Below are 71,606 nucleotides of genomic sequence, written 5' to 3' on the forward strand. Positions count from 1 at the left end.
TGACAAGGAGCGACCACCAAGCAGCTGGGGTCAGTGCTGGAGCTCTTGGAGGGTGTATGTACACCACACCAGCAAGGTAACAGCACCCAAAAGCCACCTCACACATGGACCTTTTGGAGAGGTTCTGGGGAGGGAATCACCACCCTTGAGGGCTGAGCACAGTGCAGTGCACTGGGTAGAGGTGGGAAGCCCAGGGGCAGGGCTCCACTCAACAGCCAAATGCCTCCCATTGTGTTCATTTTGCATGAATAAAATACAAAAGCAGGTTTCTGGAATTGCCCCTCCCAAGGTGAGAGGTGAAATTACTTGCCCTAGGGTCACCACCGGAACCCATGGCAAACTCCAGCCTGCAGGCAGATTTGTGAAGGGAGGGAGAAGATGAGACCTTCCTCAGGTCTTATCCACCTTCATACTACACCTTGAGACTGCAGAGGGGAAAAAGAATTTTACTTACAGATAATTTGATAAATTTAATCTTGAACTAAGCAATTTGATAAATTCAGTCTTGAGGCAAGCAAGTCAAATGTCTCACTTTGGTGGCTTTGTGCTCAGATCCATTCTAGCTTGGTAGTTCCTGAGTTTCCCATTTTATCTGAGGAGCTGAGGGGATTCCCAGTGCAGCTCACAGTGCCAGCCACAGCTGTGCTGTGCTCCACAAAGGGCATCTGCTCAGTCCAGCACTGCTGCAACCTGGCATCCCCCCACTGGGCTGGTGTGCTGCGTACAAACCATTACATGCAATGACAAGTAAAGTACTGCTTGAACCTGGGCACAAAGAAGCAAAACACCAAAACAATAAATGTGTTCTCCACAAGGGCAGAGACAACAGCCTTTAGGATAGGAATTGCTGGGTTGGCTTATGATTCAGCTGGCTGCTCCCAGAGCACTTCAGCACATGCTCAGCTTGGGATGGCGACTGAAGCCCTGCTGGCCTTGCTGGATTCAAAGTGAAATTCCCGCTGAGATGCGCTGTAAAGGTGTGGGACATAGGAGAGGTCTGCAGCAGAGGTGGGGCAGGGGGATGTGTTGCCCACACATCCTCCCCCCAAGTGATGCAGTCACCCCAGTGCAGACACCCCTCCAGAGGAGGCTGAGTGTGAAGGGCAGCCCCTGCTGCTCCCAGGGCTCGGCATGGCGCGGCATGACACGCACAGGCCTTGCGGGATGCGTTTCACCACTCGGGTCAGGCCCTGCTTGTTGTAGTGGGAGGAGGGAACCAGCCCAGGCGCCAAAATGTCTGTGACTCTGCTTAGATCATAGTTATAATGTTTTTCTGCATACAGATCTACGTAAATAGAAAGAAACCATTCATCTCAGCTGGGAGGACTGGCAGCCTTTGGAGTCACCCTGTCCACTGATATCCAGCCACCTTATTTTTTGCCCACTCTTTGATTTCTGCCCTCCTCCCCCCACCAGCACTGTTCCCAGGGCATCGTCTTCATGAAACAGCCTTTTGTTCATAGGTGCCTGAAGCCAATGCGCCACTTTGACTGGCTGCCTCATTTCGCACCGACACCCTTAACTGCTGGTTTCATCTTCCTGGTAGCGATTGTCTCAGATGAAGTTTCAGTATCACTGTTTCTCATCTGCAGCTTGAGAGTCCCATTTTCACCAGCCAAAAGCCAAAAGTCTTGCACTTGCCTAACCTCTGCAATTACTGGCAGGACTCTTGCTTCACAGCACTGCAGCCTCTGGCCATGGGGAACCTTTGGAGCAGAAGCCTTTTGGATAAGCCACAGGAGACCTAGAAACAGCAAAGTTTGCTTTAGATGTCCGCTTCTTCCTGCAGTTTTTTAAAATTCACTGCTGCCACCTCACTTGCTGTGAAGTACAGTTTTGATTACAGTGTCATTTGAATGCTGCCTGTGATGGCAGAGTGCCTGTCCTGACCTCTGGAGGGTCTTCCTGTTTTCTACTTCTTTGCTTCTTAATCAAAAAGGAAAGTTGCTTGCCACCCCAGGCTGCAAGTATGTCATGGGTCTTCATGTACAGAAGTGCAAAAGAGAGCATTAAACACAACTGTTTGAGGATTTCTTCCTTCCAATGCATATTTGTGCAAGAACTTTATGCAGATCTCCTGGTGCTGCTCAGGATATTCTCCTAGATGCACACTACCTTTGGTTTTCATTACACCATGAGCATACATCTGACTTCACCCAGCAGTTTTTAGTAGCTCTTCAGCAAATCCCAAACATTTGCCAATACCTGTGTGGAGCCCACAGCAGGCACCTCTTCTAGGAAGATGAAGAGCAAGGCAGGGTAATACAACAGATTGTGTGGGGAAAATGGCAAGCCTGTCACATGCCCATAATACTGCTGCACAGAGTAGATGCACCTCTGACTTCAGGTATCACATTTCAACTGCAGTGCATGGAGTTGGGGCTGGAAACGCATTGTGACACCACTGCTGTGCTGCAGCTGTGTTCAGGTCCAAATGTAAACTTTGCAGATCTGTAAAACACCCAAAAAATGGGTGGCCATTGCAGTTCTCATGGGAAGCTTGGCATTGGAATAGATCACCTTAACTCTAAGTCCCCTAGAAATTTTGCAACAATTAGGCTAGGCATGGAGAAAACCTCAGAGGCCCAGGACCTGCCTGCCTTCCAATGGGCTCTTCTCAGAAAGGTATTTGTCCTCTCAAGGATGTGATGGGATTAAGGCTCATGGTGCTGCTCACCGGCTCTGCTCAAGGGCTGAAAGGGGGTTAGGCATTCAACCCAGAGCTGAGGAAGGTAACTGGCTCTGCTCATGAATCACCCCCAGCACAACATGGTCCTCTGTGTCAGTACAAACTCTAGGAAAAAACAAGCTTGTCGGTCTGGACACCGTGCTCCAGCACAGGCTATGGCCACGGCTTTGCTTCCTCAAGACAAGAAGTATTCCGCTCTTCTGACAGCATCCCAGCTTTCAGGGATGGATGCAACCATGATACTGAGGGGGAGAGAAAAGCTGCCACTCAGCTTTTTTCCAGCGCTAAACAGTGGCAGCTAATTAGATGGCAAATGTCCCACCACGTCTTGTGGCTCTCCTAGGAAACCCCGACTTGGCTAATCATTTTAGCATAAACTGCACAAAAAATCTGGATACCAGAAGAAAATGAGCTCACATTAGAACTATTGCACTGCCTTTCTTGGTGAGAAGAATAAAACTTCTGTCTATCACTCAGATAACTTCAGACACACTGTGCATGATCTCTTGGGTTCTTCCCCTTCATGCTATCATCAAGAGTTCAGCAGCCACATCAGCTTTGTCTTCGGTTTGAGTATTTTCCTGTTTTACTTTCTCTGCATCTTATTGAGTACAGACACTGTTCTTTGATAACTCCACAGATAACTGCTCTTTTTGGACTTTTATTTTCATTGTTCATGAAGCATCTTACATGAGTGGGTCTCCAAATACTTCAGGAAGATCTGAAAGGGGGTATCTGGAGGCAGATGGCATCTGATTCTCCAGTACCTCATGCTGCCCTTCATAATAACATAAAGCTTAAAGACGTGCAAAGCAATTTGAGGTATGGGAAAGGCGAATCCATTTTCACAGAATTACAGATCCCATCTGCTTTTTATGATAAAATTGTATGCTGGTGGGCATTGTGTCTCTAGAAAATAATTCTTACACAGAAGACACAGGAAGTCTGAAGTAGTCCCAGAAGGCAGGGGTCAGCTGTCCCAGCCCCCTGTGCCTTGTTTTAACAGTGAGCCTCACGCATGGAGGCAGTGGAGACTTGGCCTGAGGTACCAGGTAGCTTGGGAAGATGACAGATTTTTAGCACTTAGGATTTTCACTGCCACCATGGTGCCCAGGTGCCCACTGCAGACAGATACCTCCAAAGCATCTGAGCAGCATCCCTTCTTGTTCCTGAATAATCTCTCACACCCATCATCCCAGTGGGGAAAAGGAAAACATGCTGCAGACAGGACATGCCTCGATTTTTTTTTTACCACACAACATTTTTTTCAGTCTTTTCCAGATTAAATGTCAGCTTCTCTGCTTTGGGACAGCTAGCTACAGGTATGCAAACCCAAAGATGTGATTTTTTTCACTTGTGACCGTCTCTCCTATCCACAGCCAAACAAATTGGCAATGCTTTAACAACAGCTGCATGTGGCAGCTCAGAACACAACCAAGAAAATTACCTGGCACAGCTGCAAGTTGTTCACCACACTGACAAACAGTTACCAACCACTTTCTTCTGCTCTCCAAGCTTAATCATGTTACCGACACCACTTGGAAACCACATCCTTCTGTTGCAGTATGTCTTGTCGCCACTGCTTACGACACGCTTTCTGATTAAATGCATGAATGCTGTGTTTTATCGCAGAGAGAAGTCGCTGTGGATGTTCAGAGGATTCCTGGTCTGCACAGAAGATGCTTTGCCCACCAGCTGCATAAACTTGCTTCAGGCACTAGGACCCCCTTTGCCTTTAGCCAAGTGCTATCCTCATCCAATAGTGGGCTGCTTGGCACTCTCTCTCCAGTGCTTTTGGCTCACACATTACTTGCTCAATAGCATATCACTGCTACTTTACCCAAAGAAAACCTAACAATCCTGACAGAGATGTAGGGGAAGAAATTCACTTCTCATAAACTGACTAGAAAGAGGCAAATTCTCTGCCTACCAGTAGGAACGTGCCTATGAATAGCCACTGTGTAAACACAGATTGCATATTGCAGAATGACATCGAGCGTAGTTACTGCCAGCCATCTCTTCCTGAAATTCAATAGACATTGATATTTATACCCAGCCTTTGAGGTTTAGCATGCTTCAGCACAAATATACATTTATTAATACTACATAACACCAGGCCTTATTGACTCTTATTGACTCTTATGCCACTCACAGTATACATTTTTTCCTGGACTGTCATGCTTGAAATAAGTTAAGCCAAGAGTGAATGATCTTTCAACAGAGTAAGTAATATATTTAAGGCCACATTCAGTATTATTTTCCTTATTTCCCTTCACTAAAGTGATATTTATAGAGGGGGCTGCATTCTGCTCAGCGGTAGATTAGTGCTAATGATACGTGACTCCACTGGTTATAGCAGAGTTGATCTGAGCATATATTGACAAAATAAGGGAGTGGGAATTTTGCCCAACATTCTCAAAAGAGGAGTACTAGGACTGGAGTTATGCCAGGGAAGAATTTGGTCCATACTCTTTTTGAAAAAAGGGAACAAAATAATGCAAAATGGAAGCTGCTCTGAAGTCTGTTTACAAGAAAATCCATGATCTCTGGTGATTTAGAGTCCAGCTAGAGGAAGGTTAAGTTAAAGAGCAATACAACCTGACCAAAGTAAGTTATTTCTCCCTGTAAAATGACCTTTTAATAGAAATAAGGACAAATAAAAATCTTAAGACATGACCTTGCTGTGGAAATATAATCTTTTCATGTTTTCAGTCTCAGATCCTGTGCTGTACAAAGACATCACTTCACCTATAAAGCAGTCTCTGCTTCTACTGTCCAGTATTCTCACAAATCTTCATCAATATAAATGCTTCAGTGGCCATAGCAAATAGTCCAGTCTCTGTGCCTGAGGTTCAGTTATACCAGACAGATCTGGAAGTTAGCAGAGCAAGATGCAATGACCCATGTTATTATTCATTTATTTGCCCAACCAGGAATTGGGTTCTGCCATTTCCAGCTCAGGAGACCAAGCACTGAAGCAGTGACTGCCAGGGTTTCACCAGCAGAGCAAGGTGTATCGATTACACCCTTTTTCTTTCCAGACCGACCTTCCCTTTCTCCTCTCCTGGCATTACAAATAGAGCTCATGTCTCCTGCAGCACTGGACTGAAATAGGTCAGGGAGTCTTCAAAGAAAAATCTCCATGCAGGAGTCATGAATTTCCATCTGGCGGGAGACAATCAGCAGGCTAGAGGAGGCAGAAGCAGAAAGGAGTTGGCTGATGTTGGTCCAGGGAAACTGCTGCTCCTTTTCTCTTGCTCTGCAGTGCCAGATGGCCAGTCCCATCCTGCTTGCTGCATTTTGGTGTATCACAGCAGGCACTGCCTAGCCGTGCAGGAGGGAGGGAGGCAGAAGTGCCAAGGTTAGCAGTTTGTGAGGCTCTGCACAGGCAAATTGTGCTGCTGATTCAGTCAGCTAACTCCCCTGCAGGGGTCTTTCTTTAAGGCTGAATCTCAACACTTCTCCTCTCCAAGAACATCCCCAGCATTCAGACAGAGATGAATGAAAGAAGAAAACACACCACGCAAACAAGCCTTCAGCACTTAGCTGATTTTGCTGGGGAAGATCTCATGTGCTAACTGCCTCCACTCACACGCCTATCTGCTTCTAAGTGCAGTGCCTCCTGAGAAAATCCCACTTGCACTGACACTCTGGTTTTTCAGGGTGTAACCATTGGAAAAATAATGAAATAGGATAAAAAATATTTTCTGAATAAAAATAAGCCATGTCCATAACTGATACATATCTCTCATCACATCAACTCTTCTTTGTCTAAAAACAAGGAATAAAACTCTGCCATAATTTAGCTTGATCTTCCAACATATTTATGTTCATATTTCATCGGTTTCAAAATGAGAAATTGAGCTGAACTATGTGCCATATCCCAAAAGTTGCTAAGTTTTGTACTTGTTTTTTGTTATTTGTATTTTGTATTTGAAAATAATGAAAACCATATCTTTGCCAGTGAATACAGGAAGCTAATTTCACTTATCAGCTCCATCCTTAATGTGCCATCATGTTGTACCAAGTGTTTCATTTGCAAAATACAAACAGACAAGTTCTGCTGCTTGAGAAACATTATGGCTTTTAAGTCAGACAAAGATATTTGTTTGCTTTGCATTGGCCAGGCACAAAACTAAGCCAAAGCAGTGGGAGGAAACAGGCAGCAAACCCCTAGGTTCCAGTTCTCTTCCCCAGCCAGCTGCCTCCTGCTTGCCCTCTTCTGGCTCCTTGGCTTTTGAACTCTTGGCCTCATGGCATCGTGGCTGCAGAAGGAAAGCTCGAGGTGTTTTACCCAGCCTGACCTACATGGTTGTGGTTAGGCTGTTCTCTTCAGTGATACGCACTGTAGCTGGGAGCCAAGGCAGGAACTCCCACTTTCCACCCAAAGGCCAGCAGCATTTCTGTCTTCTTGAGGAAATCTCACCACTGGTCCACAGTGCCAGAGAACACTGATATCTCACAGAGATGTTACAACTGCAGCTTTGATGCAGGCACACATGTTTAGGAGAGGGACGAAACCTCGGGCACATCCTTACCAGTGCTGGAACGGGTGCCTTTCCTTGCAGCTGTGCAGCCAGTGCTGACACCTGGACCTGTCCCTGCTCTGCAAGTATGACCCCAGGCATCCCTGTCTGCCCCACAAACTCCACCTCCAGTCCTGGAGGGGAGAGTGTTTTCTGTCCCCACAGCAAGTCCTGCTGCTGTCATTAAATCTGTTTTGTAGGACTACCATCAATATTAATAGGAATACATTACAAGGGATTACTTGCAATTCTCCTTTTGCAGAGAGTTGCACCAGGCTGCCTTTGTCCTAATTTTCAGATATGGCTTTTTTCACTTAATACATTTCCCCTCTGTATCACTCCCAAAAATTGTACAGGCTGAAACATTTCCAACTTTAACTTGAAGCAAAAAGTATTTTTTTTCCAGATGATCCCTATTTATGGGCTTACAGCACTGGCCAATGTGGTCTCAGAAGGCTGAATTGAAGTAAACAACATGTTGAAATATATTTAGTGAAGTATCATGCAAACCACAGAAGAACATGGAGAGAGAAGAGATTTCTTGGTTGGGTAGTGATTTAATGTTTTCTGTCAAAGAAATCAGATATTAAAAAGGCCTATTAGATCACTGAGCTCAGCTTTCCTGGGCCAGGCCATAATTGTTTCTTACGATAAACATAATTTCAAGTGCTTCATCTAGTTAGATTTTTAAACCCTGCAAATGAAAAGGCGTGTACCCCCACCCTCAAGGAAGAATTCCACAAACTGTCACATCTCCCTATCTCCCACAATTATCTGAACACCCATTTGGCAGATTAGGATGTGCAATAGTAAAGTCATTTTATAGTGTCAGAGTGCACATAACATCACTCAGGGCACAAACTTTATCTGTTGCTCTTCCTTCCCCTAACATAATATAAATGCTGTGCAAATTATGTTAGAACAGTGCAACAAAAAAAGTTATGATAATGAAGGCAGGACTCATTTGACATAATGTCAATGGGCTGGATTTTGGCCTGAAGAAACTAGATCTATTTGCCTGTGTATACATGTTCAGTATGGCTTTACTGAATGACTCATGGAGTCATGAAATGTAAGGCATGTGACACGTGTCAATCAGCTCATTTAATCATAGCACTTTTCTGTGGCAGTAAGGGAGCTGGGTAAGGCTCTGGAGCTGAGTGCTCAGGTGTGCTCTCTCTTCTTCTGGGCAAAACTTGAGGATCTTTTAATTTCATATGGGATTTCTAGTCTTGCAGCAATGCAGTCAGAGCTATTGCATGGCAGCTGCCCCCTCCCATCCTCTCTCTCCAAGCCGCTGGATGTCTATGAATAACAAACGTTTCCACTGCATAACGAGTTAAATTTTACAGCACTTGATCTTGTCAATCTAGCTTTTTCAGGAAGCATCAAGCTGTTCAATAATGTATGAACAATAAAAGCACTGCACACTTGTAGACTAGGTGCATAATTTAGGGAAGGATCATGTAGATTTTGTGAGCATCCCATAGCACCTGCACAGCACATTGCCACCAGGCTGACTGTTCTGGGACATACAGTATGGTCAGTGCAGTCAATCTACAGATCATCTTCTTACTGATCTTGAAAAAGTGTATGCTTTTTGCTCTGTGGTCCTTCACAGAGTGGCTGTGCAGCAGATGGTTGTTGGGTGTGATGCCCTCTGGAAGACAGTGCAGATGCATTTTGTCCAAATTCCAGGTGGAAATACTGCAGCCTCATCAGGGGTTCAAAGCTGGTATCACACTGCTAAAACACAGCATGAGTATATGCTCTGGGGGATGAAGACAGCTCAATGTTTGGATGCACCTGTGTCTCTCAGCCAATCTGTTTGAACAAAGTTAACTTGAAGGCTGCATTAGGAGAAATTTGACTTTCTAGCAGATGCCTTCACAATTCAGCTACTCCTATGGCAAGGGCAGCAGTCCACGCCTGGCTGCAATGTGTCTGCCAAAAATGCATCTGATGATTTCAGGAGGCAGAGTAATCCTTACTTCCTTTGTGAGTTTTCTCCTGCCTTGCTGTTTCATCATAGTGTTTGTTTTTCAAACTTTGCAAAAGTTATGATCATTGATGATAAAAATCTGTTTAAACCAGTAACCACTTGTGCAAATCTATCCCAGCAGGTCAGGGATCTCTGTGAAAGGATGTGATGGTCTCAAGCCAGTATGCTCCACGTCATCAAGATTAAAAAAATATCTCCACCTTACCCTTACACAGCAATAGTTCACAGCCCATCTAGGTGACCTCAGCAGAGACAACAGATTTGGTTTACAGAACTGACAAACTTTGTAAAATTTTCAGGCAGGTCAAGATGCCATGCTGCTTGTAACTCAAGTACATCTTAATTTCAGCATTCTGCTTTCCTTTATGACTCAGTGGCTGGGCAAAAACTGAAGGAAATCCATAGCAGTGGATGGCAAGAGAGGTACAGTTGAATCATAAAAGCTGCCAGACAATTGTGAAGGGAGCACTGGATATTTTTGCATACTTTGAGCAATAGGCTTACAGGGAGAATTTTCAAGAATGTGGATATGTTCACCAAGAAACCAGCTTGTACAAAGACAGGCTTTTATTCTGAAGAATTTATGCACATGTTTAACCCAAAATGGAATAATCCAAGAGCTCAAAATCAGGCCCACATGCACAAGCCTTTGCAGGCAGCAGGACTCAGCAGATGCTGTAAACAGAGCACAAAAACAAAGTTTTACAGGAGCATTGACACGGAGCCCAGTGGTTCATTTCCAAGTACAGCATCTAGAAGGAGTTCAGGTGTTTTGAAAATTGTCATATTGTCTCTAGTCTATACACTAATTTTCTAAGACTGATATTGGGTAAGCACTGGCCCTGTTAAGTATATGTCTGATCTCTATTAGCATTAAAACTCTTTATTAAAAACAATTGCAGAAGGGAAAAATTAACTCCAGAAAAGATATCCAACAGAATTTTTGTTGAGGGCAAAAAAGGGTTTTAGGCAACTTCTATTTGCTGTATTGTTTCCAAAAACAATGAAACACTTTCAAAGTTTATGTTTCTCTTGACATTTCTCAGATACTAAAGTACTGAAAGGCAAGACTGGGAGCCACAAAGGTAACTTAAGTGCTTCTTGTTTAACTAAGGGTTAGTCAACCAAATACTTAAGCATCTAGGCATGCATGTCCTGCTTTCTTTCACAAGACATCTGTGGCAGAACCGAGACTAGATACCAAATTTCTTGAATTTTAAACTGCCTTACAAGTCAGCCTAACTTTCAAATCTGAGTAATGGAAAATGGGTTTAATGGACTATGCTGAAAATCCGAAGTTGTCACTCAAAGCAGAAATAATTTCAGTAGGGGAATAGGTCCCAACCAGGATTCTAAGAATGTTTAGTCATGTGTACTTGCCATTGTAGATATAAAATAAATGAATGGATGCTATTACTGAAATCTGAGTATTTGCAAATGTTCCAATCTTAAATATTAGGAGTAACTCAGCTAAAATCTTTCTTTTACCTGTTTTTCAAACGTAACTACTACCATCCTTGCCAATGGGTTTGAGTTTTGAACCAAATACTTTAACAGCAAATGACTCAAAGTGATCTTACTTGAGCTGAAGAGTAAACTCCACTTTGCTAGTGACTTAATAACACTGATCCTCTACTGCTTCTTTTAAAATTCCTATTTCAGGTAACATTATCATGGAGTTCAGCAAGAAATGAAAGACTGTTTACATAATTTACATAGTTTACTTAAATTTTGGCATTACATTTGGATTAGACGATGAAAACTAATCTGTTCAGCTATCCTCTTCCCCTGGCTTAAATAGCACCATGCTGCAGTGTGTGGGATTCAGACATGGCACAGCAAGTACCTGCACTCTGGCAAACAAACTGCTTTCTCATGTTGGGATGCCATTTCTAGTACACTATTAGGGGGTAAAAAAAACCCCCACAAAACAACAAAACAAAAAAAGCAACCCCCTTCCGTGTATTCCTCTGCAAGCATTTTGTATGGCTGCCTGTGACTGTAACATTTGGACGCATTCCCAACAGTGGAGTCTACAGAGTGTCTGTCTATTGAAGGCGGCTCTGCCTGAGGAAAAGATCCCTTTTCAAATGGATAGAAGGGAAAGGATGGAGGAGAATGTTTCTGTGGATGTGGTTTTACTTATAGTGGCAAAGTCTGAGCTGAGAAACTTTTCAGTAGTTTTCAAAGGCAGATGTAGGTTCAATCAGTCTCCTTTAAGATATGTAAATTACTAATTGCATTGTGCCCTTTTTAGCCAGCCAGTTGACTAAATTATACAATGCTTCATTTTGCAAAAATAGAAAGTATTCCCAGGCAAAGCAAATCACAGCTCTCAAGCAGCTGATTTAAAATTCTTCCTCCGAGAGAAACCTTGAAAACCATGTAACATCCCAAATCTGCTTAGAATTTTTGTAGAGTAATAGCATTCTGTTCCCATTAAAAAATAAAAAATAAAACCCTTCTATCTCATCATCTTTCAAAATAGGAGTTATATAACGCTCGACGTTTAATGAACTTTGATTGACGCCGGCGGGACTGCTTATGCCGAAGCTCCTCTGTGCGCACTTAAAAGCTAAAGAGCACATAGGCAAGGGAAACTGCAGTGATGCCGTGATGCAAAAAAAGAGGTTCATACCCCACATCTCCGAGGCTGCAGATAATAGATTTGCCTCTGTCCTAATTATACACTCCATCTCCGTACATTAGCATGGAGCCTAGAAAACCTGACTCATCATCCCTAACAATCCCGGCGACCTGAGGCAAACACACACTCACAAACACACACACACACACACACACACACACACACACACACACACACATACACACGCTCTCGCATGCGTGCTCCCAACTTCCCTCAGAGCAAACACCTCATCCCGCTCCCCCTGGCAGCAGCGCAGCCGTGTCCCTGCATGTGCAAGCCGCCGCTCTGACAGGGAGAGCAGCTCGCCCCCCGCCCCTGAACCGGGCTATCTCGAGAGGATGAGGATGGCGAGGGCCGGGGTCTGTCCCCGGGGTGGCAGGGGTTGGGGTGGGGGGCTGAGGCCGGCATCTGATCACAGCGGAGGCCCCAGGCGGGACCCCCGGGGACGCTCCAGTGGGGAGCGGGAGCGGCCCAGGGGAGCCGCGGCCGCCGGGACCCCGGCCCTGGGGGCGGGGCCTCTGCGCCTGCTTTGCATGGAGCTCATCCTATTGGCCAGAGAAAGGCACGCGCCGAGGCGCCGGCCCCGCCCCTCTCTGCCCAAGGCTGCCCAGAGACGCCACCGGCCCCGCCCCTCCGCGGAGCTGGCCCCACCCCTCACCCCGCCCCCTCCCGCAGGCTGCCCGGAGATGGGAGCCGGAGAGGGCGCTGCCCATTGGCCGGCGGCGGGCGCCCCGCCGCGATTGGCCGGGGGCGGCGGCGGCGGGCGGGGCGGGCGGCGCGGATTGGCGGGGCCCGCGGGGGTGTGCGCGGGGGGCGGTGGCGCGGAGCGGGCGCTGGGGCCGCGGCCGGGGATGGGGGCGGCCGGCGGTGCGGGCAGCTGAGCGGCGCGGAGCGTCCTGGGCCTCCCCGTCCTGCCCGGCCGTCGCCGCCATCCCCACCACCATGAACCGCCTCGGCTCCGGACCCGTGGGCAGCGCCGCCGCCGCTGCCGCCGCCGCCGCCGGGCAGTACCGGGTGTGCGGCAATTGCCGGAAGGTGCCGAGACAGGTATCGGGGGGCGCCCGCACAGAGGCGACGGGAGCCGCGGGAGAGGCTTGTGGGGGGTGTTGGGGGAGCGAGGGGCAGCGGGACAGAGACTTGGCGGATGGGACACGTACGGCCACAGTGGCGTGAGCAGATGGAAATGGGCAATAGGGTAGCCGTGGGGCGGAGGGAGGCGGTGGGGTGGGGGCTTTCCAGGAGGTGAGTGCCTGGGGAGTACGGGCTGGGCGGTGGTAGAGGGGTGCAGGGCGAGGGGAACCCAGGGGGTGCCGAGGGGGTGCCAAGTCCCGCGCCCCCATCGCCCCTGTCCCCCCTTGGGACGGCTGTCATTTGCCCTTGTCCCAGGCTGCCCCCTCATCCCGAGGGTTGGGGGGCACTCGGCCGCCCCGATGGCGTCGGGGCGGGGGGCTTGACTTGGGGCCGCGCTCATAAAGTTTAATATCCACATATTTCACCGGCGAAATTCATCGCCGCGATCTCCGTCAAGTCTTTGTGCGGGCGGGGGAGTCTAAGATCAGAGCTTTAAAAATGTAAGAAAAGCAGCAAAGAATTGCCAGCCCCCCCGCCCCCCAGTCCGCCAAACCACATCCCTGCAGTGCCCGGCCGCTTCCCGGCGGATCCCCCGTGCCCCCGGAGGGGTGCGGCGGCTGCACCCCCTGCTCCCGACATCTGCCTCATGGGGAGCATTAGTGGAGGTGCTTTTTGTTTGTCCAGTGCAAATGAATTAAAATTGCTGAGCTGTTCAAATGCGCCGAGTCTCCGAGCGCTCAAGATGAACGCGATGCCGGTTTTGGTTTTATTTTAATTCAATCTCTCCCAACACATTTTGCTCCAGGTCTGTTCTTGCAAAAGCTAAGAAAGCCTGTAAGTCAATGAGCTCAAATATTTGCGCTCTTTGTCCAAAAACTGTTTTTCTTCCTCTGTGGGTCAGGCCAAGTGCCAATCAAAGTTGTTTTTCAAGCCTCTCTTCCCTGCAGTAGGACTGCTTTTTTCTTTCTTCCCCTTTTTTTTTTTTTTTTTTTAGGGTTTGGTTTTTGGAAAGGAGGTGTGTATTTAGGGGAGGGGGAGGAGAAACGTTAAAAATCGGGCAGAGAGAGAAGCAGATCTTAAAAATCGTGTTTCTTGAATATTTTAATGGAAACAAAATCTTATTAAATGTGCATGCTTGGTATGTGCAGTTATTTTTTCCATAAACTCTTGGATCATATTACAGTTGATACTTGGTGCTCAGCTCTTAGCTCAGCTTTCGAGAAACGTAATGGATCAGAGAAGCACACATCAGCAGAGTCTGACTTTTAACCATTTCATTGCAGGACCAAATCCCTTCTTGGCTTTAGCTTGCTGCTCTTCCCACTTTAAGAAAAAACAACTACTTAAAACAGAGAAGTTCTGCAGGGTTAAAGCCTGAAACAGCTTCAGACTTGACATATGTCTAAAGACATACAAATTAACCAGTGCCAAATATGTCTGTAGAACAAGCAGGGAGGGAGCTTGCTTTGTTCTGCCAAATAATCAAAATGTTTTGTTGACAAATAAAGTGGTGCTTGGCAGCACTTGTAAATCTAAAATTAAATTTAAGTTACTGATTTTTTTTGAAGCCATATTCCCATCCTGCTGGGTAAGACTTTTTTTGTATACCTCTTTAATATCAGTGGGAGGTAGGTGGGGACAGGGTTAGATGGTACTTTTCTGGTAACGGGAAACTTGCTGGATTTGATTTATTGTTGTATTTTTATTTTATTTTAAAGTAGTTTAGGGATGGTGGTGAAACATAGGAACACATTTGGGTCTGTTGAGGAAGGCAACTTAATGCTGCTCTGCTTTGGCTGTGGTCATTTCAGCTATACAAAATTGGGGAAGAATGAAGAAACTGAGTGACAGCCCATGAAACCCTCTTGAAACACAGGTGATCTGTGCTTTCAGTGGTGGTACTGGGACATCATCGTTCCATCTCTGTTGTAGGCTAGACAATAAAAATAGAAGTGCAAAGCTTCTGACTGTATCTGTCATTATTAAAAAGTTGATGTAATAAAAATCACTGTAAATTTTAACCTTTTGCACCTCATTGACAAGCATGCAAGTAGAAAACGTGGGGGGGAAAAAAAAAAGAAAACGCTTGATAAAAACAAGATGCAAATTGGACCTGAGTCTCAGAGTAATAATCTTCAGATACGTGCTGCCTCATCTGTTCTTTTGATGGTAGTTGTTTTTGGTTTTTTTGGGTTTTTTTTTAATGTTCATGTGATAATATACTGGAAAAAATTATTGTCCTTGAAACATGTTGAATCTCTTCTGCCCTCCTCCGTTATAAGTCTTTATTTGAAATCATTTGAATGCTCACTGTTTAAGTAGAGCTGTTGTCAAAATCATAAGGGGTAAAGCTTTCAACTCAGTGGCATATAATGAAATTTGAAATAGTCTAGCAGGTTTTGGATTCTCATGGGTGAAGGTAAGTTTCTCTTTCAGCTGGGAAACAGGAAAAGCTAGATGCAGCATTTTATGCTTCATCTGATTTCAGATTAATCAAAGTTATGTTTTGTTATGGAAAGTTCTATGAGGGCAGCACTGAGAATCTTGCTAAGGATTCATGGGTTGAATTTGCCTATGAAGAAGGTTTCTCCTATTAAAAGGATACAATTTCCAGTTGGGTTTATTGTTATGGTACTCTTTAGATAATCAGATCTACTTGCAGAACAGTTGTTGCTAATCAGAAGGGCTTAGACAGTCACAGATACAACAACTGCATCATTATTTGACTTAGGAGAAAACAAAAAAAGGGCAACCAGTAATAGGTGATGCTGTCTTGGGTTTGGTGAGTGAACTTGTTGAACAGACAACCAAGGCTACTGCTTTTAATCAGTTTAAAATAAATGTGAGAATGCCCAAAACAAGATGAGTAGCTCTGGTTCATGGGATGGATGGGCAGCCTCTGTAACAAAACTGTGGCATACCAGTGGGGAAAAGTGCTTAACAGGACATAGGAGTGCTGTTGCCAGGTCTTTCCTAGAGGTGGCTGAGAATTGCTGCCGCTTCAGTAACCAGGACAGCTCCAGCTCTCCCCCTTGAAAATGCAACATGTAGGGGAGTCCCTGGGCAGGGGAGCTCCAGGGTGTTATCCTGGAGCCTGATGGAAACCCAGGGTTCTGCTGCCTAAACAAAATCAATATCCCAAGCAAGAAAGAATATTATATAGGAAGAGCTCAGTATTTCTTTGGATAAATAACTGCTTCAGGAAGGCTTTTAGGAATAAGCAAAAAGGGATAGAAAAATCCTGATACATAAAAAAATGTAGGAACAGAGGGGATTTGCCAACTGTTCAAGTTTGGTTGCAAATTGCAAAGCATATGAAGTAAAAGGTTCTTTTACATGTACATACAAGTTGGTAGGAGAGAAAAGTACAAACATGGTTCCAGGATTAAATATTTGGTTTGTGTTAGATTTCAGTGAGGGAGATGGAAGGGCAGTGGCAAGATGGGTGATGGGGGAGTGTGGTTTAAAAGCAGCCTGCAGTGTTGGCAAGGTGGAAGTGGACCCAGCTTAGCTGATCCTCCTGGCTTGAGCCAGTGTCTGCGCTGGAGTGAAACATAAAGGCATATGAAATTCAGGACTTTCCTGGTATTTATAGACCTACCCATCCAGGGTGATCATGTGAGAGGGGAAATACCCATAAAAATGATGGACATAATTTGCTCCTCACCCTCCCATGCCTGTCTCCTTCTTTAGTACAACTCTCAATACTGTACAAAGTTACTAAAGCAAACATGAAAAAATATGTATGACATTATATCACCAGAAGTAGGTCATACTAGACTAATGTAGTGGTCTTCTATTGATAAGACAGCTGCTAGAGTGTCCTCTTCCAAAAGCTTTGGACTAAAACTGCACTGTAGTCATTAAACGTCTGAAGTAACATCAAAGGTTGAATTTGACACTGCAAGTCAATGCAAATTAAATGTTTGTATTTACTAACGTCAAATGTTCTATATATCAAAAAGTTTAACTAGGTTTGAAAATTACTTGGGCAAATTCATAACAGAAAAATGAAACAGCACACGTAAATATGAAATAGCATCACCTCTCAGTATAATTTCTGTATGCGTTCCTGGCTGTTAACATGTATCCTATTGTCCCCTGGCAGTGACAGGTTACTGGGCAGGAGGGACCTTTGATCTGACACAGTTTGTCTATTTTTCTGTTACTGTTAATTACAGTGATTGGGAACTGATGAGAATGGGAATTATGGTGGGCCATGCTGAAAGGAGAAATCACTGTGCTGAGAGGACAACACAAGTGATAAACGTTGTTGGTCCAGGGAGAGAAGGATATTTCATGGAGAGCTGGGAGATCTTGAGCACTGGCATAGTTAAAGTGGTGTGAAATGTGAGAGTTACAGGCTTGGCTGTTTGCTGCAGATTACTTTTAATAAGAACAGCTCCTTGGAAGGAGCAGGGAGAAGGATGTTGATTCAGGAGGACCAACACCTTACTGTCACCCTGCAGGGCTGGGGTGTTGAAGAGGAGGGAAGCTGGGAAGGATAGACCCTAATTAAACAGGCACAGAGGGGAGCTGGCTGGGTGCAGGGAGAAAGGGCGTACTGGTTTTGCAGAAGGAAGCAAAAAAAATTTTTTTTTTAATCCAGCAGAAACAAAGGCTGAGAGGGGATATGATCAGTGTCTATAAATACATCTCATGGTAAGAGCAAGTGAGGAGAAATGAGCTCAAGAGTAGATGGATGTAATATGGTCATAAATACATTTAGGCTGGAAAATTGAAGTGTCCACAGGTACGAGGATCTGGAAGAGTTTGTTCTAGGTCTGATGCTGCCAAAAAAAGCACTGGCTTTTAAGATAGAAAAATGTGTGAATGTCATTAAATGATGCCCTGCTTACAATAGCACTAGCCTAAGCTCAGGGAGTTGAAGTCATATCCAAAAAAAAAGAAAGAAAAAGACACACTTTCATTCACATTATTGTTCTGTGTGGGTGAGTGAGAAAGTAGCCCAAAAGTGAACCAAAAATAGTTTAATGTCAGGTCTCATAAGCCTGTGTAAGCTAAAATATGTGTGTCACTGTGAGTCATGAAGATGCATGGAGATGCTGTTACCTGCACTGTAAAAATCAAGAGGCCTTTCAAGGATATCTCAGCTATTTTGAGGGAAGTAACCTGGTTCAATCTATTCTGAGTATAGGCAAATCAAAGTTTCTATGCCTTTGCTTGGAAAACACGCTGGGTTTCCCACAGTGCAGCATCTCTTTTTTTTGTTGCTGTTGAGTTGCATAGTCTAGTTGGCTTTGGAAATCTCATCAACAAACCTTGGCTGTCACAGAGAATCTTAATTTGTAAAATCAAATTATGTCTTCTACAGTTTGATGCCTCTTAATAATAATCTCCCTTTACATTGTAAGGGATGTGAGGAGCTGCCTGGATGGCTTTAAATCTCCAGTGTGTTTTTTCCTAAAGGATTTCTCAAAATTATTTGCAAAATCTGTCATGAAAAATCAACTCTGTTTGCATTGGTTCTAATTTTAGCAACATTCTGTTGTGTAAAACATTGTGTCTGCCTTCAGTGTTTGTGTCTTCCAGTCCCCTGGAGCACTGGTGAAACATGGTGAAACCAGCTCAGGTCACTCCCCCAACTAATCCTACATGCACAGCTGAAGGGACAAGATGGAATTTTTAGGATCCAAAAATGTAAAGCAATAAATAATAAATAAACCAATAGCAACAAACCAAACTTTTGAAGGCAGTTGAAGTTGATACCAACAGGCCCCTCACTCTCATAATTCATTCTTTTTATTTTTTTTTTTTGAAAGATTTGATAAAAAACTCCCAACAAACTAAGAAGAAGGTTCTTTCCTGTGAAATAAATGCAGTGAAAATCCAGAGTTGACTGGTTACTTTCCTTCCCCATCCTCAGGAGTGTTTCAGTGATTTGTATCTTTTCAGAATCTGATCCATTTAACTGATGGTTCTCCCATCCCCCGTGTAGAGTGTTGGTGTTCTGAAATCAAAGGGCAGTATTGCTCTTTGCACGTGTATGCTGGTACTGAGGCTGCCTGGGTTCTCCTATTTTTGCTTTAAAAACTTGTGTTTTCCTAGTTTTACTGGCTGAAAATGAGATGGCAGAGCTATTAAATTTTCATTAGACCTGTAATGAGAGTGGCATGAGTGAAATGAACCTCTGGTGCGTGACGCTGTTTTGCAATGAAAAGCTGTAAGAGGTGGCCTTGTAGCAACCATGCTCATTTAGAATAGTCATTCTATCTAAAAAATCAAAAGCAAAAACACAGTCTTCCCTGAATTACAGGGAAGGAATGAAGGTAAGAAAGGAGAGAAAGTGGGCAGGAGGATTTTCTTCAGAAGAAACTTTGAGGTTTAGTGTTGGGAGTGGGTTAGCCAAGTGTGGAGGTTGTCCTCTGCTAAGACTTAGTTCTGCTGGTGGGAGTGGAGCATTGCATTAGCCAAATCACAGGCTGTGGTTTGGAGATGTGGACTCTGTGAACATTTGCTTTAAATTTATGCATATTACTTAATTAGGGCTTCAAATCTCACATCTCTTTAAATGGCAGTGTTTTGGAATCTGAAAAAAACAATATGGTTCATTAAGCATCCTTGGTTTTTCCTCTCTCCCACATTGGTGAAGGAGCTGCTAATACTCATTTAGTTCTTTATTTGAACCGTTTTTTTCTGGCTAGGGAGATTTGAGAGAGAGAAGATAGTGGTATAATTCTCCCCTGGCTGTGCATAGCTGGGGTCTGGAGATTTTATTATCAGATTTCCATTTACAGGGCTGGAGAATAATGAGGGATCTCAAGCATAGTTTGCGTGTCCGGGCTGAATATTGGCTTTTGTCTAAGTGGGTCAGGATGGACCGGGGGGAAATGGGGCATTTTCCATAGAAAAGAAATTTGAATTGTCAGGAGGGAGACCTCAGTTAATGAGAAATTGCACCTCATCATCTTTGGAAAAACCTGTATGGAAATAATTTATGCTGTTTAATTTCTCTGTTCTTTGCAGGTGTTCCTGTTTGTATGCAGAGGTGCTTCCCATTGTTGTCTCTGCAGCCCAGCCTGGTAGTCTTTGTGCTCTGAGTAGAAGCTATAGGGAACGTAATGCAGATGAGTCAAATTGTAAAATGCCATTACAGGGAGGTAGGGATACTCTCCACAAACAAATTTTTTCTGATTGTTTGCCTATCAGTCAGTCCATGAAACATATTACAGATAGTTCAAAAAATTTTATGCTGTTCTTGGTATGCCATCCTGGGCAGACCAGTGTTACTGATAATAGGGGAGGCCATGACCAAGGGGTATTAATTTTAAATGTCTTTCTTAATCACTAGTTTTAAATTTTTATTATAGGATGCTTCTTGCATATCAAACATTAGATAACTATCACTTGGGGCAAAATACTGGTGTAGATGGTAGTTAATAGTATGTGTTTATGAAGTTGGAAAACTATTTTGTTCCTGTTACAGACCATATCAACCACTGATTTATTCAAATGTCTTCATTCTCGCATATTTCTTAAATTGAGAGGAAGGTGTTTGAAGCATGGGTTTTTTTCTTGTAGGGCATAATCTTTGTGGCAGTCATGGACTTAAGTTAGGGAGAGGATGAACTGGGTGTAAGTGATGGTTCTCAGGGTAAGAGACAGAAGTCTGTTCTTAATCTAAGAAGATATCTTAATTCTTTCTTGAATGTGCCTGGTTACCTGAACTAGGGTAAGATAAATAAACGATAAAACCTCCTGATTAAACACCTTTTGTTGCTGTTAATGACTCATATTACTCTTAAGGTAAGCACTTTGTTTTGTTAGACTAGCAGTGGATTCCTAATGCATACTGAGCTCAGCCCCCAACTTTTTGAACTTGGTAATAGTGTGAGGCTATCTGCAGTCCCCTTCCTCAGGGGATCAGGTGGTAAAAAATAATAATTGAGTGGAATATGAAGTATTCCTGGCTTCATATGTTGGGAGTAGGCTGGAACAGAAGTAATAAGACTTTATCACAAGGGAATATGGCATGGCCAGTGTGTGGACCACCCTTTGGCTGTGGTTTAGGTCTTCCAACATACACAAATGTTAGGTTAATGTGTATGAAAGCCAGGAGGGATCGCATTCATAAGAATTCTTTGGAGTCATAGATCTCTGTTTCCTCTGCGAGTGCAAAAGACATTTGGAAGAAAAGTAAAAGGTAACTTGAAAATCAAGTTTTCATCTATTCAAAATGAGCAATAAAGTCGTAAATACAGTCAATATGTCTCAATTGTTGCAGTTTGGAAAAAAAAGTGTAATTTTGTTTCTGTTTTAAAGCATATTAAATTATGAATCAGTTTTGTCGTGAAACTGAAGAGAAATGTAAATTCTTTCAGAGTCATTTGACACCTTATAGGATAGATTAAAATTGTTCCTTAGAAAGGAGGAATGGTTGCAAGAATGACTCCTCACTTAACATTTTCAAATAAAAAATTCATGCTTCTGAGCAATTGCACATAATGTCAGTAAAACAAAGTTATTTTCATGACAGTGAAGGAATATAAGCTGTCTTGGTGTAAACCATTCTAGAGCAGTACACAGTTGCTTACTCAAAATCATCATTTATTTGTCTCTGGGCAGTTTATTATTGCATTGGATTTGCTCTGGCTGATACTAACAAAACAATTGAAAGCTAGCATATGTTCTCTCCTCTGTATGAATTCTGCAGTTAAAGACTGTTTAATAAGACAGTGTCTTAACAGTGTTGAACCTAATTTAATAGCACATGCTTGTAAATATGTTTAATATCTCCTGCTGTAGTGTGTGGTAAAGGGAATATAGTTACATTATTGTCTAAATGTATCTGGAGGGGTTTTGGCCATATGGTTCTAAATCTGTTTTAAAGTAATTATGCCTATTAACTAAAAAAATAAAAAATATTCCCCTCTGAGTTGATTGACATTCCTCTCAGTAAAGCACCCTCATTGCTGATTAGAGGTGTGGAAACAGTAATTTGTTCTAGCATTTAGAAATTTGATTAGACCTCTAATGAAATGGAGCGCCTACATGCTGTCTAAATATTCTACCTGACACCAGCTGGATCTCATCCAGTGTGGAAGAACACTTGAAATGTTGCTTTACTACAATATGTTTTGTGTCTTGAAGTCAACGTGCTGCCTGCATGCAAATACCCACTGGCTATTCAGCAGGCAGAGCAAACCTTGTGCTTCCCTGGAAATCAGCATCAGGATGTGATTATTCCAGTGAGCACTGATTGCCTGACTGCAATATCTGGCTTAGAGTTAGAAAATTAAGGCAGCTATTTATAGAGAAGCACCCATACTACTAACTCTGTAAGCTGGACTTCAGATGGTTGTGCACATGTGTTCTACACAAGTTAATGTGTATATGAGGTAGAAACATGCTGAAGTTCCCAATTTGTCCCTGTTGTTGTCTAGTAATAAGGTGACAACAACACACTATAAATAAGAATTTAAAGTTGAAGCACCACATTTCTCTCCCCATTATGAACTGGCTGGGTCAGTCGCCTCCAAAAGCTGAGTGCAACACCCATTTCACCCATTGCAGTGCCAGCTGTTTGAGCACCCATGTTTTTTAAGTCCTCTTTAACTCAGTTGCAGCCATTTTCACTCTAGACCACTCTGGGTAGAAAACCCTAAATTGGGACTCTGTGGTGGAAATTAACAGTCCCTAGTAGGGAGTACATATCAAAATACTTTAGGAGCACTTGAGGTGCTTGGTGTTCATTAGCCAACAGTTCATTTTGACTGGTTGCCTTCTCCCTATGAAATACAGAAGAAAGGCTCTAATGCATTTGCTAGAATCAGACATGGCCTTTTGTGTTCTTTCTTGTGTTTCGTTTTTTGTTGGTTTTTTTTTTTCAGTTCTGTTTCTTTACCATATTTAATATTTCTACATTTTGCAGTTGCCACATTTAAACAAATGCAGTGAAAGGGTTGAACCAGAAAAACTCCTGGCTAGATTATACCATATTAATGCTTCAGAAAATATTTTCATCTTCTTTTCCCTCCAGAAAACCCAAACAAACTGTTCAATTACATTAATATTTTAAGTTTTGTGTTACTGGGGAAAGATTGGATGAGGCAGTAACATTGGGGGTTATTCAAGTAGAATCTGCTTTGAAATGAGTGACTTTTATTCCAGCAATTTAAAACTTGTCTCGCTTCTGTGCTGGTGCTTGACAAGTAGTTAGGAGGAAAGGTGTGTTGGTTGAAAAGGTGAACTTAACGTAATTAAAGGTTGAAGGAGCCTGCAGCCAGCATTGTTCTTCAGAAGAAATGGAGCTTGGTGCCTCTTCCGCCAGGGCAGAGGCCAAGTGGAAGGAAAGCAGTCTGCAGCCATGGAGGGTGTGCTGGAAACATCTTTCACACAAGGCTTAGAAAAGCAAGAGGGGAATCGAGGTGGAAGCAGGGTCTCCCTCCATGCCCCTGCTCCTTAGGCCACTTATGCAAAAGGTATTAGATAAAGGTATTTACTTGACCTATTTATTCAACAGAAACTTGCCATACAAGCCAAAGCAGTTTGACTATCCAGTGCTGTTGCTGTTTTGTATGGGACGCTCCTTTGAGTTAAGCTGTGCCTCATGAATACATAGAGGCAGCATCCAGCCATCCAAAATTATTAATTTGTCATGTTTGAGAAGGTAGGTCTGTGGTGTCAGTTCTTGATTCCCAGAAAAGTTGGACAAAAAATTGCATGGTGACATCTCATATAGAGGTAAGGCTGGTGCAAGTAAAGGCTGTGAATGTGTCTCTTAGGAGCTGGGCTTGCTCTGTTGAAAAGGTCTCAGTTTGGGTTTGGTGACTTCATTAAGAAAAAGGGCAAGTCAACTGGATGGCAATGGAGAACCTTATTAGGCAGTGTGTGTTAATCACTCTTCCATAGCTACAGAAGTCTTTGTTCAAGCAGGGTATAAAAAAAGTGAGCTTGTTGTTTCTTTGTTACTTTCTGGTTGTTGCTTTTTTTTTTTTTTTCTTTTTTTTTTTTAGGGTTGTTAAATCGCCAAACTGTAGTGAAAGCTCTTTCAGTAAAAGTGTAGGCAGTACTCTGAGAAAAACAGTAGCATCTGCCAGCAGAGGCTGGAGGTAAATCTGAACTTCTGTCAATCTGCTGGCCCGAGTGGCTGGAGAGAACAGGAGTAGCTGATCTCTGGACAAGTCCTGTATTTACATGCAATAAATCTTCTCTAACAGTTAGAAATCTTCATTTTTGAAAATCAGCATATCTTTTAAGCTCCGTCATGAAAATACATTTGTATCTTAGGTCTTTGCTGCCACCAGCTCAGCTACATTAAGTAGGTGTGTTTTGGAGATTGTATCTCACTAATGACTCACTTTGGTAAGATGTAGCTTAAGATGCAAAATGTTCTTAAAAAAACAAGAGGAAAGGGGAAGAAGAAACTGCCTGACTGCAAAAATTCTTATGGTTGTTCCAGAAAGTCAGTGGCTTGTGAATGTGCTACTGAGATGGTGCCTTTTCCCTGTCTGTCTCTTACCCAGACTTTCCCAGACTAATCAAATGTAAAACAGCGTGTCAGCTCCCTGCTCATTGTAAAACAGTCTCCTGCCTTTGCAAACGAGACTCCTTGGAGAAACAATTTGTTCTAATTGAGTGACTATTTTTGGATTTCCTATCGGGTGAAAAATCAAAAGGGCTCACCCATGGTTTTCCATCTGTGGCCCTAGCACCTGTAAGATTCTTCTGGACTTCCTTCAAGGAGACTGTGTAAGAAGACTTGCTTCAGTAAACTCAGAGGCATGGGGTGGGTGCCACCTCCTTCTGAAAAATGCTTACAAGTCAACTAATCAAAAGAGGCTTAAACTCCTGGCTTAGACAGCAAGGCGCTTGCTCTTGGAAATTGTACCTTTAGGCTAGAGGTAAAGCATGTTAGTCAGGGAGATTTTATTTTCGTCTGGCACATTCTCTCTGTTTGAGTCATCAGCCAAAGAAAGATGGCAAAAAAAAGGTGCTTCTCTTAAAGCAGGAGGATATTGCTCCTTTTGGATGTCCAGGAGGGCTATCCCTTCCCAGGCGGAGTGAGGAGAACAGCATCAGGGTGCCTTACATTATTTGAACTGTTGCAAAGATGGTCAGTGATCATCAGTTGTACATAAGCATATGTCCAAGAAACTTGTGCCAAGGGGGCTTCTCATTTTCTTTTAAAAGCTTTTCAATGGATTAACTTAAAATTTTAAGGAACATCAGCCACAAATTTCGCTATAAATTAGAAACCTTATAACTGGCTCATGTTTTAATATTTTGATGTTGTCTTGAATGTTAATGCAAACGGCTTAGTTAAAGTTCTTCATGGTGAGGTAGCATAGCCAATATGTGCTTATATTTCTTCAGTACCATCTATCTAAACAAACTGAAATGTAATGTACTTCAGATTCTGAGGTAAATTATTTGATACCACCTGTGCTGAACAGGCAGTGTAGGAATGTGCTCACCCAGGCACTAAGGAGCTGCATAACATGGCCTGCATCATCCACACTGGATTAGCACCATGCTTATTTCTGTAATGGTCTGGTTTAGCTAAAATGCCTCCTTGCTTGGGAGGTGCCTATTCCTATCTCTATTGGAAAATAAGTTCTGTTTTTTAATAGGACTTAAAGAGTAAGCAGTATTTTTCAACCAATCTGTTGCAGATATATGACAGCATTAGGGCAGATACAATGGGTCAGATTGAAACTCAGACTCCAGGGAAGCTAAGGGAAGATATTGAAGAGAGGAGACACAAAATGGAACAGTTTGTTATGCACTCCCACAGCACTATCTCCCAGGCTCCACGTATTTTCCATTTGAAAACTTCCTGAGCTGGAGGTGAATTTTCCATATTTAATAACCGTTCTTGTATTTCTCTTCCATGAACTTGAACACTTCACATTTAAACACACTCCATAGCATCTTACAGCAAGGATTTCCACAGCTTAGCTGCACGTTGTGGGGGAGGCTAAGTACCTCTCCTTGAGTTTGTTGCCTGCTGGTTGATTCATAATCTTTTTATTGGAGGTGGCAGAAGCACACTATGCATAGACTGTGACAGGAAGGAGGCAATCAATTAAAATTACTTGACATGCTTGTGACAGCAACATCAGCAGTTCAGAGTTGCTGTTTCCAAGGCTCAAAATACTATGCTTCACAATCCTGCATGAAAAAGATGGCAGAAAACTAGCTGGGGGAGCTCCAGTGCTGAGCAGAGCACATTTCCCTCTTTGATCTGTGTGAGGGGATTTTGTTTTCTGAATTTTGGTGAGTTACTTCCATGATGCTTAAGATAGTTCCTGTACAAAGATTCAAAATAACTGCTGTGATCATTTGGTACAAAAAAGGTATGGAAAAAGCAGTTTGAAAGCCCATGCTTATGCCATTTGCTTGACTTTCTTATGTCTCTGAATAGAATTTGGTTTTATGTAGTACTTGGTTAGTGAAAGGTGCTTGGGAGTGTATGTCTGCAGCAGCATTTAGTACTGAGCAAAGAGATGGTGTCCTAGAAATTTTTATCAAGCTGAAAACACTACAAGGACACAGACTTATCAAAAGGCAGTGTTGGCAGGGACACATGCTAAGTTGATTTCTAGGGTGTAGGGCTTCTGCTCATGTACCTATTCCCTGAAATGCAACGAAGAAGCACCTGTGATACGTTCCAGATAGCAAAATGTGTCTCTGCACTGAGTTTGCTGCTCTTCTGATTAAATTCAGACTTCCCACTTACATGTCCTCATTCAGTGGCCAATCAGGGGAGCAGGTAGAGTGCACCTCCTACTGAATATTAAAAGAACAACTACAAGAGGAGTAAGCTGTACAGTGACATTGCAGGGTGAAAAGTAGTGGCAATGCCTGGGAAGCTGGATTGTGTGATCTAAAATTTCATAGTTAGAGGTCAAACAGGTTTTCACACTGAAAAGGTCCTCAGCCTTTGAGGACTTGCCTTCTTGAGTTAAATTCTGTGGTGGATTTCCACCACACTTAGTTTGTGAAGATTTTTCAGTGTTTGGTAGTCTGTAAACATGAACTGTTTGACATTAGTCACGAACATTGCTTGAATAACACCTCAGGCAGCAAAATACTTTGTGGTGTGCAAAACTGTGGCTAGGAGACCAGTGCAGGAGACCTTGCTGCTTCTGATTGTCTATCATGCAGGTAAGTTGAAGCTGGGAAGGAAACTATTTTAGTGAGCTGGTGCAGAGGTCAGAGCCCAGCTTCCTCCCCTGCAGCTATGGGGGACTGAGATGCTAATCAGGGGAGGATATTGTTATTATTTTTTCCATTAAAGTGCAAAGGTAGGACTCCATACTTGCTGTGAGCAGATCTCTTTATGTTCACTCCAAGCTGTCAAGCTTCATCCTTTCAACTGGAAACGCAGCAGTGGCTGACGTAACATTTGTCTGGTTTCTCAAGCCTGTTGTGCAGCAGAGCTTCATGTGCCCTCTTAGGAACTGTTAACCAAGGACTTCTTCAAAGCCAGTGCAGCCAGGAACTTCTTTAAAGCTGACTTGTAGAAGAGCAGCAGTTGTGCTAGCAACTGCAGTGTAGGCATAATCTCAAGAGTCTCACTTTGGTACAAATCAAAATCCTAATGTTTTAGGGCACACTGTGCTTAAAATGTCTCTCTCTGCTCTTTGTCATAAGGAATGCAACACCAGTAACAAAGAGGAGCGATGAGAGAATGCAGCCTTGATGATGGTCCCTAGTTAAAAATTCACCCAGTCTGTTTTTATAGTTACATGCTGTTAAATGCATCTGCTTTTCTATAAACCCTTGGTGATGATGGTCTCTGCTGAAACACTGTAGCACTTAAGGATTTTCTAGCATGAATTGCAGTGGAGTCCTTTCAAGACTTTCCTTAAAAAATTGTCCGAGTGCTGTTTAGTGTACTGCCCTTACATTAATTTACTGTTTCAATCATTTAGCATCTTTGAAATACTTGGAAAAGCCAAAACCAAACAAAAAACCACCGCACCCTGGGCCACTTTCTTAACAGTAAGAGTATGCCATTATGCTTTTACAGTATGAACACCATTCTCTTTTGCTGGCTTACAAGGCATGTCTTTTTAGACAATACTTCTATGAAAAATTTGGTAGAGCATTCTTGGGAGACAGTTCTGCCAGAGATACATGATGGATTTGCATAACCCCAGGGGTCTTTCTCTCTTTTTGTTTTTTAATCTCCAGTTGGCAGTATGCCCAAGAAATCAAATGTGTGTGTGTTTATGAATTGAAGTATTTAACCATTCAATTACTATATTGTAAAGAGGCTGTGCTCTCAGTTGTTAATTTGGGTATTAACTCAGGCCTGTCAAAGCAGCTGCTGCTCTATCTGCACTTTCTAGCAAGCGTTAGTTGTACCTGCTGGCAGTGTTCTGCTGCATGGATCCAACGGGGAAGTCGATCTGGTCTCTCCGTAAGAGGATGGAGGCCACACGTGTGACCACAATCTCTGCCCTTGCCCACGCTGAGCCTGCAGCCTCCTGAGCACATGGGACCCTTCTGGCAGAGCAAAACCAGGCGTGGTTAGATGGGCTGTGCTCAGGCAGGACAAGGCAGCCCTCAGCGTGGAGGCAGGGAATTAAAAGATATGCTGTGCTGCTTCAGAGAGCCTTTCTTAACACGCAGCACTCCTGTCCTGGCTGATGAGGAGGCAGATTAACTCAGTGCAGTTTTGCCAACTTAATGGCTAAAGGCTATGTTCTCCAAACTAGATAATACTGGTCTGTCTCAGTATGTCAGATGTGGACTGAACCTGAAGGTGGAAGGGAGCCAAGGTACAGATGAAACAAGTCCCAGCTAAAACCACTGAAGTTTTCTAACTTTTGCTCTTAATATCTGGTGCTGTTGAAACATAGAAAATGCTCTTCTGCTGTGCTTGTAGTGTATTGAGTCATCTAGACATTCACTCACAAGATCTTCTGTCCTGAGGGCAGTTCTCGAGGAGCATACAAACTCCAGTGTTACTGCTGGGTGTGCAGGGAGGGAAGGAGGTGAAGTTCTCCGTGGATGGATGAGACAAACATTGTTTCTCCGTTTTTCTGTTCTCCCCATAATTTTGGTTTTGGTTTTTTTGTTTGGTTTTTCTAGTGGTTTTTTGAAGGCTGAAGTAGACCAGAAGACCATTTGTTGTCTGCTGGTGATGCATGTTTTACTGGTCTTCAGACCAATACCTGGTTAGTCCTGAAGACCTCTTAGTCTATGGTGGAAATTCAGGCTTTTCCATAGCACAGTTGTTCTCATCCTGAGTCAGAGATGACCTTCCTTTTTTCGTTTTAACCAGCAGGCAGCTGGCTAGCTCTGATTTGGGTGCCTGTGTTTGGTCAGTCAAGTTTCATCCTTGGTATCTGAGAATGATTGGGGCATGAATAAGAAGTCAGATTTTGAGGTTTGGCTTACATTAAATGGAAGTGATTCTCAAACAACAAGGAAGTAGGAAAGGTAGTTGTTTGTCTCTCACCCTTTTCAGGTGTTAATAGTCAATGCTTAGGTTTGACTTGGCACCATTAGTTGAGCAAATTTTCTTCTGAAGGTCCTTCCATTTTTCTGTTTAGGAGCCTCAGACTTACTTACACAACTAGATGTACTCTGAACTTCAGTCAATATTAAGTTACAGGTGTGTGTTTAACTTGATAAATTTAGATCTATTCTGACCAAAAAAAAATTTGTGAAATACCGTTCAGGTTTCTTAAATAAAGAAGTGTTTTTCAGCATACTTGTTACTCTGACATTTGACTTGCAGTCCTTGTCTGTTCCCAGTTGCAGCTGGAGGTTGGTTTGGGTTCATAGGTCTGATCTACAGGACAAGGAGAGAGATACAGCAGTGGGGGCAGTAAGAATGCAGGTGTAGGCTTGCTTTATGGAAAAGGTAATAGGCTTTTCTGCCAGTAACTTCACCTTCACTGCTGAGTTTTTCTCCCGTGGGCCGAGTGTACCAGATGTCTTTCAAAGAGCAAGGAACCATTGTGGAACTTCTCCTGCCTGACCATCCATCTTGGGTTGGGTAGAAATTGCTGACCCTTGGTTTCTAATTAGTGTGGATTGTGTTCTTAATAGCTGGTAAAGGGATGGGAACTTGGGATAGGCTTCCTTTCATTGTGTGAAATCCAAAGGGGCTGTAACCTGTTACCAGAGCAAAAGCTCTCCATCAATTGTACTACGTTGGCTCTCTTCCCAGCTCTTTGCACCACTTCATCAGCTGGGAGGCACAAAGATGCCAAATTCTTAATGTTAAAAGTTACTGGTTTAAGTATTTTGAAATGCTGTTCCATTTAAGAAGAGATTTCCTGCTGTTTTACTTCCTCTGCTAATTTTCATCTTTATGGCTTAGTTTGCATTTTTGGAGTTGGACAGTCTGTTAAGAGGAAGAAACTGTTGCAAAATCACTTGAAATACCCCTAGCAAATGACCGTAGCCTAAGGCTTTTGCTTTGTGAACTCTCAACATTTTGACATTGTTTGTTCTGAACATTTCTTTTTTTATTGCTTCTGGAGTTATATCCTGGGTTTGATTATAGGAATGGGTCAGCTGTTAAGGAGGAGTTCTGCGCTGTCAGCAAATAAAGTGTTACGTGTCATTTAAATCATTGCTCTTCACATTTTTGGCTTTTGGCTTTTCTTTTTCTACAGAAATTGTTTTGAATTACAGGACACCAAGGTTTGCCTTCCAAATGTATATCTAAATTTCTGAAGTTGCAGTGGAAGCTTCATGTGAGATGAATTGTAGATATGTTCTGAAGCTATAAAGCTCCCAGTTTTATTACATTAGATGCCATAAACATATTTTTTTCTTTAAAGAATGATACATCAATAAACTGTTGTCAATAAGTGTCAAAATTTCACAGCTTTGCTGAATACACTTTTTTTTTCTTGTCAGTCAGAGTCTCAAAGGACAACTGGCATGTGAAGACAGGTAAACTGTGACTATTGAATTTTCATTTTAGTCAGCAAGACTATGTGTAGTTTTAACTATTACATTAATCCTCTGCAAATTTACAACAAATAAGAAAGTTACCACCTAAAATGAATTGGATGGATCCTAAACTTCTGCCACATTTCTAAACTGCTCTTCCTCTGCCAAAGTTGGGTGGCTAAATTAAAATGCAACTTGGCATGCACAGAAATAAACAAAATCCCTCCTGCATCCTAAAGAAGAGTTTGAATAAAAGTAGATGCTAAGACACAACCAGTGTTCAGATAGCTTTTTTTTTTTTAATGCTTCCTTCTGTTTTCAGTGAGGATGGAATAAGCAGATGGTCCAGTATGACTGTATGACTAAAATTGTCTTACAATTTACTGAAAATCAGAGCATTTGACTGTAATTAGAGCCAGTTGAGGTAGACCCTGGATCCAAGAACCAAAAGTGAAAATGTGCTCAGTAAAAACAGTGGGAGTAGGAGAAACCAGTTTGTAGGTAGGGTTTTAACCAGAAGCAGCAGCAAATAATGCTGCTTTTAATGTGAACTAAAATCCAAGGCATTTGTGTCTATCAGCTGAAAACCAAATATGGGCTCCATAACATTAAGTCTGTGAGATTGAACTGGTGTATTTTGATTCTGAAGAACTGTAAGATAAAGCTGAGACTGGGTAAAAACCAAACAATTCCTTTGGGAAGATTCAGCCCCAGAGAGGGAATCTGAAATCCAGTTCTCCACTCCCACCCAGTGACAGACTTGACTCAGATTATTGCTGCAGATGATAATGAGTATTTTAAAGAGCTAGACCACTGAATTTAAATAACAAAGATCCATACAAATGCTAGATGGTAGCAAAGTTGCTTGTAGATTATAATATAAGAAAAGGTGTAATAAATAATAAGTTACTCATTACTTTTTCCCAAAAAAAAATTTCTGCTTGTTTAGGAGAAAGAGTTTGTTCCTCAGGAGAAACTAATTTTGGAATGCCCTTAGGATTTATGTTTGATCTGGTATTGTTTATTATCCTCATATTTTGACAGTGGTGGCAGGTGTTGTGAGAGTGGAGGCTCTGAGCCCCTTCATGAGTGTTTCCTGGACACTTCCACTGCTCTGGGAGTTTACAGAGACACAAGTGGCAGTGTTGCCACAGCTCACAAAATTCCCTCTTGACTGTTTCTTCCTTGTGATTCCCCTCCCCTGTCCCCCATCCCATTGAAGCATGACTAGCTTGATGTCAGGTGCAGGATGAATTAGATTTTACATGCCATGTCTGTAAGAAGGCCCCATGCACCCATAGCAGTGCAACCACTTGCCTCTTGCCCTGTTTTCTGAATACGTAGATATTCAGAAGTACTTCCTAAAGCAGTTGTTTGATCAGCCCCACCAGCTAGCACTTCCATTCTCAAACAAAACAGCCTCTTTTTACAGCTTGCTAAAAATAGCCATTCCTTAAAGCCTGAGGACACGGTGATTCATGTGGTGGTGAAGAGGAAGAAAGGTTATTTCTTTTGCTTTGGGCTTGGAGAGGAAAGCTGCTGTGCTATCCCAGTGCCAGCTGGGCTCATGCTTGCTCCCCCTTGGCCTTCATGGCCACATCCCCAATACCAGTGGCTCTGGCATTCCTTGCTCTGCCACCACAGCCTGGCAGCTATTTGAGATGCATGTGCCACATCCCAGTGCCCTCCTTGGCTCTGGACTGCACTGGTGTGCAGTCACTGCCACAACTGAAAATAAACCCGTGAGATGACAAGCTGCAGATTTGTGTCTGTGGGTTTGTGCAGAGCTCACCCAAGGACGAAGGTATTTCTCACGGTTTATAGCTGGGCAGAGAGGAAATGCTCCTACTTTGTCACCATTCAGATTCCTGATGAAGCTCCTGACACCATTGCAAGTGCAGTTTAAATCAGAAGAAGTCACATGTAGAGCTTACATAGGATTTTTCATGGATTCTGCATCAGCTCTCCCGTGCTCCGCAGAGGTCTCGTTCTGCTGTCTGACACTGCAGTGTGACAGTGACACTGCTGCTAAACCTGCTCCAAGGCTCTGCCTTGCAGCAGCCCCTCTCTCAGGCACGCTTTTTTCTGCTTTGGAGCCCTTCATCATCTCATTCCTTCTGAGGAAGCAGCCCTCAAAAAGGTACTAGTCTTAATGTAAGTGGAAATTGTTCTTACTCCAACGATGTGTTGCTGGAGGATCATGAAGCAGAAAATGACTGGTAGATGTGCGTGCAGCATTTTAGTTGCTGAGCAACCTGTTTCTTGCTTCAGCCTCTTAGCAAAAGAATCCAATTTCAAATAAGATATTTGGGACCCTGGCTGACTTAGTAATAGTGTAACCTGCAAAGACTACTTGGACAGGAAAACAAAATGGCTTTCTTGGAAAACAACAAGCTTTGCAAGATTTTTCACCATAAAGGACCATATATCTGGACTGTTGCTTTCTAATTCCCATCTACCATTTTTTATGTTTGTGTTCTTGAATAGACCTTAAATCATTGTTCTAGATAAAGAATGCCCAGAAGCAGTGGTTTTTATCTACAGCTCATTATCCTTCTCACTGCTTGTGAATTTCACATGTTTTTATTAATAGCATCCTGAGAACTTGTACAACCAGATGATGTTTGCTCCTTTTCTCCTCACAAGCTTGTTTTAACCAGTTTTAATAAAATAAAAGCTTTGGCAAGAAGGCAAAATAATCTTTCTTGTTGATAGAAGGGAAGAATATATGCTTCTAATATTAAAAAAAAACCCAGCTCCCTGTATGTGTCTAGTGATAAGACTTGTCAACTTGAATGATCATGTTCGGGATTTGGGAGTTTTGTTCTTGTTTTGGTTGTTTGTCTTTTTTTTTTTTCCCCAGGCTTGTTTTTTTCAGAATTGCCACTACCCAAAAGGAGTTGGATTTTGTTCTTTTTGTAGTAGAGTAACACACATTTTTCTTGTCTGTCTGTCTCCTGGATTTACTGTCATCATTCACAGGAAGTAACTGTTGATACTTGCCTATATTCATCCACCCAAGTAGTGTTTCCTCCTTTCCTCAGCAGTAGCTTATCTGCAGGCTCAAAGGAGTAATAGCAGTCACACTGAATGGGAAAACAGGAGAATGGACCCCAGATCCTGCTAGAAGCAACAAAGGGATTTTTTTTTGCCATTTTTTTTTGGTACAGATCAGAGAGCAGGATAGAGAAGGTTTAGCTCTGGTTTAGACCTGCGTTCCAGTGAGAGCTGACAGTGTACACGTATCCAAGTTGTGTCACTCACACAAGCTGCTTCCTCCAGATTATTTAGTGTGAAATAAAGGTTTTCAACTTTGATTTCTGGATACCCTTCTTAAAACAAGTAAAATCCAAGCTTGTATCCAGTCTTGGAAAGCGTTTATTTTTTTCAGTGTTGGCAGTAATGACTAGCTGCTGGCAAGACTGTGTATTTGAGGGCAGAAGATGTCTTCCTGTGCCTTGTGTAACGTGTGTGAGGAAGGGGTTGCATGTGCAGATACCAGGACTCACTTCACCCTTTCTTCATACTTTAGATTGAGTACTTTTTATACATGAGATGTATTTTACAGGATTTTTGGGGCTGTGACAGTAGGCAGCAGATGGAAGAAGTTGTCTCCTGGCTGCTGGGCTTCATGCGGTTGATCCAGTTTATTTCTGCATCTTTTAGCAGCTAATTGTTCCAAAGTCACAAACTCAATTGTCCTGTGAGAGTTTGCTTTGGAACATCTTTCCTGAATAATCATTGCTGATTTTTGCATGTTATTTCTTAATCTAATTTAGAAAGGACAGGATGTTTTTAAGGATCAGGACAATAGTTACGCAGCTCCAGTGGCTTAATTTTCCTGTGTGGAAATCAGTGGCACATTCATTATGGGATTGGAGCTGCTGTTTGTGCACACAGCAGTTAAGCTTAAAGCCCCCTTGGTAGAGGTATTTAAGAGTCATTTGTTATGGAAAACTTCAGACTTTCATGTTAGGGGCACGAAATACTTAGTATGCAAATCCCATACTGCTGTTTATGGATAACATATTAAGAGTCACCAACACTGTGGTTGCAATTAGGGACTTGAGACAAGTGTGCAGCCAGCCAGATAGGTGGAAAATAACCATGAAGAAGGAAAGACAAGCAACTGCTTTAAATTATTGCAAGGGAAATTCAGATTAGACATTAGGAAAACTTTAACAGTCTGAGGAGTTAGTCACTGAAATAAATGACCCACAGAGAGGAAGGGACCTCCAGGAGAATTGGACCAATGCTGGTCAGGAATCACATGGACAGTGTTGGTCCTGCCCTTGATGAGTTGGAGGAGCAGGCAGCCTCCCCAGGTCCCCTTCACTCCTCTGGCTGGCAGCACAGTTTATCTTAGTCCAGTTTCTTATCCCTAATAAATCAAAAAAGTCCTCTGGCTCTTATTACACTATCAGCTTGTTCTGTACTAAATATATCCTCCTGCCTTGTAGCTGGGGTTTGCACACCAAGGCTCCTGCTGCGTGCAGTGTGCTCCAGGCTCAGCACTGAGCAAGGTGGCCTTTTCATCAGGTTTCTAGAAAATACATGTAACTGGGTCTTGCTGGTTTGCTTTTCATGCCAATATTTGGAACGTGAAGTTCTTATGCTCTTCACAACGTTAAAAATCTCATCAGATGCTGATATTGAAAAAAAACAGCATCTTTCTTATAATTTCCTGAGTGTGGGGTTTGGGGTTTTTTTCCCTCTGTTATCAAACTTCTATTCAATCCAGTAAAATGGCTAATTTTAGCATCATGCCAGATGTTTTGTTGCTGTTGTCTGTGTATCTTAAAACTGGTCTGTAAACCAACTGGGATTAGATTTTTTTGGGGTTTATTTCTGCCTTACTCGAAATCGGTGCTGTTCCTTGCCAAAATGAATGCCATTCCTTCATGCAAAGTACAGGGGATACAAAGCTGAGCTAATGTGGTGCCCATACATCCTCAGTGAACACCCAGGGGGCTTTGAGAAGAGAATTGAATCCAGACCTTGAAGATCTCATCCTGTGTGGTGAATATGTAATTCTTGACAGTGACTGAACTATGTGACTGTTTTGCAGGAAAAGAGAGTACAAGTGTCCCCGCCGTTGACAAGAGGACCAAGTGCCTTTATACCAGAGAACGAAGTAAGTTTGCAGTTAGCTGGGCTGGGTGATAGTTTTGAAAATAATGACACTGAAGGGTGATTCTTTGACCCTGCTTATTCCACAGTACCTGGATGAGCTCCCTGGAAAGCAAAAGCAATAGTTTCACTGGAGCAGGTTCCAGTGGGTAAGGCACACCGATCCTTTCACACAAGTGATACTGTTTGACATCTTTTCTGTCACCAGCATTCCCAGAGACAGCCACGAGTGACAGCTCTGCTCTTGTCGGGTGGGGGTGAGCACATTATTTATAATGCCAGACTTGAGGGGAGGCCAGTCCTGTATTGCAGCAGTGTGATTATGTAGCTCTCAGAGCAGTGCCTGACCTTCAGTTTGAGAGAAGCTGCAAATATGACTTCACTCCTTAGACTGTAGCTGTGGCTCTTGAGAGAATTTATGGTTGAAAGGTAAAAGTGGATTTCGGACTTGAGATTTCTCCCATGACAAATGCCGACTGTGGTTTGTTAAATAAACCTTTCTCCCCCATTCCTTGTTATGAAACAGTACAGCAACTAGAGAGGGCTTAGTGATAGAATAGTAACACACTGAAGTGATGATAACACTACTGGTGTCAAAGGCTGCTTTATTGTTGCAATAGAAAGAATACGGGCAGAGAAATAATGACTTAATTGTAAAGGTTCCTGTTAACATGCCACAAGGCTTTGAAAGAAGAATTTAAAAAAAACATGTCTGTGGATGGAAATAAATCAGGAGGAAGTACATGCACAGTATGAAGAGGATAGTAATAGAGATGGAGATAAAGCTTAGAAATAATCATATGGCATATTGCTATGCCTAACATAGCAACAGCACAGTCCTTCAGGATTATATTTTGATTCTGCCAGCAGAATTTCTTTCTATAACTTGCACTGTTACAAGGAAAATTCCTGACAAGCTGGGGAAGATTAGAAACCTTACCAGAGACACAAAAAATATTATTTCCCCAAGAAACCACTAAAACAGACAAGAATCTCTTAAATACATGAGAGATACACTTGCTGAAGAATAAGGGGGACTCCTAGGAGTGGAGTGAGGTATATACAGGGAGATAAAATGGTCTCCAATGTCTGAATAAAATTCTGATGGTAAAAACTTTAATAAAGAAACTGAGAAGGCATCGATTTGGGTGTAAAACATAGAAAAGCTGCCATAGTGAAGATACACATGTAAAAATGATGGAGCTGCCTAACTGTGTAGCTGCTTCTTCCATTTCTTTCTGGGCCCACAAATTAAACCAGGAAAGCACAGTGGTGAGAAATTAAAATGTAGTATTGCTTGTGTTTCTCTGTATGTAACTTATCTATATGAGATCTAATAGAAAAATATTTGAGACATGGTCCACTCATCAGCCCATCATAAAGAAGAAAACATATTTCAGCAAAAGCATTGTGCTTCTTGGTTTTGGGCATTTCTAGCTTCACATGCAGTAAAACAGCTAAAATATGTTCTCATTTCATGGTGTTTGCAATAGTAAGCTGGCTGGTTTATTACTGCACAGTGTCAGAATAAATACTGGGTATTCTAGTCTTGTGCTTGTAACTTCAGTGGTGAACATGTTGAGAATGGCTGTTCCTGGTGATAAACACTGAGTAAGAGCACTCATACTGTGTCAGGGCTTGCAATGCAAGAGCTACTTACTGTTCTGCTGTTTCATTTCATCTTGTGCCCAAGGTTTGGAATGGTTGGAATAATTAAAGAACAGCTTTTGTTTAAAGAAAGCATTAAATTCCCGCTCTAAATAATACCTGAATGTTATGGACAAATTAGCATTTGATCTCCTCTTCAATTATACAAGCACAGAAGGGGTAGATTGCCACGCTGTCTCTATAATTTGGTTACATAATCCAGTTCCTCTCCATTAATTTTGAAATTGATTTTGGGGCTGAGTACTCAGGTAGTGTGTGTCTATACAGGTTGTCTTCCATAAAGAATTTACTTCCCATTTAGCTCTTACTTACTTCCAGCTCTCTGTTCAGGTTTGATTTCAGCATTTGTGACTTCCTCTGCTTCAAGAAGATATACAGAATAATGGGTTTGGGTTTTTTAGTATAAAAAATAACACAGGTTCAGTGTAAAGTGCTCTTCACTCCTCAATATACAAGTAGGATCTGTGTATGTGTATTTGCATTCATGCAGGCATGTATGTTTGCAAATGCACACCCAGAGCTCCATCATTGTCTTTACGTTTGGACACGGATAATCTTTTCATTCCACAGTGTGTTTCTGCCCAAGGCTAAAGCTGGAGAAAATCTCTCCCTCTGTTAATATTTCTCCATCTTATTTTCAAGGTTATGCAAGCAAACGGTTTGGATGAACGTACCAATCTTCTTGTGGAAGAATATTCTACGTCTGGTCGCCTGGACAACATCACACAGGTCATGAGTATCCACACTCAGTACCTGGAGTCCTTCCTCCGCAGCCAGTTCTATATGCTGCGCATGGATGGGCCCCTTCCTCTGCCCTACAGGCACTACATTGCTATCATGGTACGTACCAATGGGCTGTGTAACTTCTCCTGCAGCTCTCACTTCTGTATTTTAAAAAAGAAGGAAAAAAAGGAAGAATTCAGAAAGGAGAAATTAGTGGTATTTTGACAGAGGCTGGATTTTTGTTGTAGGCTTTTATCACAATAAAGCAAATGTAGCCGGAAGGTTTTCAGTGAGAAGGGAGAATTGGCAACCTGCATCATTCCCTGTTTCCCACAGTGATGCACCTCTCACATGCCCACATCACTGCGCAGCAGTAGGATGAGGTGCAGTAAACTCAAGTCACAAGAAATTCCAGATGGACACTAGGAAAGCAATTGTCTGTGTGAGGATGTTGAGACATTACAGCAGTAACCAAGAAAGGTTCTGTGATCTCCAAGGGGGAAGATCTTGTCTGGACAAGGCTCCAAGCAGCAAGTTCTAAGTCAGCCCTGTGAGCAGAGGCTTATCTTCTAGTGATCACTTCCAACCTAAATTGTATTTTGCAATCCAGAGTAATCAAATGTATTTTTATTGGAGAACCCTCCATACTGTATAGAAATGCATTGCAATGCGTTTGCACAAGGCCTTTTGGAATGACACTGTACTTTTGTTTTGTGTTATTAACCTGTCTCCCACCCACAGCAAAACCAGATTACACACTAATGTGCTGCACCGTTCACTCTGTGTTTAATTATTCCAGGCTGCTGCCAGACATCAGTGTTCCTACCTAATAAATATGCACGTTGATGAGTTTCTGAAGACTGGCGGGATTGCAGAGTGGTTGAATGGTTTAGAATACATTCCCCAAAGACTGAAAAACCTGAACGAAATAAACAAACTTCTTGCACACCGGCCCTGGCTGATCACGAAAGAGCACATCCAGGTACCTCTTCAGTTATGCCCTGTAAATACCAGTAAATGTCTGGTAAAAAGGACTGCCAAGAACTGTGCAAGTGCCTGGTTAGGCTTCATTACCCTGAGTTAAGTTCAGGGAAGTACTAGTGCACCAAACAGGCTGATTCTCCTGTGTGACAAAGCCAGTAGGATTTTCTTTTTAGGAGTAGCATTGGCTAAAATAGCCCAAAAGAAAAAAAAGTAATATATTAGGTGTCTCTTTTTTTATCCAGTGAGAGTTTGTGTGCAAGGGGAATATGGTATTATTGGAAGAAAGAATTGATCCCTTTTTGAAATGTGTAGTGCTTTATAGAAAAGCTGGGTACCAAAAGAAATTTTATATTTACACTTTTTTTATTCTCATTTCAGAAACTTGTCAAGACTGGGGAAAATAATTGGTCTCTTCCTGAACTGGTGCATGCTGTTGTCCTGTTGGCACATTATCATGCCTTGGCAAGTTTTGTATTTGGTAGTGGCATTAATCCAGAGAGAGATCCGGATACATCTAATGGAGTCAGACTTATAGCAGTCAACAACTTCTGTGTCTGTGATCTTGCCAATGACAACAACATAGAAAATGCATCTCTCACAAGTAGCAACTTTGGGGTTAGTGCTGCAAGAAAATTCTTTTGCTTGCCTCTGTTTTGCATTAGAAAACTTTCTTCCATTCTTTCCTGTTTAAATATTAGTTTGAAATTTGTCTACTTTACAGGAATGCTTGAGTCTTACATACACTCTGGCAATTTCCAGTGTAACCTATTGAAAACCACACTGTAACAGTGGATGGTAGTCAGAGCAATGTGATTTTGATAGTTAAACTCAGCACCCATCAGGCAAGACTAAAATGTAGCTTTCAGCAGAAAGCTTAAAGGCCCATTTTCTTTAGACAGTGTGGCATTGGCTGGAGCATTGTCCATCCATGTTCCTAACACAAGGAGTGAAAAGAAAAATGGAAAGAAGTAGTAGTAGTAGTAGTAGTAATAATAATAACAGTTTTTACTTCAAGGCCTGCAGTCACATAGGAAGTTTGAAACACTTCTGTGTAGATGGGAGGAAATGTCTGAAATAAAATTATTTAATTCTTCATGCTGGTGTTCCAGTCTTGAATCAACAGAGAACTTTGATTACTAGCTAATTAACTTGATTAATTTGATTACTAGTTAATTAACTGGACATTTTTTCCTGAAAGTTGCTCTAGAATGCTTTTGAAGGCATGCCTTTGAATTAATGCTGACAGATGAATTAGCCTCACTGCCTTTGATGAAAAATCAGGATTATGAGCAGAGTTGCTAGATACAATTTTTACAATTAGCAGTAGAATGTAAGCATGCCATCACTCAGTTCAATCACTGTGTCTTAAAATTCTGGCTTGTAAAACATGCCAGCTCATGCCATGGAGGTGCCTTACTCCCCCTTTGTAGTAGGCAGAGCATTGCTGCTGACTGTGCTTATTGCTAGGCTTAGCTTATTGCTAAGGAGTCTGCTGGAAACAATTGTAACTATGGGCAAAATAGCAACTCAAAAAAGATGGAAAAGAAAAACCAAATAATTTATCTTATGAAAAATCTGAATGACAGGTACAGGGCATCCAAAATTTTGATGTATTTCTAGTAAAAAGAGGTCTTTTTTCCTCACAAAAGTAAGGAAAAGGGTCAACATAGTGGCTATTTTGGTCACACATGATGAAAGAAAAGTACTGACTTGTCATCTCAGGTTGTGTTTCTCTAAGGCAGTGTTGCACTGCATCTCTTCAGAAACATATTTTGCATTACTAGTGGGCTGAATATAGTTACCTTAGTATGAAAAGTTGTTTTATGAGAGACATAGGGCATGCAGACAGATTTTCCTGAGCTATTTACGTGGTGGAATATGAGTGACTGTGGTTTCCAAACTCAAACACCACTCTTTCCTGTTAATTTGAAGTATATTAATGCAGCAAGCTACATTAACACTTCCCAGCTCCTGTCTTCCTGCCGTCTGAAAAGCTGTTTGTCTGTGCTGTATGTGGCGAAATGCATTCTGGCTTGAGTTTTTGTGTTTGCTTCTGCTGTCTGGTTTTGAGAACATTTGCTGTCAAGCATGAAATGCGAAGATGACACATGTTGTCTATCTTCTAATTTTTTCAGAATATCATGGTGTTTTTGCAGATTGCAGATTCTTTAAGTGAGCTGGAGGCCCTGATGGAAAGGATGAAGAGACTACAAGAAGATAAAGAGGATGAAGAAGCCTCTCAGGAAGAAATGGCAACTCGCTTTGAGAAGGAAAAGAAGGAGAGCCTGCTAGTAATTAGTGGAGGTATTTGTGCTTTTCCAGTTCAATTCTGTCTGTGCTTTTTAAGAAATAAATGCTTTAGGCTAGTTCAGTGACTGAACCTTTTTCTGTCCATTTCTTTATTCTCTTCATCTAGAAGCAGTGTAGTAAGGGTGGTCTTACCTTCTGCTTCATAACCTTAGGGTTTCTTGATTGATAAATAACATCATCCTTTTTACTACTTGAAATTCAGCTTTTGTATATTATAAAAAAAAAAAAAAAGGCCTGTAGGCTTCCTTAAAAAGTAGGATGTACATTTCCCTTTCTTTATATGTTCTGTATCATCAAAATAATTAATTTATTAATTATATTTAATAAATTAGTAATACATATTTGGTAATATTTCACAGGTGTAGGTTCTGTAGTGCTTTCAGTAGCTTTCAGATATGACATTTAGTTTAAGAATTAAATGATGAGACTCAACTACTTTACCATTTACTGCCCACCTGGAAAGGACATTTTCAACTTGCTGCTCTGAGTGATCATACTGCTGTGCTGTTCCACTGCCTATCTTGTGATAGAGATTGATAGCATTTTTTTACTCTTAAATTATTTTCCAAATTTTGAGCTGAAACCTCCTTTTCCCATATTCTTCATATGCTCTGGAGTCCTTCATCTTTGACAAACTACAGAATGAAGTCTGCCTTATACAGACAGGAAGGTGGGTTTTTTTCCCAAAGAAAGTGTTAGAAGAAAGAATATTATTACAACAGAATCTTTAGCTATTTCCTCATAGTAGAAGCTACTTGATTGCTTGCTTGGTCTTTTTAAAAAGTGACCACTAAAATGCTTCACATTTTACTGCACTGTTCGTAGCGAATTTAGGTCTCCGCAGCTTCAGACCAAACATGTTTGAAAGAATCAACAGGTTTGTGCAAAGCCCCCAAAATGGAGGAAGAATGTACTGAGGATCATCAGCAGAGATATTGTTTTGTGGCTCTTTAGGAACATGGAAAAATCTCTGAAAGAAGACACATCCAGCAACCTCAAGCTGGATTTTTTTAAATGGCCATTGTAAATTCTTGCTGTATTTTCCTTTGGTCAGGCAGTATCAGCAGTGCAGATAAATGGACACTCATTGCAGTTTCATTATCAAAACAGGACTTACATGAGTCTGTGCTACTTCAAGTGTTTAAGGAAAGGGGTCATTCAAGACAGGAGGGGTTTTTGGATGGGGTTGTTGATAGTTTTGTTGACTTTCTTTCCTCTTTACCATTTACTGATTTCAGTTGAGGAGTCTGTGTGTGTTGAGCCTTTACCCTTTCATGAAACCCAGTCCTTGTCAGGGCAGAGGAGAGTATGTGTGCAGGTTTTTTATTCTTCAGTGAGAATTTTCTGTAGCAGATGTTGTCCAAGCCTCTTCCTACACAGTTATGTTTTGATTGTTTAATGAGGCAAAGAGGAGATAAAGCATTTCTGCAATTCTTAGATTAACTGACTTTTCAAGGTGCTAACAGTGGACATATGGCAACTGTTCTGTCAATGCATGTGGAAGCAAGCCACGATTTTAACATCAGGGTCAAATGCAGTCAGCTATGCAGTAGTCAACTTCTGCAGAGGTAGTTACACAATCAAGCCACCTGTTTATTTGGGAGGGAAAGATTGATTCCTGATAGAGAACCTGCGTGTGCTTAACGATATGTTTTGGAGCTCTTTGAAGATGCTTAGTTACTACAGCTTCTGGCAGAATTTCACCCTGATGTACTGTAGAGCTCTTTGGTTTCATATAATCTTCAGCTGATACTTGCCAGTGGAGTGTTGTGTTGCTTTCTGGTGCTCATATTCCAGTTTACAGTGTGATTCCTGACACAAAGGCTGCTCAGTACAACAATCCTGCTATCAAGGATCCATTTTTTGTTTCTTATGCTAACCCAGTGAATTTGCTAATGATGTTCATCTTCCTGACTTAAGATAACTAGCCTGCCTCAGAAGTCAACAGAGGGAAAAGGAAACCTCCAGACAGAAGTGTAGACCAACTCTTGTCTTTTTGTAGAAGTACATTAGATGTCTGGTATAGGCTGACTTTAATGGGCTCAATGAAAGCAATGTATCCAATAAAAGCAGATGAGAATTGAAATGTTTCTTTCCTTTGTATCACTATTGTCCTATGCATAACTTTTAAAATTTTCCTCCAGTGCTGTAGTAGAGTGTTAGTTGGAAGTTGGCGTTAACTCATGTTCTTGCCTAAAGCAAAGCATTTTCCTCTTTTATTCCCAGCATTTGATGATGAAATAGTTTCTACAGATGTCTCCCGTTATGTTGAAGATCCTGGGTTTGGGTACAAAGACTTTGCAAGGCGAGGAGAAGACCATCTGCCAACATTCAGAGCTCAGGTACCATCTCTTTAAAGCACATTCACTCAAAGAATGTGTGCATATCTCACTACAGAGCATCAAGTGGTTATTGTGCGGCATGTTTGTTGCAAGCTCCTTTTCTTATCGTGGTTCATTAATCACAATCTTGCATAAGTCTCCTGGGATGGAGTCTTTCACTGTTTGTCAATATTTGGCAAGGCAATACTTGGCTTTCCTTTTTACTTCAGTTATTACTGAAACATTACCAGCATTAATGTTTGAAAACTGTAAAGCATATCTGAAATAAAAGGGAAAGGTAGAAAAACAAGAATTTCTTTTACATCCCTCAAGATGTTGTAGGAAAAAAATCCACTGGAGCAATTCTGTATTCCTGTCATTTTACTAAGTACTCTCTGTCCAGTGGCTATCAATACCTGGATGCATATAGGTCTGTGAGAGTGATTTGAGGAGTATTGTTCTCATATGTGCACCAAATCTCTGCACTTGGAATGCTGTGAAAGAAAAGGAATTCCTAAATATGATTACTGAAGTTTTTGCTGTATTTTAATGCATTTTTCTCTGTGCTATTTTAAGAACAGAAGATACATTTTACCTGTACATTGTCTTAAGATGTTGACATCCTTTGCCATGACCAGAATCATGAACTTCATATTATATGTAACAGAAGGGACATCCTAGGTGGTTCTGTTCTATCTTACCGAGCACATTCATAAGCAGGCTAGAAGTAAATGGAAAGCAAGGAAGAAATCTTCAACCAAATCAATTAAAATTACAGTGGGTGCAGGAAAACTCTGTGGTCAGAAGACGTATCTAAGACTGTAAAATAAAGAATCCACAATTGCTCTCAGGAAATGTATTTAGCTTTATAGCAGTCTCTACTGAACTGGATAATTTATTCTGTGGTCTTTATATGAGCCTGAAGTAGGTTATTACTGCCAAAAAGAATAAGGCATAGTCAGTGCCTATAAATCAAACAATCTGCCTAACTACTTTAGGAGCAGCAGGCTCCCTTGGAAAAAAGCTCCAAAGAAGTTGAAATTGGAACTGAAACATCTCTCCTCTTAAATAAACAGGACAGCTTCTGGCTTACATTCAAAGGAGTCACCTTGATAATTTAACTTTATTATGTCCTACTCTTAACAGTTGGATGTATATAACCACAGCTTCCCAAATTCTTTGCTATTAATGATACTTAAATTGCAGTAGCATCCCAAACACCTGCAATAAATCTAATCCTTACTCTGAATGCCTTCAAGCTTGTTTTTGGGGGGAAGGTTTCACTGATAATAGGGATCAATTGCTGTTAGTCAACAGCATTTTCCCCTCTCTGGGCCTTCTGGCTCTTAGAGGCTTTTGTGATATCCTGGACACCTTTCCAGGGCTGTATGGGTATGGCATATTTCTCACATGCCTGTCTTTTGTGCTGGCAGCCAAAGACCAAACATGATGTTGTGACATGTTTTAGATGTCACTGATGCCTCCGTGAGACAACGGAGCCCTGTTCTGCTCTTCCCGGCTGCCCTACTCAGGGGAACAGGACAGAAGACATGCTTCAAGGTGCCTAGTGAGGACCCTGGCCTGGCAGTACCTTTGGAAAACAGCCAGAAACAGGAAGGACATGGAGATGATGCCCTTAATTGCAAAGATGTCATCAGTGATGGAATGATAGAGCATTTGACAAGGATGTGAGCACACTCTCACCTTCTGTGTGATGGCATTGTGGAGCTCTGGAGCATCTGCCCTTGCTCTGGAGCAGGGTGGTTCTTCCCGCTGTGCCACTACTCTACAATGACTTCCCTCTCCTCATACAAGCACTCAGGCTTTTATCTTACAATCCAGGTGCTTGTCTAAGACCAAAACAGCCTGGATTTTATCAGGTTTTTCAGGGATGGTTCAGCACTTAACCCAATGATTGTACATCCTGGCTGGAAGTAAAAGCTCCATCTCTGCTTGGAGATAAGCACTAAAGCATCCAAGAGGGGCAGGTTTTAAACTTCAAGGCCAATCCCACATGGAATGATACTGGTCAGAGTGGCAAAGCAGAAGAAGATTCCCTAAGCACTTCAGGAGAAGCTCGGGGTTTTTTCTCCTGTAGGCTAATGATATCCAGGGTTGGAGTGTCGCAACGTGATATTCATTGCCAGGAATTCTGGGGGAACAGAGCAAGTAGATAAAGGATTCAAAATGCAAACTTTTGGAAAAGAATAAAGTCATAACTAGCAGACAACAAAAACTGTTGAGTTGTAGAGAAGATAACATAGGGAATTCACTTAATTTGTGCTTTTATATATTTTCTTCTCTTTTTGCAGGACTATACTTGGGAAAATCATGGCTTTTCCCTTGTAAACAGGCTTTATTCTGATATTGGGCATCTCCTGGATGAGAAGTTTCGGATGGTGTATAACCTCACATATAACACTATGGCAACACATGAAGATGTTGATACAACTACGCTAAGAAGAGCTTTATTTAACTATGTCCACTGTATGTATGGAATCAGGTATGGACAAAAATTCCCTGGCTTAGGAGTACATTTTAAAACTATGTAAGCAGAAAAATAAACCATGTGTAAAGCATCATTTTAGACTGGGTGTTGAAAGTGGAGATGGTACCTCTGTCTGGAAGTTAGAGTGGTTTTGCTGGCATATCAGTATAATTTTTCCCTCCAGTACAGAAAATGAGTCAGGATGGAACTCTGAAGCCAGCCTGTATCCTTCATTCAGGAAAGACAACATCCCTAGGCAAGTTCACAGACAGCACCAAGTTGGGCAGGAGTGTTGATGTACTGGAAGGGGGTAGGAAGGCCCTACAGAGGGCTCTGGACAGGCTGGATCAGTGAGCCAAGGCCAATTCTATGAGGTTCAGTGATGCCAAGTGCCGAGTCCTGCATTTGGGCCACAACAGCCCCCTGCAGTGCTACAGGTTGGGGGCAGTGGCAGGGAAGCTGCTCATTGAAAAAGGCCCTGGGAGTTCTGGTCTATAGCAACTGAACACGATGCAGGGTGTGCCCAGGTGCCCAAGAAGGCCAGTGGCACCCTGGCCTGGACCAGCAGTGGTGTGGCCAGCAGGAGCAGGGCAGTGACCGTCCCCCTGCACTCGGCACTGCTGAGGCCACACCTCAAATGCTGTGCTCAGTTCTGGGCCCCTCAGTGCAAGAAAGACATTGAGGGGCTGGAGCGTGTCCAGAGAAGGGCAACAGAGCTGGGGAAGGCTCTGGTGCACAAGTGCTGTGAGGAGCAGCTGAGGGAGCTGGGGGTGTTTAGTCTGAGAGGCTCAGGGGCACCTTATCACTGTCTACAACAACCTGACATGAGACTGGGGGGGTCAGCCTCTTCTCCCAGGTAACAAGTGATAGGATGAGAACAAAGGGCTTCAAGTAGCACCAGGGCAGCTTTAGTTTGGATATTAGCGAAAATTTCTTCACAGAAAGATTTGTAAAGCATTGGAACAGCTCACAGAAGTGGGAAAGCGACCATCCCTGGAAGTGTTCATAAAATGGTGGATAAGGCACATGGTTTAATGGTGGCCATGATGGTGTTTAGGGTTAACCATTGGATTTGATGATCTTAAAGGTCTTTTCCAACCTTATAAATTGTATGATCCTGCTAAGCCTTTCAGATCCTCTTTAACACGTGGGTTTTGGTCATGTGTGATAAATGTTCCAGTTCCCAGGCTTAAGAATATAATGCTGCAAAAGCAATGTTTTTAGAAACTTATGTCCAACAGAATCATTGCTTGTGTTATGTAGGTATGATGACTATGATTATGGAGAAGTTAATCAGCTACTTGAACGCAGCCTGAAGGTTTACATAAAGACAGTGACCTGCTACCCAGAGAGAACTACCAAGCGCATGTACGATAGTTACTGGCGCCAATTCAAGCACTCGGAGAAGGTATGTGCTCCAAAGCCAAAGTGGCTTCACAGAGACCCCTGTGCTGTTTGAAAATTAAAATATGGGGACTCTGAAAAGGGCAGCATCTGTCAAATGAACTGGTTTAAATCAGAGAAAAACAAATGAGTATCATTCCCTGAGTGTTAGATACCAGTTTGACAAAAATACTTCTTAGTGTGCTGGAAATACTTTTTAAATAGTAATAATAATGATGATGATGCTGATGATGATGCTGATGATGAGTCACTTCTCCATAAAATTGAATGGACAACTGTAAAAGAAAAGTGGATAAACTTGAGAATGCAGAAGTGGTCAACTATGCCAGTACTTGGGATTTGGATATCACTAAATACCTAAACTCACACGTGTGTACATGTGTGTGTGTGTGTGCGCGTGTGTGTACTTTATGGTATTTTTCAGCAATAAAAATGTCAATGTGCCTTCATATATCATATTAAATGCTTCCTGAGAAGGATTCAGTGGTTCAGTACACATGTGCCTGCAAACCTGTCTGGCATGGAAACTGTTCCTTATTCTGTGCTCCTATATAATGGTCACAGGTGGTAGTAAAGAACACCAAATATAATTTAGAAAGATCTACTGTCTTTAGGACACAAAGAAATGTTTAAAGGTGGTTTCTCAGATGGAAGATTGCTTAAAGCAGCAGTTGAGGGTAGTTGTTTGCAGTTCTGGGATGTTGTCCGTATTGGCATTACTACACAGCTGTCTCTAGAGGAACTGTAGTCCTGCAGCAGGGTACAGGGAGAAGAGACAAAGATTTCTTGCAGCGATACTTCACTAAAGGATAGAAATTTCAGCCTGAATGAATAAACCATGTTGCATTCAGAGGTGAGCTAAATGGCTGATGTACTTTTTTTACAGGTTCATGTCAATCTACTTCTGATGGAAGCTCGGATGCAAGCCGAACTTCTGTATGCCCTTCGTGCCATAACTCGTCACTTAACCTGAAGCACTCGCTGGCCAGGAGTACAGGGGCTTCTACTGAGTATGTAAAGACCTTTCAAAATAGATACACACCAGAAGCTGTTTGTGATGTAGCATCAGGTTATTCAATTCTCTAGTGTCAAAGTTTAGCCGTGCTTCTTGGCGGCTGTAATGTGCAATGACGTGTTTTATTTTCTTGATGCTTAACATTACTAATGATAACAAAAGTAACACTGAGGAGCGCTACTCTGCATTGTTTCCGGCTGGATTTCTGCACAGTGGTCAGGATCCTGAAACTGGTTTTATTGTATCCAACCCTAGCGCTTTGTTCTTTAAGCACTGGAGTGAAGTGCTTAGAGACTTCTTTTTCCAAGCAATCATTTTTCAGATGAGTGGAGTCCAGCAGAAGATCAGTTCTGCCTGTCCTGAGAACGTCCCACCACGTCGTGACTCGCGACAGAGATGCGCGGGCTGTGTCACATCAAATTGCCCACTGGATTCTCCTGTGTGTCCTGGAGACTGCTGCCAGTCACTGTCTTACTACAGCAATTGGAGGTGATGCGAGATGTGGATGCAAGCATCGAGCACACTTTAATGTGAAATTAATCTTGGTAAATCCTACAGCATGCTACTGAAGTGCAAAATTCATCTGCTTTGTCGTGCCCCTTCACAAAGAGAAGAGGCCTCACAGTTTGCCATTTCAGCCACACTTACTGTGTTTCAATCATGCATAGTCTTGTTTTACTGACAGTCACCCTCAGTTGTCCTGACAATATCCATGCTCATCACGTGTTGCAATTTGTTTAGTTGGCACCTATAAAATTAATACACAGGCTGACCAAAAATAGGGTTGTGGGGTTTTTTGCACTCTCTTCTTTATCAATGTTTTAACTAAGGAAAGTAAAGGAAGGCTAGTATATCTATTCTTTCATATTGGATGTATAAAAATTATTTCCCATAACTTTTTCATAGCATGAAATTGTAATATTCAAAGTTTTAAAAGTTTCTATGCATTAGTGTGAGTGAACAAAAGAAAAGTGCAATATTTAGAAAGAAAGCAAGCTTTTTTCCCTGACATGCCACTGCTAAAGTGTCCTTCTTATATAGCCATAAAGAAATTTTAAAACCAAATTTCTTTATTGTCTAGCAGTTTTGTTTTAGCTTTTATGGCTTAAGACAACCTGATACTCAGATGCCAAAGCATCCCCAAAACAAAGCATTTTTGGACAACCAGTAATATTGGGGAAGGGAAGAAATAAGCTGCCAAAAATGTCACACTTTTGTGCTGTTTTCTGTTGCTTTTGACTAATTTTTGAGAGCACAAAATGTTGATATTTATAGCTTTATTTTGTATTGCATTTAATGAACCAGTGAAGTGCCTAAAGAGATGCTTAAACTTACCCAGTAGAACACCAGTTAACTGCTTCAACTTTTGTCTGTTGATTTGGACTTTTCATATTTCTTTTGAGGAGGGTGACTTTTATTTCTGTGATATATATTCAAAACTAACCGGACAGGTTTATTTTTAATGTTCTGTTGGATTGTAGAAGTTAATGCAGGACTTTTTTTCATTGGTGATTGCAGAACAGTTAGAAAAAAAAAATACTACCAGTCATATTTTGACACTTTTCATTTACAAAACCATGGACCAGTACTCTACTAAAGTTAGTTTTCTCTTTTCTTCCCTCTTCCTGATCCATGCTTTGACTTTGCATGTTGGTTTTTCTGCTTTATCTGTCCGCTCCAGATTGGAAAGCCCGATGATTGTACACTTTTCTGCACTTTCAGACTGCAGACTCTGCATGTGAAAACCTTTTGAGGAAGAAATCAGTAACTATTTTTTTTTAAGTGTCATTTGGCTATTTAGAAAACTACCCAACAGACAGCACTGGTCTGTCTTGTAGAAAGCATCAGGTAGAACATCAGATTTATTTATCTTGTATAGCTAACTGCAAAGATTTCTCAGAACTACTGAGATGCTCATATGTGTGAACTTAGATTTGCTTTCTAAATTGTTGTGATCCTTTCCCCCCTGCTTCTTGTGATTGTGGTGGCCATACCTAATGGCTTCTGCTGAGAGAAGTTTTCATGCAATACTTTTGTTTTTCGGAGTGATGGGAACTGTTCAGTACTGCTTTAAATTTCTTTGCATTGAAAAGTCAAGTAGTTTTCAAAGAAGCACAGTTGAGCTCTGGAAAGGAGGTGAAATTAGATTTGGGTAACTAATATGATGGCTTCGTTTCTCCTCAGAAATGCAAAGACTTCCGGAGTAGGTTGAGTTTTACATTTGGAAACATGAGTGCCTTTACTTCTTTCCTTATGAAATATACTTGCCAGCTCAAATGCCTTTATGAGCAAAGTGTACATGAGCAGATTTGAAATACAGAAACCATAAATGGATTGCTTCACAGAACTTGTAGTAAACCAGTGTTTTGTTTTGGTTTTTTAAGTGCCATATCAAGTCCCATATGGCCTGCAAGACATTCCATCATAGGAAATGTCATTGTACAGCTAGTTTGGTATTTCTCTTTTTTTTTTTTTCCTTTAATATTAAATGCAAACTTGAAACATCTGGAAGTGTTTTCCAAGTGGCATTTTTTTTCAAAGTATTGCATTTATAGTGCAACAATTTATAACCTAGTTTTTATACACAAATTTGGGATTTTTAATAGCTGTTTGTTCAGAATAGATGTTTAAAGTCAGACAACACTACCATACACTTTATGCACGCTTTAGGTTCACACTGTGCCAACTTTTAATGTGCAAGTGTTCTTGGATTTATTTTGCATTTTTAAAGCACACATGAATGTGAATCTTCACACCTTTTTCATTAATATTTTTCTTAAGAGTACCAGAATCATTGGAAGTGTAGATCCTCTCCCTTTGTGTTCCTTCATTGGAATTGGTAATTACCAGCATTCATGTTAGTCTACAAAATCCCAGCCGTGACCAACGTAAAAACAAAATGTACAGTCTCCTGTCTACTGAAGAGAAAGCTTGATAGGTACAAATTAACCAGCTAGCACAGGGAGCACTGTGAGTAGGGAACAGAGCTTTTGAGCATGGACAGCTTCTTATCATTGCAGAGTCACTTGAAATGTGTGTTGCTGTAGAGTATGTCCTTGCTGAGATTGCTCTATTTTTTTTGGTAATGAAGAGAAGTGAAAAAGGTGCCAACTGGAGAAAGCATTTGCATTTCCCAGAACATTCTACCCACAGCCAAACTTCATGAGAGTATCATCATACAAGAATAGAAATAATTGTTAAAACAGAAATAATAATTTTAAATTTTGGTGCAGTTTGTGCAGATAGCTACTACAGCTAGTGCTGTGGTGTCCTATGAGATTTTTGGTGAGCTGTAGATGGATTTATTTTCATCAAGGCTGAATTGAAACATATATCCTTTGTCCTAAAGCCTTCACTAAAACGAAAATCACAGAATCATAGAATTTGCTAAGTTGGAAAAGGCCCACAAGAATCATCAAGTCCAACTCCTGACCCTGCACAGGACAGGTCCGAGAGTGATACCATGTGCTTGAGAGCATTGTCCAAACGCTTGTTGAACCCTGTCAGGCTTCCCTGGGGAGCCTGTTCCAGTGTCCAACCATCCTCTGGGTGAAGAACCTTTTCCTGATATCCAACATAAACCTCCCCTGACTCAACTTCAGGCCATTCCTTAGAGTACAGTCACTGGTCACCACAGAGCAGAGATCAGGGCCTGTCCCTCCTCTTCCCCTCACAAGGAAGCTGTAACTGCAGTGAGGTCTCCCCTCAGTCTCCTCCAGGCTGAACAGAGCAGGTGACCTCAGCCACTCCTCATACGGCTTCCCCTCAAGGCCCTTCACAATCCTTGAAGTCCTTTGGACACTCTCCAATAGTTTCACGTCTTTCTTATATTGTAGTGCCTAAAGCAGCAAACAGGACTTGAGGTGAGGCTGCCCCAGTGCAGAGCAGAGCAGGACAATCCCCTCCCTTGCCCGACACCTTGATCCTTGAAAAGGATGTATTTCAGCTGTAAGAGTTAAAAAATCTCCACTATCAGCTCTTCCTATGTATTAAAAAACATTTAAGGACAGAAAAATCAGTAAATTTGTAAACAATTACACATGTAAGTATAAATTTAGAACAGATCAGAAGAGAACAAAAAACATTTTGTTGCTCTTTTACTTGAGTGCAAAAAGTCAAAGCACCAGATTCTTAAAGTGTACTTTTGTTTGTAGTGATACTGATATTTTCATGGGATTTGGAAAAAAGCAGCTTGCTGACTAAATTTCAACGGGGATTTAAGCACCCAGGCACTCAGCAAAATCCTAGAAGATGCTCACTTGAATGTTTGAGTCAGATTTTTAAAGAAACTGAGTCACCTAAATAAAATAGAATAAAATTAATTTCCATAGAGACTAAAAGAATAATATGTACCAGGTCCATGTGATTTGCAGTGATTGTTAATGAAATTAGTTGTTTTGGGGACTTAATGTAGACTTAGAGAAATCTCTCCTAAAGCAGTTAAACTGTAAGCCACTGCTCTTGCAGAACAGGTTCTCAACGTTTCTCATGCATGTGTGTTTTCCATGAACATAGGCATGCATTTCAGGCTAATGATCCAGAATCTGGACTCCTTTCAGAAGAGATGGGTTATTTAACCTCTACTTGCAGAAAACATTCATTGGTGGTAGTAAGTGGATAGCATGTGCCTGAACTAAAAATTTTTGGATCAAAAGAAATACTCTAGATCTTCTTGATCTCAAGTGATGTTCTTTCAGTTATTTTCTGTAGATGTTTGGATCCTTCTCCCATAAATAAGGGGTGATGTTGCACAAAACAAAGGAAGAGGGGAGTGGATTCATTGTAAATGAACTTTCCCAGAGCAGATCTGACCATAGAGCTGTAAGAATCAGTTGCTGTTAGCAATCATTCCAAGAGCTGGATAAAATATCAGTTTTCATTACCTGAACTTCAGATTTACTGTTCCTCATGTCCCCCAGCACTGTTTGTCTGAAGAGATGCATCCACCAACTTCCCTATATTTAGGAATTTTAAGTGAAACATTTTATCTCCAAATAAAAATTAATATAGTATTTCATACCCACTACATAGATTACAGGTGTGAGAGATGGAGAGAGCACAGTAGTAGAGGAAACTTCAGGAGCATCTTGATCAGTGTTAATTTATTCCGTAGAGCACATTTCCTGGCAGGTGGTCGTGCTGCTGCTCCCCCAATATGCATCAGGTCTCTTTTGCAGATATTTAATGCTTTGCTGCTCATCAGGGGGAAAATTGCCATTTTCCAACCTGCCACCACCCCTGTCCTGCATCAAGTGCTTCCTGTCTTCCCAAATCCCAGCCCTGAGCAGCCTCCCAGCTGCAGGGACAACCTCCCAGCCTTAACCTTGAAAGCAAGGTTCCCCTATCACTGCTTGTTGTTAAGTGCCGAGGCTCTTTCTCACATTTAGAAACACTTAATTGTAGTAGATTGTTTCTGGACAGGAAAATGTTAAAAGTGGTTCAAAAGGATGAAACTCAGTATTTGCTTAGTAGTGTCAAAGCCTATCTCTGGAGTTACAGTAAAAAATCCAGTGGATCCACTAAGGAAATGCTTTCTTTGGTGAAATGCCCCATGCTTGAGCTATTCAGCTGTGCAAGTTTCTCAGAGGAACATCTGACAGGGAATTTGAGGTCCCATTCTGCCAGGCAGGCTTACAGGGCATCAGGTTGGCAGCCCCTCAGGTGCCTTGCAGCCAGGCAGGCTGCAGACAGCCTCTGGAACAAGTGGATTTGGGTTTTTCATTTATCTATGAAAAAAAAATCCAAATGCACATTGTAGAGTAGCTGCTGGAGGCAGAGTTGGGTGTTCCTAAGGTACTGAGTATCATCAAGGCATGTGGAAAATAGAAACCTTGTTCCTGACAGTAGTTAAAGGTACTGGAGGTCCCAATTGTTACAGTAATTGTGGGGAGCAAGCCCTGCTGTCGGCATCAGGCTGCACGGACCACAGGCGCTCCCAAGGGGATACGGCCAGCACAGGAGGAGTTGAGGTATTGGTCAGCTGAAGAAAGTGCACTGATGAGTCTGAAAGGTTCTTTTGTGTGCCTGTGCATAGGGGAGGTAGTGGAGGATGCCTCCTTCCAAGGTGTCCAGAGGGCTTCTTTGGGAACAGAGATGGAGCCCTTTCCTTACTCCAGAGATGGACCAGGGGAAGGGAACCATTCTGCCCAAGAAAAACTTGCTGCTGTTGAATTGCATTTTCTCTTCTCCACCAGCCCTTTGAAGGGAGTTTTGAAGCAAAATGGGTAAATCACTAAGCATTGTGTCTCCAGGTGAGGAGTCTGGGGGGCAGCAACAGCAGCAGCTCCAAATACCAACAGTCCAAAACTGTGTCTCATTCCTCACTTCATGCTCATGTTGTGCCACCAAGACCCAAACCTCTTCACTCCAGCCCAGCAGCCATATGCCCAGGTGGCTGCAAGAGCAGCCCACTCACGGTGGTGGGTGATGTGGCCACTTTTAGGGGGAAAGTAATAAAATTTAGGCTACAGCCCTTGGACTCTGCAAGGCAGTGCAGTCAGAGGTCTTTTCACGACTGTGACCAGAACTGGATATTAACTGTAGCTTAGAAAAATAGGAACTTTGTAAACTTGAAATCTCTCAGTTTTACCCTTTTCTCCTTTTGCTGGAAAGCCACACGATGAATGTATATGCTTTATCTTTCTATCCGACATTACTGAAAATCAGACTGCCAACTCCTTGTTTTGTATTAGCCTTTTTTTTAAAAAAAAAAAAGAAAAGTTTGTGAGCAATATATGTAGCATGCTGTGAACGTCTGTTTTGATCTTTATAGTTACTCTTTAATCCATCAGTATTAACACCAGTTCTTTTTTGTGTTCCCCTTGGTACTTCGTATGCAGTGTAAGCAGAAGCTGTGATCGGCTTTGCAGTCCTGTGCCATGTTACTGTAACTCCTTGATTTTTTAGGAAGCACCTGACTGTGGGCCACCCTGGGGCAGGTAGCGTGCCCGTACACGACTGCCACTTTTTGGTCTCTTGTACTATGTATAGTTCTAAGTAGAATAAGCTTTTTAACAGAATATTGATGCGGCTTATGAGTCACGCAGGCTGCAAGTGTCTGGTGTGTGAGAGTCTTTGTATTTATAGTTGTTGGGGTTTGGTTTTTTGTTTTGTTGTTTTGTTTTGTTTTTTTTTAATTCATAAAGTAGCAAACTTGATAAACATAGCCACTTTAAACTGCTCTTGCTAAACAGACCCTGCTGTAGATAAAATACCACTGTAGATACAGGGAGAAGCACCAGCCGACCTCTCTCGACTGTGGGTGAGCTGAGCCCTTCTCGGCACAAAGCACAGTCCGAGCCACAGCTGCGTGTGACCACACGTAGACCCAAACACAGCGAAGTCTGGGGCCTGGTGTCTGTTTCAGCCCCCTGTGCCCATAAGCCTGCTGCTGGCTGCCTCCCACACTGCTCACCAGTGCACGGGGCAAGCATGAGCTCGCCAGCATGAGAGGGATGGACAGACCAGCTGCTGGACCACAAAGATGGTCACAGCACTTCTGCAGCCAAAAAGCTTCCAAGCCTTCTCAAGTGCAAAAACTAGCCCTTGATTTGCTGACAGCAGGGCCTGGCACACTGGGGTAAGAAGCAGCATTGGCTCCCTGTTGGCAGCCATGGGTCTGAGCCCCCTTGGCTGGGGCAGCAGGCAGGGCAGTGCCGTGCCCAGAGAGGGGCGTTTCATTGCATCTCCCACCTCTGACCCTCTGGACAGGGGGTAAATTGTACCCAGCCCAGCAGCTGTCAGCTCACGGCCTCCTTGCACTACGGCCAGGCGGGTGTTTTGGGACGGAGGGTCAAGGACAAAGCTCTGACACTGCAGCTCCCTCCCACCACCAGGAAGTGAGGAAGTATGGTAGCTCTGTGGGTCCCACAGTCCCTACAGCATCCTGTGGGCAGGTGACACATCTCCTGTCCTGCCTCCCAGGTCACCACCTGTCCTGAGCTCCAGAGACAGGCCATGGGCTCCATGCTTTCACAGGAGGTTTGCCTGCAAGGTGAGGCAGCTGTGAGGAGCTCACTGTGGGTTACCACAGCAGCTTTTATCATTTCTTTCCTGTTGTTGCTGGTTGGGTTTGTTGTTTTTTTTTGTTTTTTTTTTTGAAAGGACAGACTGACCTAGTGGGATGGAATTTTTCGTGTGTGACTTTTGTTAGTTTTTTAAGTTACCCGACTTGAATTTATCTGAACAGATGCAGAAGGAACTTTCTTTTTTTGTGAGTTAAGAGACAAAAACTCATTTTTAAACAAATGAATCACGTATTAACATTTTAACAGCAATTCATAAATCTGCACTTTTTATGAGGTTTTGAAAAATCTATTTATAGGTACGGAACAATGGGGTTTGTTTAAAACTGTATCGCATTTATACTTGCTGAAATTACTTTCATTGTTATCAGTAGGAATTTCATTGGTTAAATAAAACAGATAAAACCTGACTCCTGTTTGAGCCATCATTTGCCACATGCTGGGGAACACATCTCTAGAGCAGAACATCCTGTGTTTTGGGACAAATCGAGTCCTTGAAGTGTCCTTCCTCTCCATGCCTTTGTAGTGGGTTTTAATTTATGTATCATTCAATACAGAGATTATTTAATCCCTCTTCCAGGGAGACCTGGGCGAACCCCAGAGCAGAAGTGGGTGAGAGCCATAAAAACAGGAAGAGCATGCAAAGGCGAGAGGAAATGTGTGCTGAGTGTGCTGGCTTAGGGCAGTGCCAAGCTTACCCAGCAGTCAAATTGCCCCCCCAAGTCCCCAGATCCTCTGCCCCATCCATCCCCAGAGAAAGCTGACTTAGTGCTGAGGGATCACCAGGGAAGTTTGTAATGGGGAAGATGATAGTTTCCCCTCAGAAAGACTAAACTAGTTAACACAACCTGCAGACCTGGGATGTTTCAGCTGTTACTTTATCTCCAGTTGCAGGATTCATAGATCACAATAAAATAAATACATGTATGTATATAAATATCTGCACATATATAAAGTGCTTATTTATTTGCTTTCAGTGGGAGTTCCAAAACACTGAAAATATCTTAGGTCATCTTAGGTCCAGGCCCCTTGGTACAGGTGGTGTGGCTGTCACCTCCAGTCGCCAGAGCAGCTCGGGACTGGGAAGGTGACCGTGTCACCAGCAACACTGTGAAAAAGATAAAAATCTTGCAGTATTACTCAAAGCCAAGGGCTGCTGTGGAATTCCTGCTTTAGCCCCTAGAAGTTCTCAGAGCATGGGTGATCAGCAGGGCAGGACAGTGCCAACCTCAAGCGAGCCCTGCCCTGATTTTGGTCCCTGCTCACACCCAGTACGTGGTGTGAGTGCTCAGATGAGGGTACCCAGCACAGGCAGAAGACAGCCCTGCTCCCTCGCACCCCATCCTCACCTCTCCAGCTGGTTTCCCACAGGAAATTCAAAGCCAAAAGCATTTGTGTGCTGGTGATTCCCCAGGACCTCCTTGACCATCCTTCCAGGCCACCACTCTGCTGCCATCTATCCCCTGCCCCCTGCGCCCACACTGGAGACCAAAGGGTGGTGGCAGACCAGGGACCACGCCACAGGGATGGTCATGTGCTCACACCGAGTGGCTGTGGGACAATCTCCCTGCAGCCCATAGGTGACCACTGTGGGATGTCCCTGGGACCTGGCAAAGGGCCACGGCCAAGATAAAGGTAGGCAGCCCTGAATAGGTTGGGAATGGGGGCATGATCCCAAATATTACAGGATCTGGGGATGGACAAAATTACCCTTCATCACTGGAGCCTGACAGCCTGTTCACTTGTCCTCGATCACAGGTGAAAATTTATTGTAGCCAGGTGCGGGTCAGTCTCTTCTCCCAGGTAGCAAGGGACAGGACAAGAAGAAATGGCCCCAGGTTGCACCAGGGGATGTTTAGTTTGGAGATTAAGAAAAATTTGTTTACTGAAAGGATGGAGCAGACTGCTTGGGGAACTGGTGAATCACCACCTTGGAAGAGTTCAAGGAGCATATGAATGTGGCACTTGGGGGAACAGTTTAGTAGAGCATTTGGTAGTGCTGTGTCAATGGCAGGACTTGATATTAGAGGTCTCTTCCAACCTTAATGGTTCCATCTGAGTAGTCATCCTCAACTGCCATGGTGATGAGCCTCAGATTTGCACCCCTCTGACACCAGAACAGCCACTGTTACTGTTCAAGCCTCTTCTGCAGCCATGGGCTCTGTGCCTTCACAGATCCTTGAGAAGGCAGCCCCTACATCAGAAACTCATTTCAGTTTTGCAGACTGTAGTGCTGTTTTCAAGTACAGGCTGTCACCTGCTGTGCAAAGGTGTACAGTTACCTCCTGCAGATGCCTGAGGGTGAGGGATGAACTCATCCATTCCACAAATGCGCATGTTTTCCATGAGCTCAAAAAATGTGGGCCAAGTTCTTTGGGAGCTGGATTCATTCCACACAGGAGAGGCCAACCCGTGTGGCTGAGGTGCACACAGTGGTTAATCCCATCTGTTTCAACCGGGCCACACACAACCCCCACCATCACCTAAATGTGGCTGTGAGCACTGCAGGTCATGTCCAGCAGTGCTCAGGAGGCATCAGACCCTGGTATTAGTCCTACCTGCATGGAAGGATTTAGTGACCCAAGAGTCTTCCAAGGGGCTGTGGGAAAGACCATCCCACCTGCACCATCATCTGGGTGAACCATGTCAATGGACACCTCAAGGGTCTTCCAGGGTGGGACAAGCCCCATCAGCCAGCAACCCCAGCTAAGCTTCACTGGTCCCAGCTTTAGGCACCCAGCTGAGGTGCCCAGGTGAACACAGGGACCCCTCTGTGCCTGCAGAGAAGACATTTTAGATGCCTACATTTAGATGGCATAAATCCAGAAAGTCCATGAGTCTAATGTATCATCTGTCTGGAGCTGCTTCACTCACATCAGCAGCTTGTTGGTGTCAGGACCAAGCAGAGACCATTTCTCAGCCCTTACTGTTCACTGTTTAGCTACTGGCCACTTGGTTTTACAGAATCATAGAATGCTTGGGTTGGAAGGGACCTTTAAAAGCCACATAGTTCAACCTGGGACATCTTCAACCTGATCAGGTTGCTCTGAGTCCCATCCAGCCCAACCTTGAATGTTTCCAGCCCTGGGGCATGTACTGTCTCTCTGGACAACCTGTACCAGGGTTTTACTCACTTTTAAATTACCTTAAATGAAGGTAATTTACCTTCATTTTAAAAGAAATTTCTTCCTTTTATTTAGTCTGATGTTCTTCTCCCACATTTCCTCCCTTGCCCACCAGCATGGTCTTTCCCACCTGCTGCAGCTCCTGGCATTGGTCCATAGCCATCTTCTACCAGCAGGTATTGGGGATTTAGAAAAGTCATACAGTAACATCTGCTCCAGATGTCCATTCTTCACCATGTTAAATTAGATTAAAACATCAACTTATTAATAAAGATGATACTGCAAAAGAATTTGAAGCCTGTGCTTCAGTTTTGCAGGCAATTTTGCTGCTGGCTCAGTAGAAAATGGCTTCTACATCCCAGGAATACTGTCTCAATTTCAGTATTTTTGGAAAGGAGACAGGTTTTTTCACCCTTAAAAATGGAAGAAAATCACACATGTGCTAAGATGGGCCATGGCTGAAGGATATGCCTCTGAGGCAGGAAGAGCTATGTTCACTTGCCAAACCTGCTGTTAGGCAGGGGTGGGTGCTGAATGTCCACATCCAAACTGCTAATCCAGACCCTGGGCTGCTCTTGGATATTTCCTGTCCTTGTTCCAACCTGGACTTGAAAAATATTTTCCACTAAAACTGGTAAATTGCCATGAAAATAACCCTGTATGATAAATCAACCCATTCTGACAGAATATAATTCCTTGGAGATTTTCCAACCAGCTGTAACACTAATACCACTGGAAAGTCTTTAGGCATTTGTGCTTGGCTGGAAACACCAGTTCTGTGGAAATCAATAGCAGATGTTACCCAGTGTGAGATCCACTGAAGTCCAACAGCCCAGGAGTCTGTGCAGCAAAGAGAAATCATCCCATGCCAAACCCACAGTATCGCAACCTCACTAATACACACACACCCTGGACACACCTCACACTCCTTTCTCCCAGACAATCTCTCCTGGCCAAACGAGTTACACTGGTATTTATTTCCCAATGCCTTTTCCATTTTCTGGCACTGGCTATGCTGGAGAGACAACCTGTGAGCGAGCATGGCTCAATTCCCTGCTGAGCAGGAGCAGCTCCCTGACCAGAGGTAGGGATAGAGCTGCTGATAGAGTTCCATGCAAGGTGAGCAGCTCCAAAACGTGCTATGGTAGCAGAGATGTGACCCAGAGGGCCTGAGACTGAGGGGCTGTCCTGCAGGGTAATTGAGTCCCTCTGCCATTATGGGTGCAGCCTCAGGGTGTATGCAGCAGAGACCAGGGTCACCCCAAGGTGCAGAGATCCCAGTGTCAAAGCTTAGGGTGATCTGGTTAAGGCAGGGACACCTTCCACTCACTACACCACATTGATCAAAGCCCCATCCAGCCTGCCAACTTGGCCTTGACCATTTCCAGTGATGGAGCATCCACACCTTCTCCAGGCAACCTGTACCAGTGCCTCACCAGTTCCTGCAGACTTGAGACAGATGCAGGCTCAGCTGCAGGGGTTCATCTGCCCAAACAGAGGTACCTGCAAAACAGAGGTGCCAACATCTGGTTTACTCATCACTGGATCTCTGTACTTCCAGTGGAGTATAATTATCCCTGTTAGGGAAGGTAAGCAAGTTGTGACAAAGCCAGTCCAGGGACCAGCACTGCACAAGAGGGAGTTTCTACCTGTGAGCTGTGAAGAACTGTGCTGCTGTGTTATGATTTCTGTATGAAAACTGGCTATCATGCTGCACTCCAGCTGCATCTCACAAGAATAAAACAGTCCCCTCTCCTGGCACACACAAGAGTCATATTCACTGCCTGCAACACCTCAGCTTTTACCAATTTATTCTGCAGCTTAATTAATTGAATCTTAGAGTGCTTTGAGAAAGGAAAGGTGTTTAAAAAGCACAAAAGAGCCATTAATATCAGATGTCAAGCTGTTACAAGGAAAAACTGTGCTGCTGGTGTTTTCTTGATTAGTCAGGACACCCTAGGTTGTATTATCTCATTTGCAACTGTGACAGAAAGTGATACCAGCCTCTCTTAGGAAAAGTAATTTTATTCTGTTGAAGCCATAAGTTTCCAAGGAGAGAGTAAAGCTCAGGAGCCATAAATCATGCCTAGATAAGAAGAATCTCAAACAGTGGGTTTTTTGCGGGATGTTGCTTGTTCTGTGATAATTGCTTGATGTTCAGGATTTCCCACTGCCTGCTCAGACATGCAGCATAGAAGAGAAATGCCCCATGCCAGTTACTGTTCTTAGCATTTAAAATCTGAGCATGTTAAGACAATTTTAATAATACTGTTGCACATCTGCCCAAATCCAATAGAGCTGCTGCACCTTAGATTTCAAGGATTGTACACTTGCTGTGAGAAGTCATGGCTACAGCGGAGACATGCTGGCCCAAGCTAGGAGGAGCAGCAACAGTGGTGGCAAATTGACAATGCAGACCTCCTGAGGTGCCTCAGCTTTGCTGCCTATCAGCACGTGAGCTCCCACATCACTGCATCTGCAGAGCTGCACAGGAGATGCTGGTGGACCTGGGATGCAGGAACTGCTGAGTTCAGGTGCAGGGAAGCTGCTCTGGGTACAGAGCCCCAGGAACTGCGTGGCTGGCTGCTGTGCAGTGCCACACAGTGAAGATGGGTCATAAATAAGGCCACACAGAAGGTGCAAGACAGCTGTGGGAGCAGCTACCCCTTCTCCCCAGTGCTCGGGCTGCACTTGAGAGCTGCTGCCATCACATCTGCCTTCAGAGGCTGCTGGGGATCCTGGGGCCCCTCTCACCCCATCCTAGCATCCCCTAGGGTTTGAGCTGGCTTCTTTCCTGCCTTGACAGCTGCCACATAGCCCTAGAGGAGTACCAGGATTGAGACAGGGCCTCATGAAGGAGTGGGAAATCAGCTCCACAGCTGTCTTAACAGCAGACCAGGCATGTTTGAGTGCAGACATGCAAAGTTCAGTTAGGAGCAGTGACCCTTCCCCTTGTACTCAGCATTCCTATAGCAAAACACCACAGACTTTACCCAACTACAACCCATACTGGCACACAAAAGCTGCCTTTCCTTTTGAGCAAAGCCAGTTCTGCTTGCAGACAGCCTCTCTTTCTCCATAAACCAGCAGTGGCCCATGAAGGGTGAGTCAAGGAATCATCCTCTCTTTCCACTCGTGCCACTGCTTCCCCACTTCGTCACCATCATTGGCATCCCCAGCTTTCCACTTGCATCACTGCTGAACAGAATGCCACCAGGCCAAGGTGTGCTGGGCTGGCACACACATCTGGTTGCATTGAACACAGCCCCTGAGCTAAAGAAACAACTCTGTCCCATCATGAACCAGCCAAATCTCCTTTTCCCTCTAAATCCATCCATGCCAGCTCAGTCTTGCTGCAGGATACATGATACAGGGAGGCAAAACTGCCATGTTAGTAACTGAGTTTTCTTCAACCCAGGACAGGCCACCACCAACACAGCACTGAGATGGCAGCACCAGCTTGCTCACTCCTGAGACTCATTATGGGATGCTATGGTAGATCAGGGATCCACACCAATCTGGCACTGGAGGGAGAGACACAGATGGGTGTGAGAGGAAGCAACCACGTATGAAGGACTACCAAATGCCTCTTGGAGTCCAGCCAAAGTAAATGCTGCTGAGACAGGAAGCCTCCCTCCTGCAGCCAACTGCACCAAGAGATCCAAAGGCCCTTGATGAGCCAAGCCCTAGGGAAGGGCAGCACTCCTGTGCTCTTCTCCAGCAGTGGCAGATGTCTCTGTCCCCCTCATCTGGCTGCAAACACTTGCTGGTCCCCTGCAAAGCCCTGATGTGTGCCCAAGCTCTAGTGTCGCAGATGCTGGGGACATGGCTCATGCTGGCAGAGAGAAGAAGAGGTGAAGAGTGAGCAAAGAGGATGAGCAGTACAGAAGAGGAGCTGGTTCCACCTCTGACATTAAGGTGTCTGTGTGTGTGTAGGCTCACCAGGTGGGTCTTCAAACAGCAAAACAAGCGCTGCAGCCCAGGATCCCTTCTGCCTCTCCTCCCACCTGACAGTCCATGGTCCCCCCATGCTTCAGGAGCAGTCAGCTCTCAAGGGAGACAAGGCAGGTGGCAACAGATTTGAATCCAAAAGTGTGGCTCCCAGATCTGCTGAGAATTGTGAACAGACAGGAGGGCTTCAGGGCTAAGACATTCATGGGCTTAGAACCTTCAGAGACTACCACATCTTGAAGACTCAGGGTTCAGACCTTCAGTGGTCACCAGACAGGAAGGAAGGGTTGGGGGAAGATGACCTTGGTATGGCTAAGGAAAAATGCTTTCCCATCATGCAAAAAAAATGGTCAGTGGGTCTTTCCTTGAAGCAAGATCCATACAATTTCAGATGTCTGGAAAGGCCTGAAGACTATGAGATACAGCCAGCTGCATCCCCTCTACCAGTGGGACACCAAAGAAATGAGCAATGCAGCCAACAGCAGGACCTTGCCCTCATTCCACTCTGCTCCCTGCTGTTTTCCAGCCCCAAATCCTTGCAGTCTTGCCTCCTTCTCCTTTCATCAAGTCCCAGTAACCCTCTGTAACTCCTGTCCTCCCCCTAACCACCACCATCTGCTCCTTGGAAGGGATGGGCTTCTGCAGAACTCACTGCCACTGCATAAGTCTCAGTGTCATCACAGCCAGAAAGAAATTACCTCGTACCACATTTAGTGTGCATTTTCCAGAAGAAGCATCTTGACACCTGCAAATCACAGAAACTTTGTGGCCTGCACCGATTAAACCCGAACATTTTACAACAGACAGAACTCGAGTTACAGTGGTGGTGGCCCCGAGTGGCATTGCCTTGGGCCTCCTAGTTATTCCCCAGTCAGTTCATTTTTATTAATGTCACTACAATAAATACCAGAATGAAATTGACAGCATTTGGCCACGTATCTTAAAGCATTGCTCCACTCCTCCTTCATTCCATGTATCTGCAGCCTTGGTTTCTGTCCCTATCAGTCATCAGAAGAGCCTTTAGGGACAATCCGTTTAACGATGTGACCAGCTAGGTAATAAAAGCCATGCAGAACCGCGGCTGTGGCATCGATGACCAGTAAGAAGGTGCCCCCGATCCCAGTGGCCATGTCTTTAAGGACAGAGGGAATGGCACAGATGGAGTGGTAAGGGAAAGCAGCAAGGTGAAGGATGAACCCCACGGGGATGCTCAGGATCCTGTAGGTGAGGGACACCACATCTTGAACAATCTGGAGGAAGCCCAGAAATATGTTGATGATGACTCTCCCAACATCATAGGGGATGCTGATGAGCACCATACTGATGGCTTTAAGGTAGGACACGATCCCATTCCACAGGCTGTAGACTCCATTCAGAATTGTACCAACAACTTGCTTTACAACAAGCCACAGAAAATAAAACACAAATTTCACCAGCTCCACAAAGATGTAAATGAGGAGTTCCAGAAGTTTGATGAAAGGGGTAGCAATGATGCCAGCCACTCTTCTCACCCAGCCACTGTCTTTGGTCTCCTGGTTGTTACTTGCTCCTACTTGCTCTCCAGAACAGATCTCACTGACAACTTGCAATACTGCTTCTCTTTTCTCCTGGCTTTGTTTGTTTTCCCCACAGTTGCCCTTGAACAAGTGAACTCCTGGTAGAAGCTGCTTCTCCAGCTCTCTCACCGTGAGGTCTGCCAAGCTGTTTTCATCGCTGATTTTTTTCACTAGTCCCAGGGACCATCCCTCTGGAGCATCACAGCAGGCTGCCAGCCAGAGGCTCTCTGGCACTGACATCTTGCCATTAACTTGGACACTGGAAGGAATTGCACCTGCAAGGAGATATAGATGATCCATCTTGGAACAGTGAGGGGTCAGAGCTTGCTCTACTACCTTCCCAATGTCTCTGTGCCAGCTTTTGCTCAGAGCTGGGCTCAGAGGGACAGCGTTCGTGAGTGTGTAAGTGGCCACTTGGAAATCCTCCTCATTAAGCAAACTGGGATTGAGAAGGCCTCTCTCATAGCCAGAGCCCTTGTAGTCTGAGGTCAGGGCTTGATTTACACCAAGGTTGGCCACAGTGCCACCGATATCAGCTTCATGCACCATTTCATGCAAGTCATTTTCTGGATCATCTATCTGGAAGAGTAGAGAGAAGAGTTACTGCATGCAATTCACCTTCCTAGAAAACAATGTGTAAAATGGGCCTTGATATATACTTTTCATTAGGACTACTAGTACATGCTGTGCCTTGGATTATATCCTTACTTTCCTTGAAGTGCTTCAGAGGAATGCATTCTCTACTTAATGTCTCTGCCAAACACATTGGTTTAGGCTCCAAAGGATATTTGCAACTCTCCAGTCTGGTACACAGCACACCGCAGACTTCAAAATCTCACCAGACATCATATACCAAGCCTCTAACTTTTAATTTGTCCTAGAAAAGATTTTTAAGACCAATTGATGGCTAGATTTTGGGTCATGTTTTCACCTCCTTCTGTGGTGGTAACTGCAGGCCATTTAAGAACTTAACCATGCCACCTTAAGCCCCTCTGAACTATCAAATTTAAGCCATGGGGAAAGAAAATAAACCAAACAAGCCATGGTGGATAAGATGTCTAGAGCAGGCATTTACCTCTCACTACTTATTGTGTAAGAAGCAAGAATGAAGCCAGACATCATGTCAGGTGACCTGAACTACCCCACCTTGAACAGGAGACACAGCAGTGAGCCCCTATGGCTATTGCAGGGCTGGTCATCAGTATTCTCCTGTCATTAACAGTCTGAACCTCATCCTTAATGACCACACAGCTCCTGGCATAACATGGGTGAGGGTGCCATCCCCAAAAGTCCTCGATGGAATCTGTGCTACCTGCTTGTGTCTGCGGTTCCCATGCAGTGGAGCCAGAGGTAGCAATTACTGCAGCGGGAATTTGTCCTAGAGCCACACATGAAGGAAGGGGCAGGCGGAAGTGGTAAAGAGCAGTAGGAGGAGAAGCACTAAATGTCAGGGTGTGTTCGGGTCTTTCTCAGGTGACCACAGGTCTGTCTGATCCATAGTTATTCTGACACTGCCTGCAGCCGCTCCAGAGGGCTCTTCCAAATTGTCATTTTGTTCCTCAGATTAGAGGGTGAACATATTGCCAGAAGTTCAGGGGTGGCAGACAATCTCTGGCAGTCACTGCCTTCTGTAGTCTCTGCTTCAGAGGGTGTGGCCCTTCAGTCCCAGCACTGTGCTGGCCCAATTAAACCTTCTGCCTTTGCCCCTGGCCTATAAATTGTTTACTGTACTATCTAATGTGCACTTTGGAAACATCTACGGCAGACAGTTCATGGTCTACATTGAATCATTGACAGGTCGTCCATCCTTGTCTCTTGACCACCCTGCAGTGTACTTGGACAGATATCCAATTACGTCCTTGCAACCTTACACAGAGTTTGCATCCTCTTAGTGCCACATCGCCTCCTCACAGTTCTTCACCAGCCTGTGCTGAGAGTCAGGGTGGAAGGGGCAGTGTCAGCAATTGTCCATCACCCTCACCTGGGAACCAAGCTCTGGCTGGCCTCCTGCATCAGCCAAACCCCTGCAGTCAAGGCACAGAGCTCCCTCTGCACCAAGCTTGGTCACAGTGCCAAGCTTGGCTATTGCAGAGGGCTGCATCACCCCACCTCCTACTAAGGAGCTTTCATACTGTTTTTTTTTAAGCATCTGGTGCTTATTGCTTCAGAACTGGGAGGACCACAGTGACACCCATGTGCTGATGCACAAGTCACAGCTTCTTCTAGATGCACTGCTTAAAAAAGACTTATTCTGCTCCTCTTCCTCAGTCACCCCAAAAAACAGGCTGCAGCTGGCTGATGAAGCCAGACATTTTGCATTCCACAAAAAAATCGCTGTCTCTTCCTGCCCTCCCTTCCCTTGCCATTCTCCCCTTCCGATGAGATGATGGTGCGTCATGGGACAAGGGATGCACCCAGTGTGTTTAATTGCATGGAAGTGGTGAGGGGGATTGGACATAGCTGTGAGGCTGTGCCCAGGAACTCTCCTCAGTGCTATAACTCTTTGGAGTTTTACATCCTCTCAGAGACTCACCCATCTCACTTCCATGGTGAGTACCGCCATACTACAAGGATACATAGAGCTAAGATTGATCAGCTCTGCCCCCTGGCAGAAACTGACAACCTACACAAAGCAGAATAAACTTAATTTCTCTCTCCCTATGAGCTGCTGCATGCAAACCTTGAGGAGCCTATCAAGAAAATACGTCCCTGGTTACCTGTCCAGGGCAGGCCTTTGCACATACCATTGAGATTATTTGGGTGCAATTAAAAAAGAATATGATAAAAATGCAGCTATGTGCTGTTCATGCGTAAGGCATTGACATCACCTAATTATGCTTATAATATCTCCTATTATGGTTTGTAATAACTAATGTGTACCTGAGATTTTCATGCCTCCTCCAGCTCAGTCCCAAAGGCAGGCCATCTCGGCACTGCATCTAATCTGCATTGCAAGATACCTTTCATCCCTGCTTCAAAAAGCTTCTGGCTTGTGTCACCCCACAACATATCTGTGTCCATGGAGTCAGCCATGAAGCCACCTGTCCAAACAGCTCAGGGCAAAATCCAAGCAGACAGGTAAACTCCTTATCACAGAATGGAGATTTAAAAATAACTTATGTGCCTAAAGCCTGTAGGGATGTTAACACATAACAATACTGATGTGTGTCATTAAGTGGAGGGTGTAGTTTCACAGATGGGACAGAGGCAGAGGGGGATTAAAAGTGTGGCAACACACAGTTATTAGGGCAGGCGACTTCCATTGAGTTTGGTCATTTAACAAGGCAGGACACTGCCCCCCCCACCTTCCCCGCCCTGGTATGTAGGATCCCGAAACTTCAGCTTCCCTCTCCCACCGCTACTTCCTCAGGCACCCTTATACCTTTGATTGCAGTGGAAATGTTTGATCCAGCCTTAGTGTGGGATTCATACCTCAGGGAAGAGGCACACTGCATCTTATGCTGAAGTTTCTGTAGTGGGACATTCTCGAGTGGCTCTAGAAGAGCCTGTTCTCTTGACACTTTACCAAGAGAGATTGCAAGAGCAACTCGGAGGTAGCTGCACTATAGCTGGGCAAGAATCCCACCTTGGTCATCTGCCTGGTGGTAGCCATTAGCCAAATGAAAACACAAGGTAATTCATCCAGCCCCTCATAAATTAGGCTGGAAAAAGCAACTCTGGAGTTTTCCATCTCTGTCTAAGCTACAGAAAGAATCAAACACAGAGATTTTCAGACAACCAAAATGGAATGAAGTAGAAGACACCTAAGTGACTTGCTCTCAACCCCTAGGAATTCTGTAGCAGAGCAGGTTTTCAGACCTTCACCTGGGGGAGTCCCATCAGTACCCTGCTCATCAGCCTACCCTTCCTGCTCTCTAATTTTTCCCTAATTGCTGAATTAATTAATTGTTTCCAGCTGCCAATCCGCAGCGGGTGGCACTGACATTCCTCACACTTCTCACCCAATTACTGCCTCTCTGCTACATTTGGCACTTGTTTCTCAGGCAGACAATCCTGAGGAAGGAGCAAGATGTTGCCCTCACCACTTACATCATTATCCCCCCAAAAAAGCATATGACAACCTTGAGGCCCTCACTGGAGTGCTGAGAGTGTTTTTATAGTGATTTATTTCCCTTTGCTGTGTGTCTGCATCTGCATGTGCAAGCACATGCCACGGTGCAGCTGAGCCAGCTCATACCCAGCTATCCCTGTCTTGGCAAGGAAATTACCCAGAAAACTGGTGATATGAGCTCGCTGGGCTATGCTGCAGAGCAGGTGTTGCTAAGGGTTCACTTCAGCAGCCATCTGATCTAGCTTTGGTAGAACATACATAATGGGTGTGGAAGCTCTTCCCCACTCTCTCCTCCAAGTGGCAGTGTCTGAGAGGGCTGTGTGCACTTATTTCTTGAGTTACAGGAATTTTTCATATTCTTGATTTCTTTCCCTTATATATTCTTCTGCAGATTTTTTTTTTATTATTTTTTTTTTTTGGTCCTAGTACTTTTCTGTCTCAGTCAGAGGTTCCTCCAGGGAACTGCAGAGTTGCTAACTTCTGCTTCTGAGACATGTGCATTTCACTAGCAGATGAAGGAGGCCCATTAGTGTCAAATAAGAACTATTGTCAACCTGTGAGGCTACTCTGGAGAAGCCAGAGCAAATAAAGGTAGCACCTGTCCTATTATTTCTGAGGCTGCAAAAGGTTTTGGTAGCAGAACACACAAGGTTTGGGACTCTGGAGCACTGGCAGGAGTCAAGACAAGGGGTCAAAAGGGATGGAGCAGGAAGGGCAGAGAAGCCATCTAAAGGGAGATCCAGGGGAATTGAAGTTACTGGGTGAGGGGGAAGGAGGCTACCCACTGCTCCATGGCAGGAACAGCTTCTGAGCCTACCTATGGAGGTTGGAAGAGCTGGACCACAAGAAGTAGGAGGAGATATGAGGGCTTGAGGTGATGAAGGGTGTCACTGGCCAAGGCAAATGGGAAAGGATCTCATCTCTGCTGCTTTACCTTGCTGCTTCCATGGCACTGATCAAAGATTCTTGACAGCCTAGGTCCCCTTTACGCTTTAAATATTTGCCACCCTTACAACAACTCAGTAATGACAGTCTGCAAAAAGTTTCCTCTGTTTTAAAAGGGCAAGCTCCCACAGCTTGCCTATGAAGTGCAAGGAGCTCAGATCAAAAGGCCCTTAGAAACTCCTCTAACTCAAAACACAGCCCAGAGAGCCAGAACACAGTCCAGGCGGAAGATAACTACTTAATATCTCCTGTCTTCAATGCCTGTGGCCTTATGGCCTTAGTATCTCATCACCACACACGAGAAAATAAGCACAGCATTCTCCTGGCAGAAGGGTGAGCTTTGATTGTGGCAATATCCAGGGCCACACTCCTAACACACTGCTCTGAAACTGCAGCCATTCCTGCCCTAAAAAAGCACCCTTGCACACTGAACATCTTCCCTGAGCTCAAATGGGGTAGCCTAATGTTGCTACAATATTCCTTATTATCACTGCTGGAAAACCTAAAGCATTGGGGTGGAAAAAAGGAGAGCTAAAGTTGTCTTAGGGCACCACCATTTTTTTAAGGATTTCCTTTAAACTGAACAGCCTGAAGGCCTTGCTTAAACATTCCAAGTGTCAGGGTAGACAAAAACCACTGAGGCTCTGGCAAAATTCATTTTATACTGCATACCTCTGACCTGACTGAAGTCTGCACGCCCCAGGACACAGCAACTCATTTTCCTACCTCAGTCTACGGCACTGGGACACACTGAAAAGCTGCAGCATCAACTTGGTGAACCACAAATGGATGCTTTATCTCTGCCCAGTGAAGCTAAAGAACCCCTATCAACACTGTGATCATACTGGCAAAAACAAACTTGAACTTGACACTGCGATGTTTAACCCACCAGCAGTGCTCCCTGCCCACAAGAGCTGGCTGGGCAGGACAAACACATCACTGGTGTCAGAAAGGGCTTTCCTCTCCCCTGGCACTGCACGTTCATGCAGCAGCCTCTCAGTTTTCATTATAAGCTCCCTGGGACAAGAAACTATTTGTTTGCTCAGTTCCAAGCACAAAAATAGGTTCT

At 43.4% G+C, this 71,606-nt stretch overlaps 2 protein-coding genes across 3 annotated transcripts in view; one reads left to right on the forward strand and one right to left on the reverse strand.

Annotated features, from left to right (window-relative positions):
* Nucleotides 1-12,737: 12,737 nt before the first annotated feature.
* On the forward strand, nt 12,738-57,345 carry SESN3 (sestrin 3). The gene is made up of 10 exons (XM_014250586.2): nt 12,738-12,911; nt 35,890-35,955; nt 38,262-38,459; nt 39,142-39,324; nt 39,705-39,941; nt 41,483-41,630; nt 43,863-43,978; nt 46,270-46,460; nt 47,709-47,853; nt 48,736-57,345. Exons 1-10 carry the CDS (start codon nt 12,807-12,809, stop codon nt 48,820-48,822), a joined length of 1,476 nt encoding a protein of 491 aa, XP_014106061.2. The 5' UTR covers nt 12,738-12,806; the 3' UTR covers nt 48,823-57,345.
* A 4,677-nt stretch (nt 57,346-62,022) lies between these two features.
* Nucleotides 62,023-71,606, reverse strand: part of ENDOD1 (endonuclease domain containing 1) — a 10,376-nt gene continuing 792 nt past the window's right edge. The window contains exons 1-2 of one of the 2 annotated variants that reach the window (XM_088052064.1): nt 68,903-69,334; nt 62,023-66,099 (exon numbers count right to left, since the gene is read on the reverse strand). In XM_088052064.1, coding sequence (XP_087908190.1) covers nt 64,966-66,099; nt 68,903-68,950 — 1,182 coding nt within the window. In that variant the 5' untranslated portion in view covers nt 68,951-69,334 and the 3' untranslated portion in view covers nt 62,023-64,965. Of the gene's footprint in view, nt 66,100-68,902; nt 69,335-71,606 lie in introns of those variants that run through there. The other variant, XM_005516743.3, reaches the window with a different exon arrangement.

Source organism: Pseudopodoces humilis, chromosome 2 (assembly GCF_049639895.1).
Source record: "Pseudopodoces humilis isolate 2021_Gansu_Grassland_sample_001 chromosome 2, ASM4963989v1, whole genome shotgun sequence".
Lineage (NCBI taxonomy): Eukaryota > Metazoa > Chordata > Aves > Passeriformes > Paridae > Pseudopodoces > Pseudopodoces humilis.

Coding starts and splice junctions, on each gene's coding strand:
- SESN3 (XM_014250586.2), top strand. CDS start 12,807: ATGAACCGCCTCGGCTCCGGACCCGTGGGCAGCGCCGCCGCCGCTGCC. Junction 41,631..43,862: donor CCTGCTAGTAATTAGTGGAG/GTATTTGTGCTT, acceptor TTTTATTCCCAG/CATTTGATGATGAAATAGTT. Junction 43,979..46,269: donor TGCCAACATTCAGAGCTCAG/GTACCATCTCTT, acceptor CTCTTTTTGCAG/GACTATACTTGGGAAAATCA.